General features: G+C 46.5%; 4 protein-coding genes and 1 long non-coding RNA gene across 6 annotated transcripts; 2 read left to right on the top strand and 3 right to left on the bottom strand.

Annotated features, from left to right (window-relative positions):
• Positions 1-2,427: 2,427 nt before the first annotated feature.
• LOC142904510 (uncharacterized) lies at positions 2,428-29,312 on the top strand. 2 transcript variants are annotated; one of them, XR_012929412.1, is made up of 3 exons: positions 2,428-3,053; positions 12,964-13,157; positions 28,257-28,647. It is a non-coding gene; the product is annotated as an uncharacterized LOC142904510 (long non-coding RNA). The 2 variants fall into 2 exon arrangements; XR_012929411.1 differs by lacking the exon at positions 28,257-28,647 and adding an exon at positions 29,047-29,312 and having other exon boundaries at positions 2,431-3,053.
• On the bottom strand, positions 4,015-13,132 carry med1 (mediator complex subunit 1). The gene is made up of 16 exons (XM_076050627.1): positions 12,949-13,132; positions 11,873-11,979; positions 11,634-11,712; positions 11,440-11,494; positions 11,195-11,327; positions 11,069-11,097; positions 10,856-10,927; positions 10,678-10,752; positions 10,365-10,528; positions 10,012-10,123; positions 9,757-9,881; positions 9,498-9,625; positions 9,187-9,388; positions 9,006-9,101; positions 8,785-8,890; positions 4,015-8,701 (listed from the first exon to the last, which is right to left on the bottom strand). The coding sequence occupies exons 1-16, from the start codon at positions 13,130-13,132 to the stop codon at positions 4,759-4,761; spliced, it is 5,610 nt and encodes a 1,869-aa protein (XP_075906742.1). The 3' UTR covers positions 4,015-4,758.
• Positions 29,313-30,280: 968 nt separating the features above from the next.
• Positions 30,281-33,782, bottom strand: LOC142904489 (neurogenic differentiation factor 2-like). The gene is made up of 2 exons (XM_076050615.1): positions 33,541-33,782; positions 30,281-31,888 (listed from the first exon to the last, which is right to left on the bottom strand). Exon 2 carries the CDS (start codon positions 31,868-31,870, stop codon positions 30,776-30,778), a length of 1,095 nt encoding a protein of 364 aa, XP_075906730.1. The 5' UTR covers positions 31,871-31,888; positions 33,541-33,782; the 3' UTR covers positions 30,281-30,775.
• A 3,599-nt stretch (positions 33,783-37,381) lies between these two features.
• On the top strand, positions 37,382-43,936 carry LOC142904506 (protein phosphatase 1 regulatory subunit 1B-like). Its single transcript, XM_076050657.1, has 5 exons — positions 37,382-37,787; positions 41,052-41,135; positions 41,582-41,654; positions 43,377-43,496; positions 43,601-43,936. The coding sequence occupies exons 1-5, from the start codon at positions 37,659-37,661 to the stop codon at positions 43,702-43,704; spliced, it is 510 nt and encodes a 169-aa protein (XP_075906772.1). The 5' UTR covers positions 37,382-37,658; the 3' UTR covers positions 43,705-43,936.
• Positions 43,937-45,484: 1,548 nt separating this feature from the next.
• On the bottom strand, positions 45,485-46,991 carry pnmt (phenylethanolamine N-methyltransferase). Its single transcript, XM_076050558.1, has 3 exons — positions 46,776-46,991; positions 46,488-46,698; positions 45,485-46,167 (listed from the first exon to the last, which is right to left on the bottom strand). Exons 1-3 carry the CDS (start codon positions 46,945-46,947, stop codon positions 45,729-45,731), a joined length of 822 nt encoding a protein of 273 aa, XP_075906673.1. The 5' UTR covers positions 46,948-46,991; the 3' UTR covers positions 45,485-45,728.
• Positions 46,992-52,134: the final 5,143 nt, after the last annotated feature.

The following is a 52,134-nucleotide window of genomic DNA, read 5'->3' as shown; positions in this document are numbered from 1 at the left end:
AAACAGGAGGCTATATTTAGCACACGCGGCAGGTCTGCTGCGTCAAGAGAGCTGTTGGTTTTTCAGATGTGTTCAGCTGAACTTCTCATGAGATTGTGCAGATGCATCAAGTCATAAGGAGATTTAAAAAAAAGACCCTGAATACAACCATCATCGTTGCCAACAGCATAACCATCCACTGTGAGGTAACACAGATCTATTTTTGACCTCCTGAAAAAAGCGACGTATGATCAGCTGGGAAATTGTCCGGGAGGGAGATGAAAGAGGCGGGACGTGCAGAGGACGGGCAGGTGGCCAAAGCGGCTGTGAGGTTCGTGTTGGAAACGTCGACTCTGCCATGTGCTGAGTCAGACTTACACCTCCTTCGGGCATTATAGAGGCCCGGTAAAGGGAGAGTTTTTTTTTTCTGTTTTGTAAAATCTTAACAGGCATCAAAAAGGAAAACCGTAACGGAAGAAACACAATCCAAACGACCCACATTAACAGAGATAAGTCACCCAGCCATCCAGGATATGCAACATCAAAGCAGGTACCCTCCTGGCTCGGGGATCCTAACTGCCCTGCCAGTCAATTTAATCAAACTTGTATGTTATGAAGATTTTGAATTAATTATTTCACCCTGTAATACTATTTTTTAAACAGGAAAATAATTATTCCGAGGCTTTGCTGTTTCATCACAAAGATCACAAAGGAAAATATTTAAGATAAAGAAAATATAGTTACATACATACAGTTACAGTTTGAGAAAGTCAGGACGGTAAACACATTTTTGCTTCTATCTTGTTTGACTGAAACTATAGTGGGATTGCATTTTGTCACTGTCAGTATGATATGTGACATGCAGGTTTGCTGTTAAACTTGCACGAACAATCGACTTTAATACCAGCAAATCCACAACTGCAATCAGCCGATAATAAGCTGCATGGCGGAGGCTTGTGCATTGAGTGTGTGGCGTGAGGCAGCACAGCAGCAGGAGAAAGGCAAGTGTGGCAACGGGCCGGCAGGTGAGGCTTGTGAAGCCTAATTGGAGCAGCGGGCCAAGAGTGTCGGCGATAAATCAGATCCTGAATGAGAGGTTCTGAAGGAAGCTGAGGGTCAGGGAGGCGTCGCAGCAGGGAGAGGAAGAACATGCAACCTTGATACAGACACGAAGGCCCCCGGAGTCGGAAGTGAACCTGCAACCTTCTCGCTCTGAGGTTTCCATGGCCACTGCACCTGTGCACGCTGCTGTCCGCTCATAAATGCCGAGTGAGTAGCCCGGTGACAGCGCTGCAATCTAAAAGGGATTTGTGACGTCTCTGGAATGAGAAAATGTTTTCCTTGCAGCAAGCGGAGGCTGACCGGCGCTCTCTCTGGCTGTCATAACATTATTACTTGGGGATGCAGCACTCTCAGGCTGTAAGTACTCTATCCACCTCCTGCGCCTCCCTCCTCTCCTCTCCCCTCCCCCTGAAAGCTACCTCTATAGCCGCATGCAGCCATAAAGCTTAACTAACTGGCAAACGACTTGCCTCCTCTCGCTCGCTCATCTGCGCGATAAGCCGAGAGGTTATTTCCATACGCTGCGGCTCATCAGCAGCCCACGGGCTGCAGCGCTTCCCAGCATGGGGACGGACGGAGTCGCTTTAATTTGTCGAGCTCAGCTTTATGTCTTGCGTTTGATGAATGCCCGCGTCGCGGAAAACTCAATGACTGGGAAAAGTGCGGAGACTATAAACCACAATATCTGGAGAGACGGAGGAGTGTGGGCGCGACGTTTTATTGCAGTCTTTACCTCTTTGAGCCATAAAGATCGGGGTGCGGGCGCAGGGGGGTCTCAAATGTGACCTTTGAGGCGAATCTGAGGCTGCAAATAGAAAAAGAGACAATCAGGGATGTACAGTAGGTGGGGGAGGAGCAAAAGCAGACAGGGAAAAGAGAAGGGAAGTTGTGTAAAATCATCACTTGTTAATTTGCTCATTTAATTTCAATAAAATTGCTTGATAGAGATCGAGTGTTCAACAGGTGCTGATGCTGACATACTTAAAGTTCACTTTGAAGCAGTAATGTGAACCGAATAGGGTTCAGTATTAAGGAGGAGGTATAACACAAAAGACATTTCGTGAAGCCAAAACCCTTTTTCAAGAAAACACCATCTCACAAAAATCCCTTTCTGTTACTGGCGCAAGAAGAAAGCACTGAACAAAAATTTTAAATTCTCACGGGTTTGGTAGAATTGTCCTACAAATTTTCCTCAAAGACAAGTTCTCCTACATAAAAGTTCTTCAATGGCAGAACAAGATTCTTTAATGTTCTTCATAAAAAAAAAACAATAAAAAAAAAACTGGCTTTAAACACACTCTGGAACTGAACTTTGATCCACCGTGGATCCACCTCCAGAAACCTCAATCTGACTTCATGGCCTTAGGAGCACGACAGAGAACGTTTGGGATGCAGAATAGTCCGGCAGTCTGAAGACACCACAGCCAGTGAGAGGCTATGAGAAGAACTCAGGAGCGTGAGGTCAGCTACATTCCAAGCAGGGGGATTGAGGATCAAGCCCCGGCCACAGTTTGATTGGCAGAACCTGCAGGAGAGAAATTGGCAGCAAGGAAAAAAAAATGGATGGATTGCCGGTTTGAAAAGGTTGGCAGGAAATTGGGAGTCGAGGCTGTGCAGTCGGTGCATTCTTTCTCTTTAATTCCCCTGGACATTGACTAATTGGTCAGAGAGGCAAACGGACAGACTGCAAATGCAGGTAAAGAGAATCTGCTAATGTAATTCTTTCCCCATTGTGACATGTCCACACATCTCCATGACTCAACCTCCATAGAATTCCTATCCACTGCTATCAATGACTACACTGGATGACTCCTTCAAGGAGAGGCCGAGAGGAAGCCATTTTAATAGAAACATTTATGTCCGCCAAGCAGTCTGGCAGTGGGCTTCTGGGAAATACTAGTAATAATAATAAAGAAAAACCGCCCAGTCAGCGGATTTGGAGGAGAGTGAGGTGATGGGTCAGAGGATCAGCTGACTACTAGGCCTTCTATCACTGGGCCAAAAGGTGCAAGGTAAGAAGCGTTCCTTTCCCCCCCGCCTTTCTTTTTTTTAATCTTTGCAAGGTGTGTGATCGTTTTCATCAAGTTCTGACGCATTGGCAGTTTATTATGAAATGGAGTGTTATTCTATTTCTGGTGCAACGGAGGTGAGAAATTATGCAGACAAAATATAACTTTTCTTCAGGACACCTATCCAGTATCATGTACTAAGTGCCTATATACAGTGTGTAGGTTTAAATGAAGAAGAATGCTTTAAAATTATTTGCGTTAACAATAACAGAATATTTTAGCAAATAAAGTGGCCAGCCAGTGTACAAACAGGTGGACAGATGCTAATTCAATTTTTGCTTTATTTGTGCTCACATCCCCTCACTCCCTGAATTAAAGATGAAGCTGGATGGGATTTACAGTTTGTTTGGGTTTTTTTCCCCCCCGATCCGCTTTCCTGGGATGTGATTAGAGGCGTGAAATGCCATTAAACCTCGAAACGTCGCTTCTGGGATTCTGAGATTCATATTAAGCGAGAAAAACTATGGCTCACTGCTGCCACCTAGTGTATCATTACAGAAAACGACTAGACAAGATGAGAAAGCTTCATATGCGTTTTTTTTTGCAAATACCGTTGTTTATGAGGCGACTGCAGTGATGCATTTTTTTTGTCAATTTGCTGCTGATAGTAACTCAAACATAGAGGTGCTGGCAAAGAACATTTTAAGAAGTGAAATGTTTATTTCAACCTTCCAGTATTTTTACATTGTAAAATTAACCAGCATGTCACACTCGCTCCATTATCATCACCAGCTCTATTGTAAATTTACCCACGCTAATGTACACTAACATTTTAAAAAGTATCAAAATCCAAAAATTTTCCACAGCTTCTGGAAAACAAGGCCACTGAACACTGCATCATTCTTGCCTTATAATATCTTTACAATACTTTTCTTCTTCTTTTTTTTGAAAAAAAAAAAAAAAAAACAACAACAAAATAAAACATAATGGCAAACTGCTGTGTTCCCAGCAAACAACAAAATTAAATCCAGTATATGTACAAAATGTCAAATAAAAACGCATTTTGTGGCAGCAAAGACTTTGACCTACACAGTCAAAAATGACATAGTTGACTCTTGATGCGGTTGGAAGAGAAGCTACTGTTGTAAAGACTGCGATCTCTGTTACTCAACTTCATATGCTGACGGTTGGACAGTTTAAAATATGTCATTACAAACATGCAGTACACAGAACCATCTTGACTACATTTACAAGAATTTAGTATTCCTGTTATGAAACATTTTAAAAGCCGTAGGAGTCATAAAACCTAAAATAAAAAAATAGTGATAAAAATCTGTGAAATCTGAGGCTACTAGTGTAGCAATGTACAATAGCTCGGTTACCTACGGTAGATAATGACAGAGGCCGACTTTATTTGTCACAACTGAAGTAAGTTGCCTCCGCTGAAAGGTCAACTTGGTAGAGGTCGCACCTGTGCAAGTTGTCAGCAGCTTTCGCTGTCTGGGGTGAAGCTACAGTGAAAACATAATATGATAGTAATCATAGGCAGAATACTAACGTCACTGTGAATGCAGTCAGTACTGGTATAGTTATTGAATTTGTGGTCATGATGTGAACTTAAATAAATAAACGATTACTTTGCCCATAAAAGAGGTTTGTACAGTACAATAAGAAACTCTCTATATAAAGAAAAAAAAAACAAAAAAACTCAAATGTTGCCCGTCAAAGCCGAGTCCATGAGGTCGTCGTCTTCATTCCTCATGTACATTGGGCTGGGTCGCGACGGACGCTCTGCAGCCAGCATGGACAGGGAGGAATCTGAGGCCGAGATGGGCGAGCGGGACCAACTGTCGGCCTTCATGGGGTGCGAGGACGGCCCGATGGACATGGACGACTTCTTCTTCTCTTTGTCTCGCTCCCTGTCTCGCTCCCGCTCCCTCTCCCTCTCCCTCTCCTTCTGCTTCTTCTTCTCCTTCTTGTGTTTCTTGTGCTTCTCCCCCGAGCTCAGCGGAATGGCGCTCATGTAGTCCTGGGGAGGGAGCGGACGCATGGCCTGGTCGTCGTCCGAGCTGGGGCTGTTCTGGTGCGACTTCTCGGCCACGGAGCTGCTGCCCGACTCGCTCTCGCTGTCGTGGTTAAGCGGCGTGTAGCCCGGCGAGCGGCTGTGGCTCGGGGACGAGCGGTCGTGCTTCGGGGTGGAGCCGCTGAAGAGAGGCGACGCTTTCAGGCTGGAGATTTGGGGTCGGATGGACTCGCCGGAACCTTCGCCCCCCGGCTTCTGGAGGCTCCCTTTGGCCTTGATGCTCGGCGAGCCACCGTCAGGTTTGCTGATGATGATTTTGGCCAGTCCGGTCGTACCCACCCCTCCTGCTTTGGGGTCCATCAGCTTTTTCTCCCCGCTGGCTCCTCCCGAAACAGACACTTTTGCTTTCGCCTCCTTGTCGGACTTTTCCCGCTTGTACTCGCCGCTCTGGGAGGACGAGGGATGCTTGGAGGGACCCATGGTGGAGGAGCCACTGCTGGGAACGCTTCCCGAGCCGCCACTGGGAGCAGCGCCCGAGCCGTTTCCCCCAACTGGTGGTCCCACCTCGCACCCGTCCTCCCCCACTCCTCCCCCACCGACACTCTTCAGTTTGTCGATGACGGCCGTCAGGGAAGGTTTCTTGTTTCTACTGGGAGATTTTCCTTTGGCGTTCGGGTTATTTGCATTGTTCTGATTGGCTCCACCGCTGCCCCCACTTCCTGTACTTCCTCCTCCTCCTCCGCCACCTCCTCCTCCACTTCCACCTCCTCCTCCGCCACTGCCACCACTTCCCCCTCCTCCTCCTCCTCCTCCTGAACCCCCACTCCCTCCTCCTCCACCACCACCTCCGCTACCTCCATACTGAGACTGGGAGCCTCCCGAAAAAGTCATGGAACCAGAGGACATGGAGGAGCCAGAAGATGATGACGATGATGATGAGGAGGTAGAACTGGAGGAGCCTCCACCCATAGGCTTCTGGGAGTTTATGCCTCCACCAGAGGAGGACTTTGAAGCCCCGGAGCTGCTTCCTCCAGAGCCCATTGGTGATTTAGCCTTGGAAGACGGTGGTGTTCCTGGAACCTGGGACTGTTGCATTTTCATTGGGGACAATTTATCACCAGAGCCACCAGAGCGGGAGTGAGAAGGGGATATATTAGGCTTAATGTTGGGATTCATCAGAGACCCAGGAGGCTTCCCGCCTGGAGTTTTATTTTTATTGCTTCCCATCCCACTGCTACTGCCTCCCGGCCCAGACATCCCATGCTTGGTGATTGGTGATGATCCTGGTTTGCCGACACCCATTCCTTGGGAGGAGCCTTTGGACTGGGACTGTCCACTCCCGCTCCCTACCCCAGTGCCACCCCCTGGCTTGGAGCTGGTGCCCTGTGTAGTGGAGCCTTCTCTGGACTTGATCTTCCCGGAGGAAGATGAGTGAGAATGATGACTTTTGCTGCTGCTGCTGCTGCCGCTCCCTGCTCCTCCTGTGCCGCTCGTGGCGGAGCTGCTTGACGTGTACCCACTATGGGAGGAGGTTTTCCCACCAGTTATTGTCCCTTTTGTAATCTGAATGGTGATTTTTGGGATTGGAGGTGTTGCACCGCCAGGTGGAGTTTGCGAACGCCCTGAACTGCCAGGGGACTTTGAGCCTCCTCCGCTGATGCTTCCTCCAGAACCTGAGGCACCACTGGGAGGCGTGTAAGGTCGCCCCCCTGAGCTGTGCGACGGAGATTTCCCATCAGTGTCCAGCTTTTTGCGCTTGGGAGGCTTTTCTTTAGACTTTCCTTCACTGGAAGGGGTCCTGCTGCGTTTGACTTGTTTGCCCTCCATAGAACTGCTTCCTCCACTGCCGCCATTCTCGTCCTTTGGCCGCATTAGACTCTGCTGCTGTTTAACTTTGGGTTCTGTACTTTTAAAGTCGCCACATGAGGTCCCTAGTCCCATTATCAGAGGACTCTGAGACCCACCACTGTGTGTGTCACCCAGATCAGGTGCTTGGCCCATAAGCGGTTTACCACCACCGAAAACTAATCCCATGTCAAATGGGTCCTTCAGCGAGGGCTCAGGGGTGCTTTGTCCATGCTGACTGGGATTCTGAGGTGTTCCTGACGGGGTGTTCTGCTGGCTACTTGCTCCAAATCCCTTCACCAGGTCCATGTCACCATCGGCACTTGGTGAGCTCTCGCCAAAGTAGTTTGGGGGGAATCCATGGCCTGAGGTCAGCAGGTCAGGGTTGAAGTCAGCAGCGTCAGGGAAGAAATTAGTCGACGAGGAATCACTAGTTGGAGTAGCAGCCGCGTCAGCAATCAGGTCGGCGGCATCGGTAAATGGATTTTCATTGCTGTTGGTGTTGAAAATATCTGCCGAGTCGAAAACTGCGCTCCCTTGACCTGAGCTAGAGGAGTCGCGAATCGGGGTCCCCAGAGGGCCTCCATCGTCCCCACCGCTGCCAATGGGATGCTGCCCGTGGCTCCCGCAGCTGCCTTTGCCCGTCTGCTCGGGCAAATCTGACAAGATCTCAGTAATATCAGGCCCGATGCTGTCCGAACTAGACAGACGGACTATACGAGGTGGCCCAGTACCTGGTGGTTGCTGCTGCTGCTGCTGCTGAGACTGGACATGAGACGGTGGATAAGGCATGCTGGGGCCAGAGGGTGGCGTCCCACATTGGCTGGGTGCAGGAGTGATGCTATGGGGCGTGTCCAGGCCATCGCCGGTCTGGTTAAAATCAAAAATGGAATTCTGAGAGGCGTCCACATCCATGGAGAGGAGCTCACGGTGGAAATCATCCTCGTTTGTGAGAGAATGGTGTTGGTGGTGCTGCGACATGGAGGACTGCTGCTGCTGTGATTTCATGCCTAAAGCGGCACCGCCACCTCCACCACCTGCAGCGGCACCAGGCTGCATGGCACCCTTCTCCGTGCCTCGCGGGCGCTTCTTCTTCCCGACCTTGACACCTCCAGGGCAGGTTCCACTCATGGGCTCAGTCCGGGGGGAGCCAGATGAAGAATTCTGTCTCTCCAATGGACTCGAGCCATACAGTGCTGCAAAATCCTGCGGGGGATTGTCTTTCAACAGGTTCATCAACATGGGATGGTTTTTGGTGTTGCTGGCAGGGGACGATGTCGGAGGGGGAGTTTGGTGGGGCTGAGGTGCATTCTGGGAGCTTGGACTAGAACCAACACTTCCCGTTATCTGTAGCAGACTGGTCAGTATGGGATTCTGAGTGACTTTGTTGTAGTCATCGGAATGGCCCTGGCCAGACTGTTGTTGCTGATGTTGCTGCAGTTGTTGCTGGCCAGCAACGCCTCCTTGATTTGGGCACTCTCCTCCTTGGCCCGGTCTGTCTGTTCGGGGTATTCCAAACAGTGAGGTGATTGGACCCGAGTAGTTGGGCCCCCCTTGTGGTCCACCTCCAGTAGGCGTGTTGCCTCCTGTGAGTCCTGGCAGTCCCATGGCGTTGGCTCCGTCGCCTGCTGGGATGTTGTAGGTGGGACTACCAGAGGGTGGAAGGTTATTCTTCACCATGATCTCCACTGTTTGTGCAATGAGTGAAAGGGCTGGAGTGTCAGCTTGGATCGTCTCGGCTTTCCTCCGAATGGCCCGCATGGTAACAGGGATTGACATGCATCTACAGGCAGAGGTAAATACTGTTTAGAAAGACAACGTCAACATTGATGAAGAAATACATTAATCAGGGAAGAAGAATCTTACCTCTGGACAACTTTGGTGATGAAGTCGTCAGTGCATATCAAAGCGTCCGACAAGCCTTTGTATAACTTGCAAAACACTTGTCTCGAATCAATGACCTCCATGACAACTGTAAAAAAAAAAATATATATATATTTTGGATTGATAGGATTCAAGAATGTGATCAGCAAAAGGTAAAAGTTGCAGTTAATTCCAAATATTTCAAAATTGAAATGACAGCTCACCACAGACTAAAGACTCATTGACTGGATGCTGAAAGGAGACGCTGAAGCTGGAGTCGGTCAGAGGGCAGACCTCAAACTGCAGCAGGCCTGCACTGTCTGACAGAGAACAAACTTGTCAAGTCAGATGTAAGACACCTTAGACAAAGCACAGACCAAACGCTGCCACTCAAAAGGCAGATACCTTCTTTGACGGATATGCGTTTCACGCAGCTGCCGATCAAGGTGTTGTAGGCTGCCTGGTGCCGAATGATATCCAGTAGGAGTGGAACTTGTGCCGGGTGGCAGAAAGGGATTTTTGAGACCAGTGCTCCCTGAAGAGAACGGCCATCCTGCACTGGGGCGTCACCGTTCAGGAAATAACAGTGTAGCTGGTCTGGCAACGCCTGTAAGAGGAGGCAAAAGTTTTTTGGTTTGTTTTTAACAAATTGAGGTTGATTATCATGGCAGTGTGTTGTAGTTTGGTCAGTACAAAGGCACTGAATGGTGTCTTACAGAATAGAAATGCATGTTGTGTGAGGGCAGTGGCGTAGAGCTGTTCTCCTCCTGGAGCTGAAGCTGGCTCTGGACAACGAGCTGGTAGAGAGGCGAGAGGCTGGGTGTGCTCTCAAACACTGGGACAGCTGAAAAACAAAAAAATAAAAATAGTTTAAAGATTTTTGATTATGTTTGAAGAATTTAAAGGGAGAAAAGGTCCCCAATTAAACTCGACTTGATGCAGTGCAGTGTTTGAGTGTTTGGGAAGCTCACTCACAGGTGACACTACCCATCTTTTGAATGAAGGACAGTGAGAAAGGCATGGGCCGGTTCATCTTGAGGAAAAAGCACGCAGGCAGATCCACACAGTTGGAGTTGGTCACGTTGGAAAAGGATGGTGTTCTGAAGTAGATGGATTAAATTGGGAGTACAAATCATCAATAATCATCATCGTCACACATTTCAATTCAATGTACTTTACATGCCATTTGGATTTAGCACATAACTTGCTGTTTATTTTTTTCTTTCTTACCCCTTGTTGTCCACTGGGTGGGATCCAGTGATAAGTGGAGCGATTGGGAGCTTGTACACAGCCGATGTGCCTTCAATTGTCACAGAAACGCTGACACCCAGTGAGCGAGGAACTGGGAAAAACAAATAAAATTACAATTTGTTAGGAGTTCTGGAAAGTTGAATACACAAATGATAAATGCGGACAAAAACAAAGTTGTCTTAGATTGGACAAAAAAATCCTGCAAAAGAAGTAGGAATGCCAATCGTGTACATTTTTTTTCAAGGGTAAACTAATACGCATGACAGGCAACACAAAACCCCTGTGTAATCTTAGTACTTCTACATGTAAAATGCATCCTTCTGAGCACTCACCATTGTTGTCTGTTAAATTGAGCTGCGTGCCTGTTCCCTCCTCAAAAACGTCATATGGGGACACGTAACACTGAAGGGAAACCAGATGGCCGCCGCTCCTGGCAGTCAAAAAGCCCACGCTGCCATGAAGAATAGTCTCTACTGGATTGGCGTTGGTTGCTAACCTAGAGAACATAATATTTTCAAAATCATCAAAATGAAATCTTTAGGTTCATCCATTCATCATTGTCCATCACTGCTCCTCCTGCAATCAGGGTTGCAGGCGTACAGTTAAAAACACACAAACAACAAATGAGAAATCGCACCAACTCACCTAAACATGTGCATCATCTTTGTGAGGTCAATCTCCAAAGACTGCAGTGCTATATACATCTTGGTTTTTAGCTTGCTAGAGACCACAAATAAAGATAATTACACATCAGTAAAATGCAAAATACAAGAAGGAATAAGACAGTTTGGGACTCTAACGAGCTGTGAGCAAGTTCACTCACTTGTCTCCAGGAAGCTTGTAGAGTCCAACCAGTCCTTTAAGATGTTTGGAAAACTCTTCAAAGTTTTTCTCCCTAATGAAACAGATTCACACCCCGTGAATTTTAAAGCTTTGAGTGAAATAACTGCCTCACACAGCAACAAGGAAAAACAATACTACAGCTGTGTTGCTTATATCAAGAGAACAAAGAAAGAGACGAGTGAATGGGACTTACTTGAGATGCTGAATGAGCTCAGGACAACTCTGAAGAAAAAAGAAAAATGTCATATTGTAGATTTTTTTTAGAGGGATGATTTCATTAATTTCCCCTCATTAACAATAATAAGAATAAAAAACTTACTGTAGGATTTTCACCCTGATGAGCCACCTTGACATCCACTAACTGGCCACTGGTGTCCAGTTGTACCTCCACATAAAACATGTCTGATGTGATGTAGCACTCTGTGCCTGATGGGCTGAGGTGAGAGCCCAGCCTGTTCGAAGAAGGCAAAAGAAGAGAATCAGACAGAGACAGAGGCTTGCAAATCAATCTTAGAAACAGGAGATTGATCAGAAGGTAACACAAACAAAACTGGAAGAACTTACATGTTTTGTCGAGCGATGGATTCCAAACGATCCGTCATAGATGGTAAAGAGGATACTAAAAAAAAATTGCAATAAAGAGCCACATGCTTTTAGAATCCCTTTAAAAATCACAGGAGATTTTTCATGATTGAATCTGTCATGACTTAAGGTCATGAATCTCAAAGCAAAGAACTAATGACTCAGTCAAGACTCACCCTTCAACGCTCTCTGCAGAGTCTCTAAGCAGTTGAGAAAGAGTTGATGCCCAGCGCTATTTATCCCGCCTCGTTTCTCCTGCATCACAAAGAACAGAAACTTTCCAGTCAAGATTTTAGGGTTCACTCTTGTTTTTCACTGCTTTACTACACACATTTTTTTTTTTTTATTAAAGTCACAGTAATGAAAAGATATAGTAACATTTATTTTTAAAAGAAATAAAATACAATTGTCTCACCATTGCCTGACGCACAATTTTGGAGGTTTCTTGCCATGGTCGTGAAGCATTGTGTTTGGCATGAAGCCTCTCCAGCAAAGCAGCCATTCGATTCTGCTTCTCTGCCTCTGAAACACAATTTATTGCACGTTAGATAAGTAAGAACAGAAGCAACAACAGCAAAGCAGTGGAAAACCATTGTTGGCGGTTTCAGGGCTTATTACATATTTTCAAGCAAGTTTGAGTTACTTTGCTGTTCGATGCACACACAACAGAAGTCCAAAGAGCCCACCTCATGTTTATATTTATTTGTAAATAACTTGTACTTCTTTTGAAAACTACATACTGAACTGTAACTGGCATCAGCAATATTGTAAGTCATTCGTCTCATGTCACATTTTGAGGTTTAACACAAAAATTAGGCATGACTACACAAAAGCAGATTGAATCGATTTTCTCATCAACAACAGATCACCAAAAATGGATAAACAGAACACAGCATCAATGGTACGTGACTGTAGGATAAGACGATAAGTGAGCACGTAAACAGACAAATACGCATTGTGAGTCCGAGCATTTGAAGAAGAAGGGAAAAAAAGGAATGTGAAGACAAATGACAAGAGTTTTATAGTTTCTCATTCTCATCCGCAAGCAACCGGACATCTTCTTAGTTTACAATGGACTATGGAGCTTCAGCAGTTGATTTAATATTCAACAATAACACATAGGAGTTGCACAAACTTGTAGGTAAATGGCGCTAAATTTAAAGACCTTAATGCTATCTTTGCGCAACGTTACTGCCGGTTTTATGCAGCAGTTAGCCAGTTGCTAAACCTGGCTACCCTACCTAGCTGCCTGTTCCTTAAAACGGGTCCCTACTTTCCCCACTTCATCCTGTGTCACCAATTCACATTTTACAGGTGCTTATTGTATACTCTTGATATCAAGACGAATATCGATTAAACATGGAACGAAACGTGCCAGTGGAATATACTTATGTTTTGTCCCCGGCTAAGGTAGCTGTTAGCCGACGTTAGCCTCAGTGGCTATCCAGCTCGTCGAATCAGGGTGAAATAAAGTGATAAACGCATGTTCACCTGTTCCCTCCTCAGGTTTGGGTCGCTCTGCCTGAGACTGGTTTGCTCCATGCTGGGCCGACAGAGAGAGTTCTCCTGCAGGACTAGCGCACTGCATGGAAACACCAGGCACAGCCGCCATTGTCCCACCGATTGCTGTATTTGGCGTCTCTCCTTCGCCCTCCGGGCTTCCGTAGCGTCCCATCGAAAGCTGAGTGCATCGACTGTGGGTGAGTGAATGCGTCGGCCCCAATAGGTAAAATATTTTGGTTTTCTTCACGCTTTTGTGATGCATATATTACGCTTCTGTTCCTTTTGTGAATTATTTAAAACACGAAAGGGTGCCAGATAAAGCGCTTCGCGAATTTTTTTTTTTTTTTTTTTTTTTTTTAACGTCGAACGTCCTTTATTAACCGACGAATTATTGTAATTTTACAGTTGAGTAGAGTAACGAAAGTCGACGGCGTGAAAAAGTTTCACATATTAATGTGTACGTAATGTCCTGTCTTAAATTTATTCTACGGACGTCTCAAAGAATGCATAACTTTGCCTTTGCCACATAAAGACGGTGTCAAATAAGGACTGCAGGTGGCGCCACAAGTAAATGTTTCATGTCTTGCCAAAAGCAACTCACACCCGAATTCCGAAAGGAAGGTCAAACAATGCATTTTACAACAGTCGGGTGTTAAGTACGTTTTTCTTAACCCCTTTCAATATTTTTGTTTCAATCATCTGTATCGCGGTCAGCTGGAGCAAGCTAAAATAATGAAGATATAAAGACATTTTAAGCAGCAAAAGCGGCCCTGCTCTATTCACACACACACACACACACACACACACACACACACACACACACACACACACACACACACACACACACACACACCTGAGCCTATTCCACAGCTGAGCCTGTGGCAATGAGTGCTCTCTGGGGAGGATTTTCCCACCAACCGTCATGACCTGCCTGAGAGAAGGAGCAGGAGTGTGTGCATGAATATTGTGCGTTTGTGCATATGCAAAAAATATACTTGTGAACATGTGTTAAAAGAGAGGGGAAAAAAACAAGCAAACAGACTTGCGCACAAAAGAGATAGCAAGAGAAAGCGGCAGAGATGGAAGAGGAAGCAGATTGGCACCGTCTGAGACAGTAGACAGACCCACAGACAGACATGTGAAAAGAGGGGAGGTGCCGCTATGTAATTGATGTGCCCACCAGGAGCTTTAGCTGGCTGCCTGGCACAGGAGAGGAGGTGGGCACCGCTGCCAAGACAGCAGTAAGAAAAAGGACAGGGAGGCACGGGCCTCGGGGAACACAGTAGCGGGCTGAAACCGTGCCCATCAATCAGAGGCTAGTTCACCTTGCCATGCCAAGTGGGACCTCACTCTGTGCTGTGGGAGAGGGTGGCACACAGACGGAGGCTGGCACGGCGGCTAAACCTCCCCTAATCCTTCCTGGTTGGTGTATCACCGCCACGTCCCGTTGGCAGGATGGATGGAGGGACTGACACAAGGGGAGGAGGAGAGAAAAGAAAGTTCAGCTTTTAGTTTGAAAGGGGTGTCAAGGCATGTTGTTTAACATCATCATGCACAAGTGCTTAAAGTATTCATTGTTGGAGAAGCAGCACTTTTACACAATCGTCGTCGAGTATAGGCCACTCTTAGCGTTTTCATTCACCTCAGCTCAACACTAATCTCAGTCATGTTTTATTGTGTGAACTGCGAAGCCAGTGTTTTGCATTACAGATCCAGTGTGCAAGATTTAGTATAATCTATCCAATAGTATATTGAACAGTATCAAATGGTAAGAAAGCATATTGTAAAAAATGCTACCTTTAATATTGTTTTTGTTGCCCCACTTGACCCTGATATCCTGCTCTTGGCAGCTGTGACGTCAGCGTAAAATCGCCAAACCTTGGGCAGATCCACCGTGCTGACTATACTGTCGATGTTGGCTGCTACCTTTCAAGTGGACCTAATCTTCATGTAAAACATAATGTTTTTTTGATTAGCAAATGAAAACACAACATGTAATTAGCTGTATTTTTTTTTTACCGCTAGTTTAAAATGTACACATGTATTTTTATTCCATTTTACACTTTACAACCTTTACAATGTTACACACTGGGCCTTTAATTCTAAAAAAGAGACATCTACATACTTTTATGATGTATAAAGATAGATCAATATTTACACTTGCCCTTTTTTCCTGCCTTCTATTTTTCGCTAGAATCGTAAGCTGTTGGTGACTGTGCGCCGTCTCCATAAGCACATTTTACACACTATCCGCTTTTCACCGCATCCCTCCAGTCGCAACACAAGGGATGGAGACGTGTGAACAGCTTGGCAACCTTACTGGATGCTTTGAAGTTGACACGTTTTACCTGCCTTGAATAAAGATAGCCTATTTGATTCACGCTTGATAATTTTGTGCCTACCACACGCATGCAAAACAACCCAAATTGCTGCAGCAGGTTTTATGGCTGATGTACAAGCCAGTTTTATTAGGGCAGAGTCTTGTACAAATGTGCCAAACAAAAGGAAAAGACTGGGCCTTTTGCTGTTTTTTTTTCTCTACTTTTCATACTAGTTGGAGATCAGTGCGCCTGAAGGCTGGAAACGGTCCAAAAAACAGTGGAGAATTATCAGGACACAGTTTCTGCTTCTTTGGCACTGAGTGCCTTGAAGTGCCGGGGCAGCTGGGAAGACTAGCTGGGAGGGTGGCAGAAGGAGGGGAGAGCAGGAGACGGGAGAGAAAGGAGGGGTCGGCCCTATAGGAGCATTTGTGATGAGGCTCATTTGCACAACGGCACTTAATTGGCTACAACAATTAATTAATGTGTTGGAAAGTTGGCACAAAAAGTTCATTTAAGAGGGTTTTAATAAGCAATTAGGGGGAAGTAACCAGCGAGGTAGAAGCAAACACAAAGGAAAGATGCTGAAAACGTATATAAGCTCCAGCTAGGACTCTTTGGGAATAATGTGCCATAACTGGGAAGCGTGATGCGCCGTGCTATTATTATGGGTTGTTACCGCGCCTCCCATTGTGCGCGCTGATGACATTAAGATGCACTAGTTTAACCCCAGACTTTTACAGACCCGGGTGAGTGTTCATGGCACTTGCACTCCCCCCACCAACTCAAAAAAAAAAGAAAAAGAAGAGGCATAAGAAGCAGCAGCTTTGTCTCCGCTACCCTTGGTTCTCCCTCCCACTGTCTGCCTCCCCTTTCTCTTTCTCACTCTGCGTATGAAATATCGCATGACTAATGAGTGGAGCAGGTTGAAATCCTGGGGAAGATGTCCTTGGAAGACGAATGCATTTTCAGCAGAATAATTAACTTAATTAACAAATTCGCATGCATATTCATCAGCCTATTAATGTCTCCTCTGCGCGGCTTGATGAGCAGTGGGGTAATAACCATCTCATTTGCATAGCCCGTTCACACGGCGCCCCGTTTTTAAAGGCAGGAATAAGGCGAGGCTGGGTGCGCGGGAGGATGGCGGGGAAGGAGGGATGGAGGAGGGAGGCGGAGGGGAGTCGGGAGCGGTGGGAGAGGCCCCGGCAGGGGGGCGGTGCGGCAGGTCGAGGTGAGGAAGTGACGTCGGGGAGACGGCTGGACGGACTCGCCGCTTCTCTGACGGATGCGTGACACGAGGAGACGCATGAGCCCCGACAGATTGACTCCATCCATCCTTCCATCCCTTCCTTTCCCTCCATCCTTCTCTTCCTCTCATCTCTCCAGTCAACCTTGTAAACCGCCCTCCTCCCCCACCCCCACCCCCAACCCCACCCCCACACCCTCCTGGTGTTCCATCATCGCCATTTCCTGGCGTCCGTGCCGCCCATACTTCCCGTATCTCCCAGAATGCATCTCCTTCTTTCTGTTGTTGTTGTTGTTGCCTTTTAAAAAAAAGAAGAAGAAAAAAAAAGAATAATAACCGTTTCAGACTTGCATCCAAATGGGGTCACATCTGCCCTTCTCCACCAGCAGCGCCCACTCGGTGCTGAGATCATGACGGTATCATGGTGCTGCCTCTCTGGTCTCCCCGTCCTGCTCTCTCAGGGGGAATCTTCTTGGCATTGCTCCACTCCTTTCTTCTCCACTGTCAGGCTGCCGCCGCCGCCGCCGCCGTCTTTGCTCTGTTACTGCTGTCTGCCCACAACCTGGCGCTCCTAGCAACGCCACCTCCTCTCTCATGGAGTCGCCACGCGGCGGCCCAACTGACACATTCACATGTGTGTTTAATGAGGGTGTTTTTTTGACCACTCCGGCATTGTGTATCAGTGCAACTCCTGGTTGTGCAACCTGAACGTTAAATAAGAGCAAAATAAGAGATGTCAGCGTCAAGAGCCGCTGCCAACACGTTCTGTCCGTCACTGTTCAGAACGGTTGAGTCTCAAAATGCTTTTGAGGACGTCAGTCACAAGGTTTTGCACTTTCATGCAGACCACTGCGTCATTCCACGCTGTGTCCCTGTTCTTTTCAAGGAAAGACGCCTCACACGCAGTAGCTGTCTGAAGGCATTTTGATTTTCTCCTCTGCGTTTGTATTGAAAAGGTTTCCAGCATCTATTTGCAGACTCGGTAGTCGTTGACAGCGGTCAGTGCTGCCTTTGTGCTTCTTGATTTTGTAGCAAAACTCAAGCGCAATGCGTCCTGCTAGGTTACACTTCTTTCCCAACACATTTAACCCTCTGTCCTTACTGCTACTATAAATGCTGTGTAAATGAAGGTTCCACATTTCAGATGCTTGTAGAAGTCACGGTGATCGGAGGTGGAGTGGAAAATTGTTTTGACTTTATTTCTTTGTTGGCGTTTTGTTGCGTGAAGCAATTACTCAATTTTGCTCTTTTTTCAATTCAGTCTTTTGCTTTTGTCCAAATAATGTGCCGACAGAGAACACACTGACAACACATTACGAGGTGGTACATTTGTACATTTTTGTCAGGTGGGAGCTCACTGATTGGCTGACTTTGTGCCCGTCCGCGGGGCCACTCTGCTGCGGCCGTGTCGGGGCGATTGAGATACAGAGCATTAGCCGGTGTCAGGAGGAAATTAAAGGCCAGATCACTTTCTTAATCAGAGCACAAGCAGTGCGTTAGGAAGGAATTAGGTCGACAGCTGCTGCGTGGTTGCTTACCTTGCGCGTGCGCGGACTTTTTTTGACGCACTCTCATTGTAATTCTCCTTTTTGTGTCACTCCTTTATTACCCTTCACTTTTCCCAATTTTTTTTGGCTTTCCCACTTGGCCTGGTCACCACACCTGGGCTTGTTACTCTACTTGTTACACTTCTAAGAACCAGGGCCTGAGGTTTGGACAAGGAAAACCAAAACAAAACAAAACAAAACAAAACAAAAAAAACTGGTAAATTTCAACAGCGAGATAAACATATGTGGCTGACGGCGAGTGGAGAGCTGCTATGAAGGATTGTGGTGGTTTTTGGTTGTATTCCACCAGGCTCAGTCGTCCTCCGGCCACCGATGGATGAGCCGTCAGGGCTCAGCTCTTCCCTGCACACCTGAGACGAGACGAACGGCTGCGTGCCCTCACCCAGTCTGTCCCAGTCCTCCCACCCAACCAACCACCCAGATATCAGCCGCAATACCCGTGATTTTTTTGTTGTTGTTTTGTTATTTATTTTTAGACTGGATCCGCTCATAGCCAATGTTGATTGAGTCTTTGGCAAGAAAACATTGTCCTCCAAGACTTGAATCTTTGCTGCAACGAATTGGAAAATAAATAAATAAGTGAGTGAATAACGCTGCACACTGGCGCCGAGACAGACCAGCATCGCGGGTTTATTTTTAAAACCTGCACCAACCAACAATGATGATGGCGAGAGAACGCTGCTCAAAGCGAGCCGGCTTTGAGCCGACCCGACCGGCTCTGTTCAGGTTTTCACAGGCCAGGTGAACGCCGCCTCAAGCTCTTTGTCACTCTCCCCCGGCTGGCGCAGAACAGATTTTGCAGCAGCCTGTGCCGTCCTGCTGGGGGACTAACGACATCAGGGTCGCGCTTTATCGATAAGCCTGTTTGGGTGGATGTTTTATGTCACTTTGCCTGCACGGCAGCGCCAGGATCCACATTACTGTCCCTGTGGTGAGGCGGTCAGTGCACCAATCAACCGGCTGCAATTCAGGAGGAAGACCAAGCTTTTCAAATTTAATTCTATTTATTTTTGCACAACCTGATTAAGGCTTGCTTCACCCGATTGTCTTTTTCAGGGTCACGTGCCATGAGGGAAACATACAGGTCAGAAGTAGCCGCCCTCTTCAACTCAACAAATCCAGCGTATGAATCCCAATTTGTCGCTTGTAATCGGCTGAATCATCTGGAACCACCCCCATTCTGCTGCCAGTATCTTTCACTGAAGTCTCTTGTTTCTGACTGATTGTTCAGGTCAATGTTGCTGAATTATTGTGTTGGTGTTATGTAAAATCTTCTGCACCGTGGGGGTTGAAAAAAAAAAAATCCCAGCAACCCAGAAATATTCTCTCTGGTGGTTTACTCCCGTGTTCCCTGACTAGTTGTGAAGGTCCATATGAACCGACGGCCTCTCGTTGGGGATGAAACCGCTCTGCATCCATCGTCTCCACGGGGGAAGGTTTAAAAAACATTTAATTAGGCTTTTGGCACGGCCTCTCTTTTAGCCCGGAGGTGTTGGAGGAGGTTTTACAGAATCCATCCTTTTTCAGAGCCAAAGCAGATTAAACATTCATGGGAGCCATCAGCCAACCCGATGTGTTCTCCGCCGCTCGACATTTTCACTTGTAGTCGTTGTTGTTGTCTTGCGGTGCTGTCACTTTCCTTGGGCCACTGCGACGGCAAAAGGAAAAAAAAAAGTGGTGCACTTCAAGCATCCAGCGGGGATTCTGCCAGCCAAGTTCTGACACGGATACCCGTCAATCAGTGTTCATCAAACCTACACGATCGGACCTGCAGTTTTAATTGTGGCTGCGCTTAAATCCCCGACCCCTGAGTCAGTGCAGGGAGGTGGTGTTTGTGTCGGGTGGAGGTTCGAGAGGCTGGGGGGCGGGGAGGAGGAGGAGGAGGAGGAGGAGTAGTAAGTGGGGGGTTGGGGTGGAGTGGGGCAACAGATGGTCCGCCACGCTGCGAGGGACGTCGGCTGCCACGGGTGGGGGGGGAGTGGGGGGGGGGTGGGGGCAGATAAATGGGTGTGGGAGGGGCTACTTTCCCCCAAAGTGCCAGCAGGGATGACGAGGAGGGTGAGGGTGGGTGTGGCTGTGTGTGTGTATGTGTGCCTCCATGCGTGTGCTCGCATGTGTGAAAGCAAAGAGCCACGTTCCGACCCGGGCGAGGTGAGAGGCCCCACTGCCACCGCCCCCGACACTACAGGCCCACTCAGCGGCCTTCTGCTCGGGGGACCAATGGAGGGACGACCCAGTCGCTGATGATGATCTGGTCCCTGTCCTGGTGCCGGTCCTGGTCCTGGTCCTGGTCCTGGTCCCGGTCCCGGTCCCGGTCCCAATCACCATCCCGATCCCGGCCCTGCCTGCCGCGCCACCAATGCATGCACAGACGGCACACATGCTCACTCACATGCACATAAAATGCACACACCAGCCCCCCACAGCCCCCAGCACCCCCTCCAACCCCCCCGCCCCCCGCCTCACCCCCTCCTCCCCAATTACAGCGTCTGCCCATAAACGCACCATCTTTTTCTAAGGTATGTATGGCGCTGCCTATTGAACAGATGTTGTGGAATTTAAGATGCAAAAGCAGCCCTCTATTCTCACACACACACACACACACACACACACACACCATCCGCTACATGCATGCATGCGGGTGCACACACACAACAACACAACACCCCCTCGCCCCCCTCTCACTGTCTCCCTACCACCACTCCTCTCCCCCTCCCCCTCCCCCTTTCCCTCCCCCAGCTGGCCCTGCCACGAGCGTGCCATGTGGCGCTCCATTCCCCCTGGCACTTCCACTCTGGCTGTGCCAACTCTGCTGCGTCTGGCCGCCGCCGCCAACTGGAAAGACCAAGGAAACGGGCAGGGAGGCAGGCAGGCAGGCAGGCAGCAGACTCGACGTGGACTCTCTCCTTTTGTGCGTCTGCGAGTTCAGCGTTCTGCCCAAAACTTGGGCCGCCGTCCGTCGTGATCTGCGACGGGAATTAGTCTGTGACATTTTTGTTTTCTCAGAATGTATAAAGGGGTGTGTGTGTGTGTGTGTGTGTGTGTGTGTGTGTGTGTGTGTGTGTGTGTGTGTGTGTGTGTGTGTGTGTGTGTGTGTGTGTGTGTGTGGGAGAGAGAGTTTGCACACCCTCTTTTGTGCGTCTGTACAGGTGCACGGTGTACGTAATGTGCGCCACATGTCAGTTGCTGCACGCCGCTCGCAAAAAAATCCACATGGGAACGGAGGCGGAATTCCTGTTACCATGGAGATGTCCAAGCTCATCCGTTATAAAATTTCAACTTGAGAGAGATTAATTCAGGGGGAACTGTTGATTTATTCATCCTGGTGGATGCTGATGTGCTTCCTCGTTCGCTCTGATGTCTGACTGTCTGCCGCGGCCGCCCGCCTCACTCGGCACCTTTCATTTTCCAGTCCCGGTCGCTGTGTTTGCATCCCAGTCCGGCCTTTTAATGTCACACATCTTCATTTTAACATTTTATGACAATTTGGATATAATCTCTATTCTTTTTGAAAATACACACGAGTGGCCGACACTGCTACCAGAGTTTATTTTGTCAGACGCAAAAAATGAAAAGCTGCAAGGACAACTGCGAGTTCTCCTGCTTCTCTTAAACAAATATGTTTCAGTCCATTTCTATGAATGCGACTCTATTTCCCTCAAGTCATTCTCCCAGAGGTGTGTTTGTGTTGGTCGAGGGCAGAAGGGATCAAATATTTTGATTGAAAGTCGGGGCCCCGCTCACGCGGCTCGCCAGATGGAGCATTTCCTCAATCCAGAAGATTTATCTCACATAACCATCTGGTAAAGAGCCCATAGAAAGTGTTTGCCTCCTTTCCAGTCCATCTGTCCATCATGTTCAAGTGGACCAATCAGATTGGTCAGTGTGCAGCGGCAGCGATGCGGTGGTCAGCTGTTTTGAGTTGTGGTATTTTCAACAGACCTCGTTCCAAATCCAGAGTAAAGCCCCTCAAAAAAAAAAAATTCACCAAATTAAAAACCTTTAATTCAGATTTTCTCTCTCTCCGTCCAGGTCTGATAAAACTTCTATTATTGCAGCGTCTGTGTTAATCCCTTTAGCACCATTCATTGTCTTCAACCCATAGTGGCATCTATTTCCTGGTGTAGTTGTGTTGCTCTACACACCAGTTCAGACCCTTTGCTTCTCTCCCCCGTGTCTCCCACCTCTTCCCCCATAACGAGGGCTAATTGGTTTGTGCATCCACCGACGGGCCAGTTGAAAACGCTGTCTTTTGACGGAGCCAAGGTGGATGGAGTCAGATTTCGGAGATGAAATCCGGCTGCCGTGCGAGGTGCTTGGACTTGACTGCTGAACCGCTGCTGAACGGAAGCATTTGATTGGTGACCTGCCCTGTGCAGACAGAGGGGCGACAAATCTTGTTTTCAGGTTAGCTGGAAGACTTTTCAGTTCGGTTTACCGAAACGTTCTCCCGCCAGTTACTCCCGCACGACTTCTCCCTCCACTTGCAGAGACGTTATTGCATCGTTCACACCTCAGCGCCGCTGCCACGTTGTTTGCATGCTGCTATGGTTTTTTCGTACACATCAGTGCATCCGTGTTGCGCATATGCAAGAGCATGTGTTCAATACTCGCGTGCCTCCTCACAACCCTTAAGTCTGGCTTTCAATTTCGGTTGGATGGCCCGCCTCCCGCCTGCTGTCCTCCACCTCTCCAGCCGTCGACGGGGTGTAAGTGGTCCTCTCCACATTCCTCTCCTGATAATCTCTTTTAATCTCGGGGAAAAAAAAGAAACCCATGCAGTGGCTGCTGTGTCAACACCTCATCTCGAGGCAGCCACTTGGACATGCACTCCATTTTGTTTACTTCTTTTCAGAATCTGAATAGGAGATTGAGGGGAGGGGGAGCGGAGGGGAAAGGAGTCGGTGGGGCAGCCTGGCACAGGGGAAGCAGAGGAAAGGGTAAACCGAGCAGATTAGATTTCACTCCTGAATAGTTGCAGAGGAAAGTGCAATTTAACACCGTAGACAAATTCAAATGCACAATTTTAAGAAAAAAAAGAACAGCCAATCGGCTGCCTCCATTCTAACCCTCTCATCCTCTGCATCCTCCTCTCTCAACACCAACTAACCTCATGTCCCCTTTCACCACTTCCACAAATCTCCTCTATGCCACTCCTGTGGGCTCCTTCTGCATTGTCAACACCCCTCAAAACATGCTATTAGCATAAAAATAAGCAAAAGATTTATTTTGTCTCCCACCTGTGTGCCATGCATATGAGAACAGAGAGTAATATATGAACTTCATGGGGGGGGGGGGAAAGTTACCACTGTAATAGATGTTAGCGCAGTGTGAGTGTGTTGAATGCCTGAGGAGCCGAATGTTGCGCGAACACGACCCGGTGTTAAAACGCACATTTTTGGAAACCAGCCCTGTCACTGGCAGGCTGATACATCTCCCAGGTTAGTGGCCACTGGCTACACCACTAGCCAGGGTTTGGCTGTGCCCTCTGAGACCTGCCTTGTTTTTGTCCTCTCCCAAGAAAGCATTGGTTTAATCTGGAGGCTACAAACAGAGGGCTGAACGGAGTGCTAGATGCACAGTCATAGGTTTCCATACATCTACATTTTTCCCCCTGAATAACATGTATTGAATGTAAAAATATTTTTTTGACTTGGGAGCAGATGTAGAAAAAACTGCTTTAAAAAATAAATATTTTTCACATTTTGCCTTTTTGCGCAAAAAGATGATTTTGCACTCGTCCCCCCCAGCAGCAAAACAAATAGTGACAACAGGACAAAACCCTGTCAGACAGGGGAGCTCAACAGAAACAAGGCCCATGTTTAGTTGCACATGAATAAATTATTACAGTAGATGACAGAGACTGAACCTTTTTTTTAATGATTGCTATTTTTTTTTGTTGACCTAGTTTCGATTGGCGACTATTAGCTGGGCAAACTGTTACGTGGACACAGAATCCACACATGGCCAGATGCACATTCAGAGGTCAGACCTACACAAAGTCAAAATCTGTGTGTGTGTGTGTGTGTGTGTGTGTGTGTGTGTGTGTGTGTGTGTGTGTGTGTGTGTGTGTGTGTGTGTGTTGTGAGCATCTGCATGTGTGAGGGAGCCTGCAGGAGTGTGTCTGAGCAATTGTGTGTGTGTGTGTGTGTTTGATATTCAGTGACAGCTGTTCATTAGTCCATTACAACCCCACACTGCTAATTTCTTGAAGCAGCAGGATGCAGAAGAGATGCCGGTGATGGTGGCGGCAAAAAAAAAAAAATCTCTGGCAGAAAGGATGAGATGCATTTCATCTGCAGAGAAAAACAAATGTTTTGGGTTTGCAATTTGCACATTCTCCTTTTTATTTATGTCAGAAGCGCAGCTCTTGTTCACCTTTTGGCAAACTTGTCTGCTTGACATGAGCTGTGCTCGTTTTTCAGCCGTTTTTTATTCACTACCTTCACAATCTTGTGGTCTTTTTCTTTCTTGTTCCCACATTGTGTTGACGGCGCTGTAGTGTACATCTGGGAGCTGTGCACATCTCGGTCGTGCATTATGGGAACATGTGGACATTGCAGCACGGGCCTCTTCCAGTGAACTTAAAATTTAGACTGCACTCCCCACCACTGCATGACTTCTAGTGCAAGCCACTTCATTTCAGAGTTGTCAATTTAAGGCATTTTTAATCATGTCAAAATGGGCGTTGTAAAAATCCTTTTTTGAAAAAAACAAAAACAAAGAAGAAGAAATCGAGCATGAATAACTAAACAAATTTCACTTTAGGCAAATTCATTTGCCCAGTTCTGAGATTTTATTTATTTATTTATTTTTTAAAAAGAGAAGCTATTCCAGCTGTGTCTCAACCTCCACCTTGACCTTCACCTTGCGGGATGTCCTCATCACATCTGCCATGAGAAATGGGGTTGGAGGGACAAGAGCTGAATTTTTATCGCCACGTATTAAAATTAAGAAACTGTTTGAAAATTGTGACAGACATACATCTAAAACTAGAAAGCAAGAGTTGTAGGGGTGGGAACTATTCAGCGTGAACCAATTGGTGAACCAACTCTCGAGGGAGTGTAAGTGTGTGTGTGAGAGAGAGAGAGGAACGTGTGTGTGTGTGTGTGTGTGTGTGTGTGTGTGTGTGTGTGTGTGTGTGTGTGTGTGTGTGTGTGTGTGTGTGTGTGTGTGTGTGTGTGAGAGAGAGAGAGACCAGTGATGGCAGAGCTAAGGCGAGGGTGTGATGTACTTTTAAGAAGTTGAACGTGTTAGATAGAAGTGACCATGTGTCATCGGTGAGAAAAAAAAAACTTGAATATAAAAAAAATAAATGGAGGAGGGAGGGAAAGGGGAAGGGTGGAAGAGAGGGAAAAAGAGACGATATAGGCCCGGAGGGGATTTCGAAAGTAGAAAGAGTTAATAGGAGATGGAGTTAGAATGGAAGTTTGTGAACAGCGGAGGAAGAGATGAGGGGAGTGATGGGGGGAGGTAGGGGAAGAGAAAAAAAAAGAAGCCGACATGCCAGTGAAGGAGAGGAGAAAGGAGGAGAGGAGCGAGGGCAATGAGCTGGATTGAATACCATCTGACAGGTCCAGCTGGGAGTTTGCCCACCCCGCAGCACCGCAAAACCCCTCAATATGGAGGCCAATTACTGCTGCCCGCGTGACCGTGGCACGGCGGCGGCGGCGGCATCCTCGCCACGGCTCTCCTTCCTTCCCCTCGTTCCCTCCTCTCTGCCTCCTCCTCCTCGCCCCCTCGCCCCCCCTCCCCAAAAATAAATAAATAAATAAATTAAAAATGGAGAGGGGGAAGAAGGAAAAAAAAAAAAACCTCCCACCATCTGTGCAGACTGACAACAACCTCTATATACCCTGCACAACATGCATCACACGTGTGCACGCACGCACACACAAATGCGCGTACACGCGCACATACACACACTTTGTAGGTGGGATGGTGGGGGATAACACACACACACACACACGCGTGCGTGCACACACACATCAAACATGACAAATCCTCACTCAGGGGCCACTGCAAGTCTGCAAAAGGTTTTTTTCCCCCCTTTTTTTTCGGATTTCATTGTGATTCACGGCCAGAAAAACCACAGCGAGGGCCGACATCGCCTCACCTTCTGCACGCTGCTCCTCTTGTAACACACAAAGACAGTTTGCTGCAAGCAGCGACCGGCGCTCGCATGGTGTGCAAACATACACACGCGCGTACGCACACACACAGAAGCCATTGTTCCAACATGCAGTGGAATCTTGCCCTCTGCCAGCCCGGCCGAGCCGGGGCGTGGCACTCAGACTGGCATGGTGCTGCTGCTGGTTGTGGTGGTGGTGGTCTGGTGATGGTGGGACGGTGCTCGGCGAGTGATGCAGTGCCATGAATTCCCCCTCGCGCTGGAGGTGACATCCAAAATGGAAACAGGTGTGCGGTGCAGCCGAGCACGCCCTAATGCTGCTCTTTGTTGTTGTTGTTGTTGTTGTTTATGTCAGATTTTGTTTTTAAGCTGGTCGCTACAATGGAAAAATCTGTGACAAAACATTAGGCACTGGGTTTGTGAGTCATAATTGTGCACGTGTAGCCACACACACACACACGCACACACACACACACACACACACACACACACACACACACACACACACACACACACCTTTTGAATCATATTTTACACTTCAGTGCAGCTAATATTTTCCCACCTCCGCCGCTGTCCCCTGCCCAGCAACACGCTTTGTGTTAGCATTACTACGCCGATTAGTCCCGTGAAATACATTTATTTCGAGATAAACGCATCAATAATTAATCTGATAAATGTGTACCTAATCTGACAAATGAGATTGAAACTCTCCAGATGGAGATTTGCGCACAGTCTGCACGGACCCACCGTTGTTTACGCGCGTTCTGCGTGTTTTAGCGGACCGTGTGTGTGTGTGTGTGTGTGTGTGTGTGTGTGTGTGTGTGTGTGTGTGTGTGTGTGTGTGTGTGTGTGTGTTTTAAGCAGTTACATAGAGTTCGCTTCCGGATTAGGTTTGTGTAATTACAGTAATTGCGCGGCACTTTGTGGAAACATTCATTAGGACAATTATGCCCGAAAAGCTTCCAGATTAATTGATTTATATGGAATTTAGTCGGTAGTTAAGCCCATTTGTAAAAGATATCGGAAGTGACCATCATAATCACACCTCACTGGAAAGTTGCGATGAGAGAGGAGGGATTGCGAATGCATAAAAAAATTATTAATATCAATCAGAAATCTTTTGAGAATATTATTTTGGGAAGGTAAATGTGTTAAGTGGCTAAAACTGCTAAAAATAAATAAATAAATAAATAAAATGTTTTCATTAAGTCTTGTGTTGAATTATCTTACTTTTGTTAAATTGGTCAATATTCATTTCTAATTTTAAATTTAAAATATGAACACTTTATCGGGTTTTTGGACTCCCGCGGTCCGTAAAGCGGCAGTGTCAAGGTCTTTGCTCGGAGGTTCTGGTTTGGTGCGGGAGTCTCTGCGGTTTCCCGCAGAGGTGCGTGACCAGGAAGGTGTTTTTTTGCGGTGGGTGGGGGGTAATGAGGGTTTGCAGTGGCGCCTTTTGTCCGGCACCACGCGTGGTCACTCGGCCCGCTTTAACTTGGGGGGAGAATAATGAACAGATGTTGAGTGAATTAGGAAAGAAATACTGGGTCCCTCCCACAAGGGCCCCCTTTGGCAGGGGCCGCCTGGTTGCCACGTGGCGCAGCTGGCACGAGGCTCGGTGACGGCGGGCTCCACTGGTCTCGGGCTTTTTACTGGTGCTCAGACATTTAGCGACTTGGCACCGAGCGCCGCCATCAGCTCCTCTGCCAGCAGCCAGCAGCCCCTCCTCACCTCAAGAAAGAAAGAAATAAACTTTGCAGTTGACCCAAGACATATATGTGGAGATAGAACCCCCCCCTCCCCCGCCCTCCCCTCGAGGTGCGGTGCTTCACCTCGCCCTCAGAGGGCCGCCCCTGCTCTGCTCCCCGGGACCCGGACACACACACAGGGGCGCCGGCTGGGGACATTACATACATATGGGTTGTTTCCGGAAATGGGATGAGCATAAAGACCGACTTGTATTTTTTGGTTAGAGGAAATGTGTATTTTCACAGTTAAATTTTCAGCTACTCATACAAGTGTTTTCTGTGCAGGAAAAATCGAACCCACCCGTGGTGGATGATCCCCGGAATAAAAAGGCTGTTCCTAAAATAGGGACGATAATTCTGTTAATATTCTGTTTTTTGATTTTGATTTTGATTTCTAAATAACGACCGTGTGAATTTAATTATGCGTGGTCATTCTGAATGAAACCTGTGGCTTTTAGCCCCCAGATTAGGATCGTGAATTTGGCGGCATCTCGCAAATGAATCATCATTAATGTTAGATTTCTAATGATCTGTACTTTGCTGATGTTTTTTAAACAACCGAGTATATGGTGTATAAAAATATTCGATTTTCTGTTTTATTGTACTAAAGCAAATGTTTAAATATTTAGACACGCTTGAATTAGGTATATAAAGTGAAAATAAAAACATACTTTTAAAAAAATTATTTTGAAAAAAAACAACGTTTAGCTTTTTTTCCACCCTGTCGCTCTTCTCACCTTCACTGTTCTAATCTGTATATGAAGAATTGTAACTTTCATTTCTACTGTGTGAGTTGGGTCAGTGTGTGTGTGTGTGTATATATATATATATATATATATATATATATATATATATATATATTAAACACACAAACACACTACAAGTGTGTGACCCTCCTGCCATCTCAGGGCCTCTTCATTTTCAAGTCTGTGTCTCGCCAGAAAGATGAAAACTTGTACAACATTTTCAGAATTTAAAAGCAACAACAGTGGTATTGTATTACTGTGTACTTTTAAGCAGATTTTGTGCCAAAACCCTTGATTTTTCTCTGTTCCTTTCTCTCCACCTGGGTCAGGGATGGATGGGACAGTACCGGCCCTGCAGGCCCCGGCTGCTGATTTCTCCTGGACGTCCCAACAACATATGGCAGGCAGGGCAGTTGTCCAAAGATGGAGCCTGCACCCACTCATGATTTGAGAAATCACCAGAGATGCGAGTGAGCATGTAAAATGCCAGGATTTGCCTCATGTCTAGTGAGTAAAATTTGCAACATAATTGTGTCATTTTTAAAAATAAATTGTATCCACAGGCAGACTTTCAAATATAAACGTATTAACCATCGTTAAATTGTTTTTCCTGTGACCTGCATACACCATTTAATTAACACTCACCTGTAGATTCTGAATACTTGTTCCAACTGACCTGATGTGCACACGGACGTCCGGGTGAATTTTTACAGATCGCACAGAGAAAAGAAAAATTAAATTCCATGCCCTGCAGTGTTTTTTTCTGGCCTGTAGCGTCTCAGCTTCCCAGCAAGTGCTGATTCAGTCTGAGGGCTGCGAGTTACAGCAAAGGTTAGGGGCCTTTAAAAAATATATATCTTTTTTTAGATTTAATTAAATCTCAATAACATCTAATTGCTTTGAAAAGATTTTTTATCTAATTAAATCAGCAGGGTGTTTAAGGGCATGTATTTTTTTTTTTTTTTTTTAAATCACTTGGCACCATCTAATTCCTTTGAATAAGTCTTCTCAACACTGGATAACTGGGATGTCAAATAACAGAATGTGTAAATTTTTGGTCTAAAAATATTCTTGTTCCTTTGTTACTGTTGCTTCTAAGTTAAAAATGTATTTTTGAATTTTCCTTGGTTCCTTCAGGTATTTCCTTCACACGCTTAGCTGCTTGATATCCAGTGGCTTTTTAATTAGTTTCTGTACTTTGTCATCACTATTGAGTTGGTCATAACCAGCCAAGTGTTCAGTCTGACCGGAGTGATTGTATTTATTCCCCAAATTCAAACTTATATAAAATAACATAGTTACAATTATCATGGTAATTTATTTAAAACCACATTACATTTTCTTGTAGTACAGCTTAAAATTAGGTCACGTTAAGATTCATTTTTGCACATTATTATTACCTTTACTAAAAACCGAATACCAGTTTAAGATCACTGTTTCCATATTACATATCTGGTCCTTTGTCTTAAGGCAGAGTGCACAATCTGAAGCTGAATCTTAATATTTTTCCCTCCCAAACAACAAGAGAAATATTTTTGACATTTTAGTGTAGACATTTTCTGGTGTTTTTTTTTTAGCTGTATTAAACAATTTTCATTTTTAATTTTTTTATTAAACATTTTCATTTCTATTGAGTCAGACCAATTATCAGACTGTGTACAAACTGTTAAGTCTGCTGCTGATTTATAGGAGAAACAAAACAACACTGAATGCGCACTCCTGCTTAATTCTGTTCTAGACGTTTTGCTCAATCATCAGACAGTTAGAAGAACCCCTTGGGTTTTTTTTTTTCTTTTATTTCTATGTTTGTGTCATATAACACGTGTGTATACATATTTAAGGTCAGTTGCACTCAATCTGCATACAGGATATAACTGGACACACTTTGTACAACGGTACGGGGTGACATCAGAAGTATACAGAAGTTGATAAGGTTGCGGTGGGAGACCCGGGGCCCCTCACGAGCTCTTGTTTCCCAAACAGTGTTGCGCGTCACGGGATTGCCACACGAACGACACGGACCGACACGCCTCGCCCGGTCGACCGGTCGTCCAACGCTCAGTTGTTGAAAAACGCGTTGAGATCCTCGTAGGGCGGCGCCCGCTCGTGGTGCAAGTGCACGTCGTGGAACGGTGGGATGTTCTCCGAGTGCGCGCCCCCGCTGCGCGCCCCCGCGGGCCCAAAGCCGAGACTGCTGTGGCCGGGCCGGGACGTGGCCAGTCCGGAGTAATGCATAGAATAGTGATAGTTCCTGTCCGACTCGGAGGCCTCCTGCTGCTGCCTCCCGGACAGGCCGCCGTTCAGGCACACCGGAGGGCTGTGCTGGCCCTCGTAGTCCGGGCTGCTATAGTCAGGGGACGTGCCGCCCGGGCCGTACACCGACTCGTACCCGGAGCCGTAGGAGTGATTCCTCACGGCGCCGGCGCCGCTCTGGTAGTGCGGGCTGGAGAGGCGGGAGCAGCGGTAGGAGTAGGGGTGCACGGAGAAGGGCGAGCTGGGCATGTGGAAGCGGCCTCCGTCGGAGCACGGCTCCGTCAGGAAGTTCCTGGTGTTGAGCTGCAAGCAGCCCGCCACCAGGTTGGTGGTGGGCTGAGACAGGCCCTTGCACAGCATCTGCACGTAGGCCACCACGTCCGGACGCTTGCCGTTGCGCAAAATCTCCCCCAGCGCCAGGATGTAGTTCTTGGCCAGCCGCAGCGTCTCGATCTTGGAGAGCTTCTGGGTCTTGGAGTAGCACGGCACCACCTTGCGCAGGTTGTCCAGCGCCGAGTTCAGGTCGTGCATTCGCGTGCGCTCCCGCGCGTTCGCCTTGACCCGCCGCATCTTGGAGCGCTCCACGCGCGCCGGAGTCATCTTGCGCTTCTTGGGGCCGCGCTTCTTGGGCTTGCCGCCGCCGCCGTCGTTCTCGTCGTCGCATTCCTCCTCCTCCTCCTCCTCCTCCGCGTCGTCGTCGTCGTCGTCGTCGTCCCCGGCCATCTCGGACTCGGCGCGGCTGCTGCCCTCCAACGGCTCGTCCAGATCGTCGTCGCCGAGGTGACAGGGCTCGTGTCCGTCGTCCTTGGCCTTGCAGTCATCGCCCTCTGCGTCATCCACCCAGTCCGCCGCCAGCCTCTGGACGTCCGGCAGCACCTCGCTGAACAGGCGGCTCAACATCGTGCGTGGCAGGCAAATCTGCAGGAGGAGCAGCGCACGGGATGCTTGAAGAATCTGCTTCACAGCATTATGTATGCAAAATCCCTCAAAATCCCCCCCAGACGTGGATGGAAGAAATGCAGGAAATATTCTTCATTCACAACGACCTGTGGTCAGGGAATATTCCCTTGCATAATTTTAGTTGCCAGATAAAATGCATCGTTTGAGTTTCTGAGAGAGATTAGAGCTAATAACTGATTGAAAAACCATCCACGCGAAGCAAAACAAAATCTCGCCCTTGTTTATCTTTTAAAATCTATTCCAGGAAAAAAGACCTTTGATTGCATACGAAATAACAACAATATTAATGATCATAATTCAGTAGAGCAAAGGGCCACTCTGGACCTCCACCAGGGTCCCTCGGTATGTGCCCCTCAGCCCGGGAAGCGGTGCTGATGGCCCCCCAGGGACACATTAAGAGTGCGGGTCCCTCCTCCGTCCACATAAATTACCAACCTGGAGGAATTCCAGCACGGCCAGGCCGCGCGCCGGACCACAGGCTCCAGCCTATTAAATCCATCAGAATGAACACAATCTAGGAGAATTTAACATCACTTGAGGATTTTGGGGGAATGAATATTCTATCAGAAGTGCAAAGCTTCTGGTTCATAGAGTCAATGTTGGACCCTTCAATTAACTACGCAGGCCGCAGGGGGGAAATCTGACATTTACAAGTGTGTCTGCGAGTTAATCATTCAATCGTTGCAGCGTATTTTAATTTCACGGACGCCTTTTTCTGGCCTAATAAATGATGTTGTTTTGTTGCTGTGGGTCAGTCAGAGCCAAAATGACACGATCGCAAGGCCAGAATTTAATTTTACACTTGACAATGACATTGAAAGCACACACGTCCAAAGTTTTTCTCTTTAATTTTTTCGATCACAACAATGACGAAAAATTCAGACAAAACAGATTTCCAAGTCATCAACGACTGTATTTAGTTTGAAATCCACGTAAAAATCTAAATCTGATCCTGAACTTCCCGCATTTTCTATTCTGCAATCTGTGCGCAGATGTGCGTGAAATCCAAGGACGCCTTTTTCCAACCTAATCTTGTAAGCACAATGTAATTAATGCCAACCAATACCTTGTCAATTAGCCCGTGTATCTCTATGGAGAATTCTACCCCCACAGTGCGCTGACGCGCGTCGTGCAGGCACAACACACACGCACACAATCACTTACACGCACAAACACACACAATCTGCGTTTTTATAATGAAGCAATACATTAATAAAACCTCCAAACTCATTTTTTTCGCATTTTAAAAATTAAAAATATTGAAAAATAACTGCAAAACTACACGTGGAGAGCGTGCGGCACCGATACGCAGGCAATTGATTGATGAACTGATTAGATGCATCTTGCAGGTTCATTTTGCATTTCATCATCGATACAACTAACAAGATTTTAATCCGCCGGATCACGTCGCGTGCAGGAAACACATGAGTGCATTTAAAAAGGAAACCGAGGATAAAGAAAAGAGGCAAATCACGGGGCCCCCGTCTATGGTGATGGATGCATTTATCTCCTCCTTCCCTCGCGATACGGCTGCAGTACACACACAAAGACCGAGCAAGTCCTCAGTGCTGACTGATCGGACTGATAGTGCCTGGAAAACGATCACCTACCTCCGCGGTGGGACTCAGTGACGGGGCAGAGCGGGTGTGTTTACACCATCTCTCTCCGGGCGGGCATCACATCCACACGCCGCGCACGGATGCTTGCGCAGGCGAGACGCTGGTGCTTGTGCGCTCGCTCACACCTCTCCCTCCTCCTCCTCTGCTGCCGCCCTGCTCTGTCTGCTCTGCTCTGCTCTGCTCTCCCCTCCTCTGATGGTGCTGATACTGATGCTGATGATGCTGATGATGCTGCTATCCCTTGCCCAAACGCGCGGAGGGAGCCGTGTGGCACCTCTGAGGCAGGACTGGGTGGGTTACATACCAGCTCTGATGCCAGGCCCATATGGCTGGCACGTCATTGGCAAGAGCCATCACATGAGAGCCGGTGATTGACATGCGGCCGCATTCACAGAGACTGGCTTCCCCCCGGGGGAGAGGGACTCGCCATCTGTCACCGAGCTGAAAGAGAAAATGGAATAAGGAGTGAATGGCACAAAAAAAAAGCCGCACTGGATTCAAGCAGCTTGTGTTAGCCTCCATCTTTGGGAAAAAATGGGGTTAATCTCATGTAGAGGGTTTGGGGAAATAATCCTTTTAGGAGAAATTATCAGTGCAATCCTATCAGTGACAGGCCTTCAGTGTTATTGGGTTGTTGTAGAATTGCCTGGTCCAGTTATGTTTTTTTTTTGTTTGTTTGTGTTTTTATTTAAAAAAATTTGATTCACAATTTGCCACAACTCAATTGCCAGTGAAATTGTTATAGGCAATGGTGGGAGCAAAACATGAAGCTGCAGAGAGATAAATTAGGGAGCCGCCATAAAGATCAGAGTCAGGGTGCAATTGCCTAAACGAGTCAATTGAACTGAGCCAAGCAGTGTGTCTTGGTTCGGGTTGCCAGGCCTGGCACAGGTGCCGGTGGGCGGGCTGGTGCCAAAGGTGGCACAGGCACAGACTGCAGGACGAGGCCAGGAGATGAGGCAGGACAAGACAGACGGAAAAAAACAGGAAGGAGGAGACGCAGAGGGGAAGGTTGGACATCATATTCGTGGGGTTCGCTTTATTTCAGATTTTAATGTTGGTGGACCAAACAAAGAGTTTGAGGTCGTCCACCTCTCTTTGAAAGGGGTCAGGATCGCACCCCGACATGCTGCCTCTCATTCTCTCGCTGTATAGAAATGTTTATTTTTTTTCAAGGCAGGTTCATTGTGCAAAGGCTTGCTTTTCTTGACGGATAGTGCCACAATTTAGACAATGACATTTTGCTATTAAAGGGACTGAACCAAATTTTCCTGGTCCAGATGTTGTGTGTATACAGTCCCTCCACAGCCTTTAGTCAGACATTGACAAAGATATTTATGAAGGATTAAGAGTACGAAAATAAAATAAGCAACAAAAAGGGAGGGAAACAACGTTTTTCTTGCTATTTTCCTAGACTAGACTTGTTTTAATGGTTGGTGAGCTTTTAAAACAACCCTACAATTCATACTAATACCTTATTTGTTATAATTAGGAATATTTTCCCGCACATCATTTTAGCAGATGGTTGAGTTGACAGGAGAGAGAATTCGCGCCTATATACTTTCCCAGGTTACATGTGGCTGACATCTAGTGGCCTGTCATTGGCAGTGCATTTGTAAGGGAAAAGGATCACGTGACGTTTTGTCAGTTACTTAAGAATAAGCAATACTCGTCATATCAAATTTGGCCCTTTTGTACAGTGTCCAATAATCAAGGCCAATTATTATTTGCTGATGATTCATTGTTGTCTGTACCTCCTCACTTTTTTTTTTTTTTAGATCAAGTCATATTTTACACAGTTCATTTCATTTCACTTCATTTCATTTCAGGACCGTACCGAAATGCCAAGAGCAAATGTTCTGTTTTGGCGCTATCTAGTGCCAATTTAGGAGAACTACACTGATGTGAAACGGCCAGGTTACGGACGGACGGATTACACCATCTTTTGTCGTCATGTACTGATAGTCCTATAGATTATTTCTCTGCATCTTTGTGCATTTTAATCCCAAATCATTTTATCACGTGATGCATGCAAACAAATCTCTCCTCTTCCCTCCCTCTCAGAGCTATAAAGGTATCCCATTTGTGTGGAACTTTGCACAACATGCTTCTCCCAAGAGGTGTGTGTGAGTGTGTGTGCCTGTGTGTGTGTGGTGGTGTGGAATATCAACAGCTTCTTTTTCAAGGACACCGTTGAACTGGGAACGAAATGAGTCACAGATGGGCCTCCCATTTTTCTTTTTCCTTTGTTTTCTTGTCAGGGTGGACATCACCACTTTTTATCCTAAAGACCGTCCTTCTGAGTTTGCTGTCAGCAGCAAACATCCCCGGAACAATGGCAGAGATCCAGAGCATTTCTCCTGTTCAGCCCAGCGCAGGGTGACCCGTGTGGGAGGCGGATCGTCCATGGGACCTGCTTGACCTCAAACTTCTCCACTGTGAGGCGCGAGTGACCCAGAACGAGTGGGAGAAAGGTAAACAGCTCGTCAGGTTGCACTGACGTAACGTTGTCCTTCTTAAAAAAAAAAAATAGTATTTGTTTCTGTGTGCAGCCTTCATCATATTTTGTTAACATTTAATATCAAACACTGATATGAACGTGCTCCAAGACGCCTGCGACCCTGGGTGCAGGAGGATTCAGGTATAGAGGATGAGGGGATGACTTGAACATGCACGTTTCACTCTTTTCAAAACTGTGCGACTGCAAAATCGTGAACTCTTTCTCTCTCTCTCTCTCTCTCTCTCTCTCTCTCTCTCTCTCTCTCTCTCTCTCTCTCTCTCTCTCTCTCTCTCTCTCACACACACACACACAGACTGACACAAGTGTATCTGCGTGCCTCTTGCCGACTGCCAACGTTTAGCGCTGTCCAGAGAAACAGTTGCCATGGCAATCAGCTTCTCAACTGGCTGCCCTGAATGTGTTTGCAGAACATATGATGAAGCCTGGTTGGTTACAAGAGGAAGAGCAACCACCGACTCGCCCTACAAAGCAATATTAGAAAGTCACACATGGCTCAAAGACACCTTCAATCGACAGCGAGGTGGTCTTGAGAGTTGAGGGGTCAAAGAAAGAGTTAGCGTAGTCCAGCATCCGACCTCGAGAGGAAGGAAGAGTTCTCTTGATTGAAGCTTATTTCTGACTTGTGGGGAGGATCCAGAGCAGACTGGCATGTTTCTCAGTACTGTGCCTCCAAGGATGAGAGAACCTGTGATGGAAATTCCCATGAAGCAGCTGTGGCAAAATATAGGACAGAGTCTCATCCAGGTCATAATGAGTGAATATTGGTGTTGGAGAATAAATATGCATATTCTGCAATCAAAAAACACACAGCCCAGCACAACAACTTAAGGGCTGATAACAAGGGTTACGGAGTCTTGCACGTGACTCAATGTATTTCTTGGTCGACCCAAAAAACGAAACATATCACAACTTCTCGCCCCCTTAATCAAAATATCCAGATTTTTTTCTCATAGTTGATCGTTTGAATATATGCAGCCTTTGACATTGGGTGGAACCTGGACTGACAATAAATAGCTTTATAGGCAACATGCTGCAAAATTTCACATCATTTAGAAACGTATAAGAAAAAGAGAAAGAAATGTCTTCTCCTTCTCTTCTCTTCTCTTCTCTTCTCTTCTCTGCTCTTCTCTTCTCTTCTCTTCTCTTCTCTTCCCTCCAGACTCGGGCTGAGTTGAAGACCTACTTCTGAGCTGGTGACACATTTCCAGCCGCCTCTCTGGGACAAAGTGTCTGACTTCGTCCCAGAGCTCCAGCCATGTGTCACATCACACACTCCACCCACACCCACCCACCGCTCTCATCACGCAGCGCAGGTCCGTGCGGTGCGGTGCGGTGCGGTGCGGTGGGCGGCGGACATACCAGCGGACGGCCGGACTGTGCGGTGGTGGGAGGGGACGCGCAGAGGAGGAGGAAGCACGCGCACCCTTCAGACGCAACTCTGGAGGAGCACTGGAGACTCGAGGCGCCGCGACCACCAGCGACCGACTGACTGGCAGCACCAGTCGCGGTTCATTCGGCGGTTCATTCGAGACTGACTGACGGGAGTTCGAGGGAGGAGAGACCCGTGTCCGTGCTGCCGCAGACCGGCATGGACCCGCTGCTCCCGCCGGACGCCGAACTAAAGGAGCGAGATGCGGATTCGGATCCGAGGAGGAAGATCCAGTTCTCGGTGCCGTCTCAGGTTCCGATCCAGCTAGACCCGCGACAGGTGGAGATGGTGAGTCGGCATGGAAACGGGGACGTATGTGGGGCGGCGGCTATCGGGGTTCGTCTGCAGGTTCAACTGGTTGGTTTACCTCCCTCACAAGTGCTTTATGTTCCCCTTTATAGCGCCTAAAACATTCCCGTCTTCCTGCCCAGGTCCCTGCCTGGCCCTGAACCCCTCCAGGGGCCCAGCTGCACGTCTCTGAAACGTGCCCGCAAACTTAGTTCACGATGACTTTCGAGCAGCCGAGGGAGCGTTGACCTCCCTGCCACTTCGGGTTGAGCGACAGTTATATAACCACGCTATCGCGATTTTGCAATCTCCAGTATTCTGACTTGGTTTATTGGACTGTGGGCTGCACAGTATGGGCAGCAATGGGATTAAGCTGAGCTGTGCGGCCTCAGTTTTTTTTTTTTTTTTCCCCCACCACCACCCATACTGGAGCTCTTAAAAGTGATGAGCCATCGCTGTCCTGTGCAGGAGGAAGAGGAGGAGGATGAAGTCAGGGATAAAGTCTGTGATTTCAATAAAACGAGATTACTTGGCCGGTGAATAATACCGTCAGCCGTGAAGGGAAATGCGGGAGGTCACGCTGTATAGGCAGGTGTCAGATGGGATGGATGGAGGTTGGATGTGTGCGTTATGTAAAGCTGGCGGACACCTGCAGTTTAAGTCGCCGCACAGTCGACGCAGGCGGGATCCAGTTAGGCTGAATAGGCGTGTTGATAATGTTGACCAGAACTGGGTCATGTTGTGATGAGTTCAAAACAGACCTTCTCTGCCAGCGCAGAGCCAAATTATGTTTTTGTTTTTCCGTGGAGGTTGCAGGGGGCTTAGTTAAAGCACAAGATTGTGTCTTTCAGGGGCTCAAATGCAAAATTCACCAGAAAAAATGTTTCCTGTGGGTCCTCTCAGTGGTCCATGCTTTATTTGTGTTGTTCCGACCATTAAGATTCAAGATTCAAGAACTTTGTCACACGCTCATACTGGATGTACAGTGAAATGTGGCAATGCTTATGATTTAGCTTTAAGGCAGTGAATCCAAAGCATACTGGGTCAGAACTCAGTATGCGAGATTATTGCACGTCTTGCACTCTGTATATCTTGGAGGAGCCACTGAACTCCCCGCTAATCAATGTCAAAGGACCTCATGAGCATTGGGAAACTTAACCAAAAACAAGGCTCTTGAATCGGAATGAGTGGCAAAGCCCCTCAGAATCACACGTCACCGGAAAACCATCACAGATTAAAAAGTTGCAGGTTGAAAAGTGTTTTATATAATTGTTGCAAACAACAGCCCTTCATGATATTGGTCACTGCCGGTGTTGTGCGTCTCTTGGCCAAACCACCACAACACCTTTTCATTGTGACTCAGTTAAGGTTAAAAAGAAAAAAAAAGTCTCCTGGACAGCAGCCAAAAACATTTTTAACTCTCATCACTGTCGATGTCCCAACAGGGAGTGGGAAAACTTCCTGCCAGACTCTGCAGTCCTCTCCAAACACGGCCGCGACAGTACCATGCAAATAGGGACAGGAAGAAAGGTGTGTGTGCGTGCGTGTGTGCGTGCGTATGTGTGAGAGGGGAACAGTTCACAAGGGGGTGAAATAAAAAAGACAGACAGCAGAAGGCAGGGCGTTTTTTTTTTTTTGTTTTTTTTTTAAACGAGGAGAAAAACACTTCATCAGCCAAGATGCTGACTGATTAAAAGCGGGGAGATTAGCTGAGTGAGGAGAGAATCGAGGGCAAGGACGAGGACGGCTGATGGCCAGGACAAGTTTACACCGCAGGGCCACACAAATGGAACTAAAATGGTTGGAGACGATGCAGCAACAGTATTGTGATTGGGAACCATGCATACATACTCACACACATATATATGTATGTGTGTGTGTGTATATATATATGTATATATATATATATATATATATGTGTGTGTGTGTGTGTGTGTGTGTGTGTATGTATATATATATATATATATACATATATAAATATATATATATATACATATATATGTATTGTATACATATATATGTATATATATGTGTATATATATATATATGTATATATGTATATATATATATATATATATATATATGTATATATATATATATATATATATATATATATATATATATATGTATATATATATATATATATATATATATATACAGGTACTACCCGAAAAATTAGAATATCAAGTAAGAGAGAGGGGGAACAGAAAAGGCACTTTTTAAAAGGACCCAGAGTATTTAGTAAGGCAAGTTGAGGAGCCACTGAGTTTTAACTCATAACTGGACATCATCCTGTGATTCCCATTGAACTGTGTCAGCAGCAGCAGCAGCAGCAGCAGCAGCAGCAGCAGCAGCAGCCATGTGCTCCCTTCTCAGGTCTGAACGGTGAATATGTATGAATCCAGCGTGCAGAGTAACTGAAAGCTGCCCACTTGTTCCCCGCCCACATTCTGCGCTGTGATTGGCTCTGCAGCCGCGCGGCAACTTCACTACCTGAGCACGTTGGAGTATAGTGAGAGAGTGAGAGTGAGAGATAGAGAGGGATGAGCGTGTTTTTTTTTACGTAACACGACGGCCGTTGTTGTGAAGGCAGCAAACAGGGGGCTGTTCCTTTTTATTGTTGTAGCTTGAGCTGGGATTATGGTGACTGAAGGCGTTTATGAGCCTTTTGCACAGCCCAGAGGAATGTTATGCATAGATTTAGGTGCCGTTTAATTCAGTCTGAAAATGTAACCAGGGTTTGAAAAGACGTTTTATCGATAAAAATCCATAGACATCTGACTCCCAACTCCTAGACACAATAGTTGACACTAATTTTTCCGTGTTTAAAGTGGCCATTGAGACAGGTGAAGGTTTAAGTGGCCACAGTGCACAGAGGGATTAGAAATCAATCAACCAATCAATCAATCAATCAATCAACTTTTTGTTGAGCATTAAATCACATCCAAAGCCATTTTGAAAGGCGTCCATTCAATCAAGAGTGGATGGATATGGATCAATAATCAATGCGACCTCTAGAATATTTAATCCTCATGTCGCATCAATCTGGAGAAAAACCTTTATTGTCAATCACATGGTGGCAGGATGTAGCCTTCAGTGAGGATTCAAAGCCTGAACTGTTACTGTGCCTGTGCTACCTGTTTGTTTCTCCTCATTGCCATTTGTTGTCATGTGATGATGCCAAACCCACCAAATTCAAGCTTTAATGTAAATTTTCCCCTCATGTGCATTTGATGCGTGACTTTCCCTCCTTGCTTCTCTAAGATCCGCCGCCGCCGGCCGACACCCGCCACCTTGTTCAGGCTGACGGACCCGCCGTCGCCGGAGGAAGACGCCGGCCCTCAGCAGGTTGGTCAGCCGCTGCTCACTCCTTCCATCGGTTGCATGCGGAAAGGAGACCAAGTCAGCTAGATGCAGTCATGCAATTCTGCAACATGAATAGTAGAGTATCAGGAACATAGTGGCAGGTTGGAAAATCATTAGAGGGGAATTAAATTATGGTGAAAAAATGTAGGATAAAAACACTCAGGGTATTTTGTACTTTTATAATGATTTACTTGTTTCCAGTGTGTAACTTTTATACATACCGGTATATAAAAAATAGAATCTACATACATTAATTAAATAAGCTTCCTTCCCACTAAGCGCTGCTAAAGCGTTGCACTTTTTCATGCAGTCCAAAAAGCTTCTTCCTTCCTGTTTGATGGAGCTCATCAATCTAACAGACAAACTTGATCTTTTCGAGACATTTGTTACCCCAATGTGGATGTTTTTTGTTTCTTTAATCTTTGCAGTGGGTGCTGGGAGAAAACGGGGCCCTGAAAACCAGTCGTCACACGCCGACCTACCAGCCACCCTCACTAAAGGGTAAACACAACCCAAAAATGTGTTTCTGTGTGTTTTTCACACACTAACCCTCCACACAACCCCCCCACCTCCCCCCACACACACACACAAACCATCACATTTACATAACAACTGGCACTAAACACAGGAATCTGGAAGCCATAATTCTGCTGTGGCAACTGCCATGTGGTCTGTATCTGTTTGGAAGACGTGTGTGTGTGTGTGTGTGTGTGTGTGTGTGTGTGTGTGTGTGTGTGTGTGTGTGTCTCCCAAACCACAGTGTTTGGTGTGTGAGTGAGTGTGTCTGTATTATGTGAGATTAGGAGCAGAGGCAGATGTGATTTTGCTCTGGATCATCCTGGATTAAAGGATGGGCTCGCAGCTGCAACTTGGTCTCGCACATACACACCGACTGCAGTGGTATCAAGATACACACACTCACAGCAACACACAACGCATCACAATTTGATCCGAATATTTATGGATCTGTCGTATCCTCCCACGGGGGGAATTTGACCCCGCAATCTTTTTTCTAATCTTCAAATTGACAATGGGATTTTTTTTATCATGAAAATGAATTGATGCATTCAATAACAAATTGTCAACACATGAACCAATTTTGAACGCTGCTGTATCATTAGTGTCACCAGCGTACATGAAGGATATCAGCTGATATAGGCTACAGCAACATGATGAAAATGTATAGTTTACTGTAAATTTTGTGTCATGCAGTCAGACAAAATCTCCAAAATATCGCTGACTTTTCAGATGTTTTTGCTATTGTGGCTCAACTAGCAGGTCTTCAAAAAAAAAGCCCTGGAGAATTTAGAAAAAAAGAGAAATCTAAAAGCCTGAGGCCCTTCCACGTGGAAAGGCCAACCGATTTAAATGCAGACAGGAAGACTTGAGGTGAATTCCAATTCCTCCCTTCACCCTCAATCTCAACCCTCAATCTCAAAAATGCGCGCTCCCGCGAAGTGCAAGTGCTGTCCCGATTCTCAGAACGTCAAGTTGAGGGAGGAGTTTCAGGGCTGTATCGCCCTCAATATTGAGATTCTCCGGAACCACCCTTGGCAGTAAGGGCTACCCAGAAGGCATTGCGTATTTTCGCCAAGACATCTTCGAAAAAGATGGCGATGAAAAAAGCGAGCTACAAATGGAAGTATTTTCTTAGTCAATAAAGATATAAATGTTACGAAACCATTTTATTTTCTTAGCATAACATTTTATTTTATTTTTTTAACTTTACGATGTTTGTCAGCCGGACCGGCGGTCCCGGCTTCACGTTACTTGGATACCTCGTTGTGTAGCGACTGAGGACTTCTTCTTTTTCGTCGTCGTCTTCTTCTTCTTCTTCTCCTTCTTCTTCGTCGTCGTCGTCTTCTTGACAGACTGGACATAGCTTTGGAGTAGGGCCGCCCCCACAGTCTGAAGACGTAACTGCACTTAAGGGGTGTCCCATTTCTAAGTCACACGATACCCTTACACTTATTTTTGAGGGCCAAGATTGAAGGTTAAGGGCGAGGGTTGAGATTGAGAGTCAAGGGAGGAATTGGAATTGGCCCTTGGTGTTTTGATCAGAGGGAGCAGCAGAGCAGCACACAGAAGCCTCTCCAGCTGATTTCACGCTGGTTTTTCTGTACAGAGCGATAATTGAAAGTTTTTCCTGTGGTCTACCAAGCTGAATATTTCTCACAGCTCCTCTACGATGCGTTAAAAACCTGTCTCGATCGCTTTGCTCAGCTGTGCAGAAGATGGCCGAGGCCCACCTGTCCTCCCTGGACATGTCGTCCCTGGACAGGGAGGAGTCCTTGTCCGGGGATGAAGAGGAGAAGGAGAGACGGCAGAGTGTTCCAGACTCAGGTGGGCCCCCCAGAAATAGAAGAAATAAATCCTCCACTCCTCAAGACAACCATGTTCAGCACCGGTCGCTTTGCCATTGATTGGTTGCTGTGTTTTCTCCTCAGGTCTGAGTGAAGAGTGCGAAGCCCTCAGGGGTCAAAGTTCGGCCACGGACCGTGAGGTCAGACGCACAGCCGAGGAGGAAACAGAGGAGAGAAAAGGAGAATGACAAAGGGAGATGTGGAAGAGGAGGTGGAGGAGGACTGCTGCCGCTGTGGGAGAAAAATGCAAAGCACATCAGCCAGATTGGATGCGAGAGCGCAAGTGTGCGTGTCGCAACAAGCTGAGAGTGGAAAATACAAAGTGGAGATGCAAACAGTCTATGGACAATTTCAATGAGCTCTGACGAGGTGACGTTAAACCTGAGCTCAGACTGGAACAGGACTGGGGTGGGGTGGGAGTGGGGGGGGACCTTTTTTTGGTTGGGAGGAAAAACATTTTCTCAAGTCAATAAACAATCTTTTCATGCTGATTAAACTCATTCATAAAATGTGTTTCTTGTTACTTTTCCCATCTTGCCACCAAAGCATGTTCACACCAGTGCTTTGTTTTGTTTTTTTTATGTTTTAGGTTTGCACGTCATTGTGTGCACGTTTCCAAAGCCGTCTGGCTCCTTTTGTCCGGCTGTAAGACTGTTTCATGATGTGGTTCGTCCCTTGAGCATGACTCACTGCAGTATGTTGTATGTATATACAACACACAGTAAAGTGTGATGTTTGTGTGCCGGTTTGGGGGAGAATTTACAAGGAAGATGGATTCAGAGCAACAGCAGATGGAATAACATCCAACTCATCCTGCCAGTGATGATTTTTACAGCCGGGTTCAGGGATTTTTGTAACATTAGCATGTTCAAGCTGGTTTTGATAATACGTTGGGAACCATAAACCAGAAAACAACAATGTGACAGGATGCCAAGTGATTCTTGACCCTGTATTTAAAAGAATCATATTTGGGTATCTAATAAAATGTTCTACAAGTAGAGATTTTAAGAAGTACGAGTAGTAAATGGTCTCTGATTTCTTTTTTCTTTTCTTTTTAAATTCCCGTGACAAAGCCATAAACCCATAATAGTGGTCAAAACATTTAAAGCAGCTCTAGGTAACGAGCTTGCTACAAATTTGCTACGACAATAACCGTAGCAACGGTTCAACACTTTTATTACTTCGTGTTTCATATAGGTTACTTATTGGGTTCCGTTCCGTCATTTTACAATGTTATGTAATTGTAATAGTAGTATGTAAGACTGCCTCTAAATAAAACGTGTGACGTTGCCATAAAGTGGTTCGTCCAGTGTGTCGGGTCGCGCCTGAAAGTTACGCAGTGCATTTACAGCCGGCACAACCCCCCATCCCACTGCCGAGGCGGAACCATTGATCCTATTAATCGTTTATCTATGGCTTTGCTGAGTTTGGAATCATCATTTTATGGTCGAAAAGTTACCTAGAGCTGCTTTAAAGCGTGACAGTTTGGGTTCTGCAGTTCCTGTTTTGAGCTGCAGAGGGCGGTGTTTAGCCACGTTTTGCTCCACTTTCTCCCCAACCGCGGACAAAAGAGACTTGAATGCCATGGTTTCATTATTTTATGTGACGATATTGATAAAGTCTAACAGGCCTTCGTCTACGGTTAGTAGCACTCTACTGCCATCTGCTGGACCTAATCAAGTCTTACAGTTTAGTCCCGTTGTATGATATTTCTTTTCCTTCTCAGTAGATTTTTTCTTTTTTGCATAAGTAGATGAGACTTAAGGTTTTTTTTTTTTGTTTTTTTTTTAAATTGAGTATCGTAAACAAACCATTATTACATAGATGAATGAAATGAAAACATTTGGTGTGTCATTGCAAATAAAACGATTTACCTTCACAACACTGATCAGGAAATACTGCTTTAGATAGATTCTTTATTCACTTGATTACGGTTGACACAATGCAGCAGGCAGCAAATCCACACGGTTATTGAATAGCTGTTCTTTTTAAAGTAGACTATAGAATTTTAAAATATACGTATAGGTTTTTAAACTATGAATTTACTAAGAAGCCTCCATCTGATATTTTAACAACCTTTTCTTTTTTTAATTATTTATTCCCAGAGAAGAAATATACAGAATCAGTAAAACCAAAATTTCAAGTCGTCTATTATATAAACAGCAACTGAAGTCGGTGAAGTACTCGTACCCTCACTCTCTTGTGCAACGCTTCAGTCCTTTCTCGCTTTGGCGAAAAACACTCCGGTCACGTCGTCCACCCCCACCCTCATGTCCTGAGGCAGGGTGTAAACCTCCAGCCGGATCAGGGTGTAGCCCGACTCCTTCAGACTGCTGCAGACCTGGGCCTCGTTCAGGGGCACCACGGGGATCTTCACCCCAGGCCCACCAAAGTAGTAGCTCTCTCCCAGGGCGCCGATGAGCAGGAGGTGGCCGCCGTGACGCAGGAGCTTCCCAATGTGGCCCAGAGCTCTGGTGAAGGTGGCCAGGTCGGGGCTGGCGCTCTCCAGGCAGAAGCAGGAGACCAGGCAGTCGGCCCCAGATGGCGGCAGGGCGTCCTGGGCAATCGGCAGCGGGTGGTGAATGTCCACGGGCAGCACGTCTTTGACCGCGCGACGTAGCTTGGCAGCTTTTTCCTTCCATTCTGAGGGTCTTGGGAGGCAAAGGCATAGACATCATCAACAGACGGCAAATACCTGAAGTTTCATCTGCGATCTGAGAAACTGGCCGTTTTGCATGATGGTGATTTTGCAGATGGGTGACACGCACCCTCAAGACAGACATACTGCTGCGGGTTTGATCTGGAATCTTTGAACTCGGAAATTCTTAAATTTAGTGCCTCCATCGATTCAACATTTGGAGGGATGCTGTTTCTGTAAACCATCAAATAGAACTCTTCTGTCTGACTGCACCTCGTTACACGACGGTCACAAGACAAGATCACCAAGTGTCCTAATGGGACCCGGTCGTACCGTCGTCCCTCCAGCTGGCAGACGTGCTGCAGGTAAGGTGTCCAATCCAGGCTGGAGCCGCCGCCGTCCTGCAGCCAGCGCCTCAGCTCCTGCCTGTTCACCTCCAGGAAGTCTGTGAGCAGCACCTTGTCGAAGACCTCGCAGCCGCTCAGCACCTGGTACAGGGTGGGGCCTGAGCCCACGTCCACCAGCAGCTCGCCGCCGACGTCTCCTGAGGGAAAGAAAAAGAAAACAGAACACCAGAGGTCAGACGGACAGAAAGTGAAGAGAAACCACTTTCCTCCTTACCTTCAGTGAAGGCCCGATGCAGGCAGGCCAGCTTCCACGGCACGATGCTGTCCTTGCGCTGGAAGTCGGCCCTCGGCGGGGTGTAGTTGTACTGCAGATACGCTGACGGGTCAAACCCCTGGTAGCAGGCCGCCATCGCAGCCACTCCGCTCTCCGCTGCCTTGTCCCCCATATCCTCCTGTGTGTGTATGTGTTTGTGAGTGTTTGTGTGTCTCCGGCCTCTATGCACAAGCTCTGCAGCCACATCAAACTCCTTTTATACCTGCACTGCATCCGAGCCGTCATGTGGGCGTCCACGTTTTCAGTCAATCCACTCAGGGTTTCATAAGCAAAGATAGAGATCCTGGGTTTGGGCCTGGCTGGTCTCATGGTTGTTTCCTTTTTTTCTTTTTTTTGTTATTGTTACAGTTAATACAACCTATCCAGAGGCAGTGATAACATCAGGACGAGGGGTTTCGTACGAGACCCACTAATGGAGCCCTAATAGGGCTTTGGCTCATCCTCCCACTTTTCAAAAGGCCCCCGTATCTCTAAAATCACTCTGAGGCCTTTTCAGCATTTTGAACCACACAAGGTTGTCTCGCAATTTATCTCCATAAGCCATTTACCCTCTGGTGAAGTTGCTGAGGGCTGGGAACAGCTGGTTGAACCTGCACGGAGGGAAAAAAAAAAAATGCCACTTTGGGACTGGTAGGCGCTCAGGTGAAATTCTACAGTGTTAAATCCTTGCCAAAACAACAAGTTCATATCATCAGATTGGGATTGGAAGCAGGTGTTTGTTTGTTTTATTTGTTTTACTTAGTCTTGAAAAATTGGATCTGGTGTTAAAAGATAAGCAAGTTAAACTGCTGACATTTCCACAGAACCGCATTGATATTTGTATGAGTTGAGGGTGGGACATTCTGTGCAATCTCTGTATAATAATAGTTTTATTTGGGAGCGATATACAAGTCAGGAATGGAAAATGCTTCCTATTTAAACGTTTTTAAATAAATAAAAAAAAGCCTTTATTTGTCTTCATACCAGAATGTATGACAGAGCACAGATTTCTCCTTGACAGTCACTATGTGGGTCGGAGTTCAAGTCTAAAGTGAGAAGAAGAATCCTGTGAGATTAATGGTTGAGAATACGCAACGTTAACACACAAAAAGGAAATCTTACTTTTTGCATCACTGAAACGTAATTTTGGAAACGTGGGCCAAAATGGCCAGCTGACAAAACAGTCGGCTCCACCCCCCCGACTGGATTCATTTCCCTGACTATTCCCAGTTTGTCCCACGAGCAGCGGCTGAACCAAAGTGGAGCACAGCCATGTAGTAATCAAAGGAGCTCTCCCCAGGAGTCTCTTAACACCTCACTCATCCCTGGCAGCTGTAGCAAAATTCCAAACACACACACACACACAGACACACACACACACACACACACACACACACACACACACACACACACACACACACACAAGTTATTTAGGAGGTGGAATCTGGCCATCTAATCAAGTTAAATGAGAATATTTGTAGCTTACGAGTTGGACTGAAGGAAGTCAACAGTTTTCTCACACAGTTTCTTTCAATCCAACAGTTTCTTTGACTCATTCGATGAAAATTTTGTTTTAGCTGTTTAGCAATGTTGCAATGTTGTTTTCATCTAAGAATTAAATTGCATCAAGTTGAGTTTTTAGCTGAGTTTCTTTTTATTGTAGATTTGTTTACTTTATAGTTTCAGGAAACCTTCAAATGCTGTTATGACAGTTACACAAACTAAAAACTTAAATGCAACATACACAAACCATGTACATGTTACATTGTTTTTGCTAACAGTTTTTTCTATCCAGTTAAACACCCATCTTTAGAACAAATTGACAGATACTTTAATCCTATTACCAATAATTACCAATAAATTTACCAATAATTTCATTTCAAAGTCATTTAAAAAAAAAAAAAATCCTTGTTTGCAGCAGGGAAACTGACACCCCTGACTTTGACACGCTGCCCCTTGCTGGTCGGGTTTTGCATCTTATCTCTTATTGCCATGACACCAAAGAAGACATTGTGGGAGGAAAGAAGAAGAGGAAGTCACAAAGCAAGAGACCAGACAGGTGAGATCTGGTGAGAGGGAGCTGGGCAAGCAACCAAGCTTATATCGTCCTGGTCCTGGCCAGCTGGGGGTGCCGTGTCAATAGTAGGGATGCAGTTCTTCCTTTAGGGAGAACTTCACAAAAATTCTGTCAGCCCTTCAACCACTGCAGCTTTGCCACTTTGGTCACTGTCTTCCTCCCAATGCTCTCGGTCTTCTTTGCACTCTCGGTGACGCTGCACACTTCCTTGTCAATGTGGAAAGTTTCTCGCTGCAGCTTTGGGTCGCTGGGCTTCAGGGTTCTTTTTCCCTGGCTTTTGTCATTCTTGCTGATGGCCCCTGACAGGAAGTGCTGGAGGAGCCGCCTGGCCTCGCGGCGTGTGGCTGAGTTCTGAGCCTCCAGCACGGTGAAAGACCTGAAAGTCAGCGTGAAAAGCTTCCGTTAATGAGACCGAGTCTGTTCAGATGTTCCCTCGTCAGTCTTTTTGACGATCCGTGCCTGACCTGTTGCGCTGCTGCGGTACCAGACCCAGACTGTGCCACTGGGCCGTGTAGCTCTGGCCGCTCTGCCAGTCCTCCTCCACCACGCAGCACTCCAGCTCTGCTCGGCCGCTGCCCGCTGCACCGCACATCCCTGCTGCTCCCAGCAACCCTGTGGCAGCCGGAGAAACTCTCATCAAAGCTGCTTTGGCTGTGCACTCGGACATTATTCTTTGACTTTCATCTCTTTGGTTCTCAGATTATCAGTTTGCCTTATACATTATGTGTACATTGATTTAAAAACACACACATACTCAACATAGAAGATTTAAAATAGTCTTCTATGATACACACAACCTTTTACGATTGTTTAATTATTCAAACACACACACACATATACAGACAGTATATTAACCCAATGTGCACGTCAAACTTAGCATAACATTCCCTTTTCGACGGCATTAGCTTTTGCTTTTGCAAGATAAAACCTGCACCTGCACCTTTAACAGATGAATATTAGTTTTTGGGTGCAAATTACTCAAAGTTAAAAGCAAGTTGACTTACTCTGCAGTTGATCTATTTCCCCCAAACAAACTAATAGCTCAGCAGCGGACCCTTTGCTCCTTACTTCTCAAAGTGTTTCCTCTATCAAAGCTTTTCCTCCTGTGGAAAGTTCAGGGCAGCGCAGCACTGCTGATCTTCTCAGCTTTTCTTCAGATCTGTGTGAGTGTGTCTGTGTGTGTGCGGTATTAGTAGGGGGTTAGACAGCTGTGCGTCTGCGGGTTATTTTAGACGAAGGGGGTCTGCTGCCACCTGGACGCGCCGATATTGGAAACAATCCTGCCGTTGCTGTTTTTATCTGTGAGATTAGAGGAGTTGAGCCGTCGTGACTGATGGAAACGCCCGCCAACACCAAACGAGGCTGTTTTCTCTGGCTTAGAAGCGACGGCGGGGTGCAGTCAGGCTACGTGAAGGTGCAGCGGGTTCACATCATGTGATCGGGAATCTTTCCAAAAGTACTGTAGAAGAAGTCACAGGTTCAAAACTTCACTGTCGAATGCATCACATTCTTATTGGAAACACAAAAACTGAAAAGTTATTATAGTCTCTATTGTCTCTTCTCCTGCATGCAGGGTCAGAGAGGCGCTCTGGTCTATTCCAGCTGTCTTGGGCTAAAGACAGCAGGGCCAGAGCCCGGACAAGTGGTCAGTTCATCTCAGGGTCACACAGCGAGACAAACAACCTTCCACACTCATGACAGTTTAGAGCTCCCAATTAGCCTAATGTGCATGTCTTTGGACTGTGGGAGGAGCCAGAGGTCCCCCATCCCCTCCGATCCCCCGTGGGGAAAAGCCATGAGACACAGGGAAAACGTGCAAACTCCACTCAGAAAGGAGCTGAGATGGGAATCAAACCTTTGACCTTGTGATTTGACTGCGCTAACGACCGCATCATCCTGTGTTGCATAAAAGTAAATAATTTGTGTTAAAATACCACAAAAGAAACCCCAAACTAGTCTGTGTGATTTAAAGTTGTTTCAATCAAGCATTTTACAAATCTGCACTTTTTAAAAAACAAAAAAACAAAAAAACTTTTGGCTCATTTCACAGACAGGAAACCCACCAACCAACTCTTCCAATTGAAAAAGACATCAAAGAGAAAAAAAACCTGCAGCAAGTTGAAAAGCAGTGCGCGCGCGCGCGCACACACACACACACACACACACACGCACAAAAGCACAGATGCCCAGTGGATTAGTGGAGTCGGGGAGTCAGGTAAGGACCAGTTCCTTCCCCTGAGTCAGATGGACAGATAAAAGAGCAGAAGGAACACAGGAGAAGAGATAAAGAGCAAACGCAGAAAACAGAGAAAAGAACAGGACACATGTAATAGAATAATGCACCTTTAGCCAGAGCCACAGGAGCCAATTTAGTTATCTGCTGTCCTGGAGGCAGTGGGGGGCTGACGGTGCCAGTCAACTCTGCTCAGGGTTACTTTATTCATTTGGTCACAGAGGGAAACGTGCACATATAGAAAACTTTCATCCGCTGGGACCATTGTGCCTCTGCCGCCCCATGTGGAATAAAGGTGCAAAGGTTGATGAAAACGTCATTAGACTGGTCGGGTACCGAGTTGTGTGCCCATTTTTACTCGCACGACAGGAAAACTCTTGTTAATCGATTGCCATTTAATCCTGCAGGGCTGGAGCCAATTTCAGCTAATAAATAAATAAATAAATAAATAAATAAAACAAAAAAACAAACAAACCCAAAAACGCACTGTATATTATTCGGATGGCCTTGAGAAGAGAGATGTCGAGTTTCCCCATTTTACCCATAAATGGTAAAATTATTGATGAAATGTTTTAAAGCATGAAATAGCCTATTTGTTTATTTCATCTATTTGCGATCTGTTCCCACACTATCACTTCAGTCGGTACCTGATGTACTTGGGCCAGACTTCCTCAAAAAAAAAAAAAAAGAAACAAATAATGCCTTTTAATGGTACATCTAAATATCTTAGTTTTCCCATTGGTGTTCTTAAAAAAAGAAAACGAATGATCAAAATAGTGGAGTAAGGATGTATAGAATGTGAACATGACTAATTTGCTAGCTAGCTAGCTTGAGGTTCGAAAAAAAAAAGAAAAAAAAAGAGGTGGAATTTTATTTTGAAAGTTGCCCCTTTAACAACGCCAGAGTTTTACCGGCCGGCTTTGAGCCACTTCCGGCCACTTCACCGCCAATTTACGAGCAAGAGGAAGCAAAAACAACGTGTCGGTGGAGCCGCAGTCTGCCAGCGTCCT

The sequence above is a fragment of the Nelusetta ayraudi genome, unplaced genomic scaffold (assembly GCF_046127955.1).
Source record: "Nelusetta ayraudi isolate G7.1 ecotype Tasmania unplaced genomic scaffold, CSIRO-AGI_Nayr_v1 ptg000128l, whole genome shotgun sequence".
Classification (NCBI taxonomy): Eukaryota; Metazoa; Chordata; class Actinopteri; order Tetraodontiformes; family Monacanthidae; genus Nelusetta; species Nelusetta ayraudi.
This window is presented reverse-complemented; position numbering and strand designations above follow the sequence as displayed.

Excerpts from the sequence above, each read along its gene's own strand:
- LOC142904506 (XM_076050657.1), top strand. The coding sequence starts at position 37,659 with ATGGACCCGCTGCTCCCGCCGGACGCCGAACTAAAGGAGCGAGATGCG. Across the intron at positions 41,136-41,581 it reads AAGACGCCGGCCCTCAGCAG|TGGGTGCTGGGAGAAAACGG; the intron begins GTTGGTCAGCCG and ends TAATCTTTGCAG. Across the intron at positions 43,497-43,600 it reads GCAGAGTGTTCCAGACTCAG|GTCTGAGTGAAGAGTGCGAA; the intron begins GTGGGCCCCCCA and ends TTTTCTCCTCAG.
- pnmt (XM_076050558.1), bottom strand. The coding sequence starts at position 46,947 with ATGGGGGACAAGGCAGCGGAGAGCGGAGTGGCTGCGATGGCGGCCTGC. Across the intron at positions 46,699-46,775 it reads GCATCGGGCCTTCACTGAAG|GAGACGTCGGCGGCGAGCTG; the intron begins GTAAGGAGGAAA and ends TCTTTCCCTCAG. Across the intron at positions 46,168-46,487 it reads TGCCAGCTGGAGGGACGACG|ACCCTCAGAATGGAAGGAAA; the intron begins GTACGACCGGGT and ends TTGCCTCCCAAG.
- med1 (XM_076050627.1), bottom strand. The coding sequence starts at position 13,132 with ATGGGACGCTACGGAAGCCCGGAGGGCGAAGGAGAGACGCCAAATACA. Across the intron at positions 11,495-11,633 it reads TCTGCAGAGAGCGTTGAAGG|TATCCTCTTTACCATCTATG; the intron begins GTGAGTCTTGAC and ends ATTTTTTTTTAG. Across the intron at positions 11,328-11,439 it reads TCCATCGCTCGACAAAACAT|GCTGGGCTCTCACCTCAGCC; the intron begins GTAAGTTCTTCC and ends TTCTTCGAACAG.
- LOC142904489 (XM_076050615.1), bottom strand. The coding sequence starts at position 31,870 with ATGTTGAGCCGCCTGTTCAGCGAGGTGCTGCCGGACGTCCAGAGGCTG.